The sequence below is a fragment of the Athene noctua genome, chromosome Z (genome assembly GCF_965140245.1).
Source record: "Athene noctua chromosome Z, bAthNoc1.hap1.1, whole genome shotgun sequence".
Classification (NCBI taxonomy): domain Eukaryota; kingdom Metazoa; phylum Chordata; class Aves; order Strigiformes; family Strigidae; genus Athene; species Athene noctua.
This window is the reverse complement of record NC_134077.1, coordinates 74,695,302-74,751,286: the sequence shown is the minus strand read 5'-3', so window position 1 is coordinate 74,751,286 and position 55,985 is coordinate 74,695,302. Positions and strand designations below refer to the sequence as shown.

Below are 55,985 nucleotides of genomic sequence, written 5' to 3'. Positions count from 1 at the left end.
TTCTCACACAACCACACAAACTTCAAAACAGCTCCAGCAAAACGACATGCCATTACAATTACCAATTTCCAAGCCATCACACTTTGCAAGATTGCAGATGAAGGCAGCATATGCTCTTAGACACAGAGGAAAACTCTCACTGTTTTCAGGAATTTGGGAAAGTGCTTGTCTCACCCTAATGACCTGCACCATTCAGACTTTCATGCTCAGAAGCAGTCCTGCACAGAAGGAAACTTCTGCTTGGAAGCTTATGCTACATCATCACACTGATTCCTTCATCTGCATTCTTCACCTTCTCCATAGCGGCAGCAAAGAAGAAATTAATTAGTATGGAAATTAATTAGTATGAAAAAAATATTAGTATCTTGGGCGTTAACATAACTTCTCTCCTAACAAGTACACTTAAGAGTCTCACCTCAGCATACTAATATAGACAGGACCATGTGAACTAGCAGTTTGCATTAGATTAGCAGTTTGTTAGTGTATTGTTGCCTGTTCTATTCATAAAGGCTCTGCCATACCCTGTGTACAGTCCAGAGAGGCACTTCTCAGACTTCCAGGAGGACTCCTTGCTGCTTAGCTCAGACCGTCTCCAGAACTACACCAGAATTAGACTAAGAAGGTGCAAAATATCTTACATGCTTAAACAGCTTGTTTACTCAGAATATTTGTAGGCATTTTCTTTCTCCCATCCCAATACTACGTATATGCTGCACGTCTCAACTCACGGTTCCCTTTCTGTCCAGTCTCCTTTACCCATGCAGACAGCATGCTGGCAGAATTTCTTAGCTCAGCTTGTGTATTACTAGAAAGACCATATAGCTATATGTAGCAGAAAAAATCCTTCTGCTGGCACTTTGTAAAGCTTTAATACTGTGTTTAACAATCTTATGGGACTATGGCAAGCAAACTCAAATCTAGGTAGCAGATTCTGGAATACAATCATGTCTACACCTCCTCTAAATATTTCTAAGGCCAAAAATAAAGTAGGCTCTGAAATAGGCTAAAACCACGGTTTTCAGAGGACTTTAAGCACCAGTCCACATGCTTATAGGACATTGCTTGCTTCTGTCTCCAGGGTCCAGCCATCCTTGAAAGTTTCTCAGAAGCATACATGAAAATGAGCTATCAAAAAAAGGGAAAGGAATACTTTGAATTTAGCAACTGGTTGGTGGGGTGGAGTGAGGAGGGGAGCAGAGAATTCAGAAAAGTGTTATCATTGCTAAAGAACAGCAAGCAGACTTCTAAGCATGTGAAGTGTAAAACCTTCTGTGAAAGTTAAGCCCCCCAAATGCACTCTCCCAAACAAGGCGCTTTCAACTATTCAACTCTTATAATGTTAAGGAAGGGGGAAAAGTCCACCAATAATGCATGTCTCTGACACTAAATTCAGAAATATTGAAGACTGCTTCCATGTTTCCCAAGTAATAAAAATGCTATTTAAAGAAGAAGGGACAAGTACCCAGTAATAGCTCTGAGTAATAGCTATGAGATAAAAATCCCCCCAAAATTAGGGAAAGATCACAAGAACAAAAGTAAACATTGTTTTATTGATAAATGGCTTTTTTAATATTTTCACCCAAATATTCTAGCATTACAATGGTAAACAAAGTGCAGATTTTCAGAAAGTCACTGAAATCAACAGAATCCAAACTTGTTAAACAAACCCTTTTCACAGAACACAGATTTTTCAATTTTATCACCTTTATGTCTCCAAGGCCATATAGTAGTTATATTTCTCTTCAAAGCCTGTTACTTATTTTATTGCTAAGGAATCTGAGCTGCTACATTCAAGAAGTGGTGATTAACCATCCTTTGAAAATTCCACAAGACTTTGAGACACAAAATCATGAATCCATATATCAGTATCCGGAAGAGATGTGTCCACGAGAAAAGTCACTATTTTTCGATCCCAAGAGTTAGTGCTTTCAGTAACTGCCTCTATCCGTGCCACCAAGGGTTTCTTCTCTACAAGATTCCGAAACACTATTGATGCCTCTTCTGACCACTGCTGGCTTTTCACTCCTAGGACAAATGTAAAGCAGAATAGAAGGTCATTTATAGACTAGACCAATCTGAGTGATTAAGTTTATAAAGAAGTGTGGGGAGTTTAAATACTTGAGAAAACAGATGTTCAAGTACTACCATATGCAGCTTAACTCTAGAAAAGGAACACAAGCTCACTCATCTCCCACACAAACAAGCTTAATTATTACAGAGACTAGGACATTTATTTTTTCTTGAAGTCTAAAGATGTGGAAAGGTTGGCAGAAGTGAAAGGCAAATGCACTGACTCATTGAGTAATTCAAAGTGTATCAGCCGCCATGGATGATCAAGGCATGTTAGGAAACATGACAAAAAGGAAACTAAAGATCCTTTAAAAACACTATTTCTTTGTCTTCTGCCTGAGGTTGCTTAAATTATTTGTCCTGTTGGCCTTGCTTTAGATTGAATTTTCTTCACCTCAAAGCAGCATTAGCTACTAGAACACCTCCCAAACTAGATCTGCAGAGAGCAGAAACAAAGAGAAATGCCACCTAAATGCCTCACAACTTCCGCTATTTTTCTGAGAGCAGCATCCCACAAAGTCAAGTCTACTGATGGATGTGATGCTAGAACCCAGACAGGTTTTTGAACATGGCTATAACCCACCAAGAAAGAAGTGGCTCCTGCAGACTTGGAATTCAGTCTCCCCAGACCACTGCTGGTGTACAGCATCTAGACACAAGGGGCTCAAATATCGTGCATGAATACCCAAGCAACAACTTATGGGTAAAACAAGCAAAACAGCAAAGTGACAACACTTTGTTTTTACTACTAGCAGCAGCTTGCTGCTGACAGGTCAGGACAACACAGGAACGCAGGTCCTTACAGGTTACAGGAGAAGTTAACAGTCCATCAGCAGTTAAGAAGGGTAATTAATGCTAGGAAAGGCTAGTGGGGAAGCAAATAGGATTTTACAAGAAGATAGACCAGAGACTGAGAGGTAGCAAAGAGAGAAAAATAGCAAGACAATAGTTACCAGTCTTCCGGGCTCAGCTGGCCTGATCTGACAATATGAAGCAGCTCAGAGGCCAACTTAACTAGCTACTTGGGATTCTGTGAAGCAGGAAAATTGTATGACTTGTAGACTTGCTCAGCTGGATCCTGTATTACCCCAGTAGACAGACATAGATAGAAATCAGCTTCACTTCAGCAGTGCCCTCCACTGCCCCAGCCTGTCAGTAACACAACCACCATCACTAGTTTAAAGCAACCCCCAAGGTCACACCAAGGCTTTGTGGGAAAGCGGATCCACAGAAGGCAACCTAGGATCAGAGCACCAACTTTGCAGACTGTCACTTCAGACAAGCATATTCTGTAACTGAAGTCTACACTAGTTGGCAGAAAGTAGCAGCTGAATAAGAAGAGATGCATACACCTGAAAGCAATGCAGAAGTGAAAGAAAAATTTGGAAAAGAAAGAGAAAACAGCAAGGAGAGATCAAGTTTGGGTTGTTGTTTTTTTTTTTTTTTCATTCTGTGATCAATGTATGCACACTCTTTATGCCCCATATTTTCAAGGAATTTAATCTTACTTAAGACTGTTGAAAGCACCTCCCCCCCCCCCCCCCTCGCCCCTTGTGGAGTTTGTTTGTTTGTTTGTTTTAAGAACACCAATATGTTTTCAGGCAACTGTGGATTCCAAATACACACCAGAAAACACTAAATTATAATAGGAGCAAGAAATATAAAAAAAACTTCCCCAGAAACTCAGCACTTAGTTCCCAGCTTTATGCAGATTAGGATACTCAGATCATAAACCCTTATCAACAGATAAATCAGAACTTTCACGCTTAATAATGGGCTACCGATTTCGGATTGATTTCTTTATGTCCTTTACATATTAGACATCACACACATTAAATGATAAGTATTTTTGACAATGAAAAGCAGCTGCTGGGAGAGTTTAAGCAAGCTTCAGTTTTATACATAGTAACTATAAGTAATGCATTAAAATAAAACAGAACCATCACCACCTATGTCAACAAGAAGAGCAGAGATACTTTGACAACATAAACATGCATGTATTGTTTTTGCAAGCAGGTACATGCTCACTTTATTAAAAAACAATCACATCACTAACCTTTGGCTTTGTCCACTTTACATTTCTATTCATTTGGTATCCCCACTGATTTGTAAATGTTTACTACCTACCTGCAAGCTGAGCTGTTATAGCTTGGAAAGGTAGTTTTCTGAATGTATCCATGAGTGGCTGTACTTTCTCTATGCTGACAAATTCATGTTTACCATAGTCGAGCTCATATACTGACAAAAACCCATTTCTAAGAATTCCTTTTATTATGACCCTGTACCACCTAAAAAGGGGAAGAAAAAGAATAGTCAATCTGATTTTGTATTCACATGCTGTCAAGGCACCAGAAAAATAATACATGACCAAAAGATCTTAAGAAACCCATCTCAGGCTTCCCAGATCTGGTATCACCTGAACAGAAGTCAATTCTTCCAACTACAATCCGGAAGCATGAAGAGACTGCAACCTCATTTACTCCTTTAATCTCTCAGACATCACTGGACATCTGCCACCTTGTTAACAATGCAGACAAAGCACAGCTAGGCTTGCCTAGCTCAGCAGAGCTAAACTCGCCTTCAAAGATTTGTACAATACAAAGTATGTACTTACTGATTTTCAATTTTAGCTGCATACAGCTTGTTTTTTTCAATGTTCACAGGTTTCTCTTCTGCCCTGCTGTAGTACAAGATCATTTCTTCCATTAGGGCTTCCAGATTATGTAGCTCTTTCCAAGGCTGGAGAATAAAGTGACCTGGATGGCAGGCGACCGAGACATAGACATCCATGAGCTCACCAGTCTTTGACAAGGGTAGAGGTGGAGGCATATCAACGGTAGACACTGCACTGCTGAGTTCTCTGGATGAATCAGAGAAACTCTTCTCTAGCCTTCCACTAGTTAACCGTAGAGCTGAAACAGCATCACTTGTTACTTTTGTGGAGGTAGTCCCACTGGGTGTAACACTCAAGAAAACATCTTTCTGATGCTTCCACAAGTCTGCATTTTTGATCTTTTGATTGATGCTATGATCCATGTCTGGGAAATTCTCTGGAGCAAACAAGTAAACGTGTGCAATTGCCTTTGAAGCATCCTGTTTAACCACCTTGGAAAACAAAATACAGTTTAACTTCCAGTTAAGAACTACTAAAAGCACATCCGATCTTGTACAGGAGACTAAAACCTTTAACAGAAAAGCAGCAGCAGTTCACTGCATTCTATATGCACAGAAGTGTTTCATTTTCAAGGTTCTCTCAAATATGTTAATGAAGTTGTTGGATAGTAAGCAACTCACAGTGAGCAGCTAAAAAGAGTATTTGTAGTTACTCCACTAATGTAAAGCTTCCAGGTTTGTATTATGCATAATTTTCAGCCACTGTCATAAAAATATTTCCTATTTAACATCAGATATGCTAGCATTATTGATAGTAAAGCACTGAAATTTTAATTTGACAAAGTACATAATATTTCTTCACAGATTTTTCTGCTGGTTTTCCTAGCCAGGAATAAAAACGTCCCACAATTAAAGTGGAAACTGTTATTTAATCAAGTGAAAATTAGTACCAAACTTAAACTATCTTGGAAGAGGATGTTTAGAAGAGCCAGATTCAACAGTCCTAAGTGCCAGACTAGAGGAGCTATGTTTTAACTATATGGTCTCCAGTGTTAAAGCAAGCAAAAAAATAAAAGAAAGCTACAAAACACTTTTTCAAGTGCTGTGACAGTATCTGAAATCAAATTTTAAAGAGAAAATTAGCTTTATTTAGTCTGTAGCTAGTAATAGAGTTCCTTTAGAGGGTGTTTTCAGTTAATTAAACTGGATAGGATACACTGCAAGTGGAAATAATTTTATCTCAAAAATAACAGAAGTTCTAAGTATACAATAGCATATACTAAATTACACTGGATTAGAAAAAGCAAACAAAAAATAAAGCTGCTTTCTAAGGCCAGATGGAGAATAAGCTATGCTCATAAGAGGCATAAGATACTTCAAGATTAACTCAACAGTTGCATCTTTTTATGTGGTGAAACATTAGCAACTGTGCTTCTTTCTTATCAGTTGATAAAATAACTCTAGCTGCATATTTGGACTAGGACAGCAAAATATGTGAATGAAGGCTAATGTGAAAGCTGTTAAATTCTTGAGGGGAAAAGAGAAGCTTCCAACAGGCTTAAGCAAGTGTATTTTATGCTAAATTTCCTTAAAAAATGATTTTTAAAATAGAATTTATATCCAAGAACTGGCTACAAACTTCTAAACTTCTTTAAAAAAATCAGTTTGATGACTGGTTAAGCTTCTAGAGTTGTTCTTTCAATGCTCTTTCCACACGCTTGTGGATTTCAAGTCACATAAGCATTTTGCCTATTTACCTTCATGCTAAATTCAGGACAGTTCATTACAGTGTCTCTCAGCCACAGTACAGCATCTGGAGTCCACATGCCAGTGTTAGGAGGCAGATCTGCTAGGCAGCATTTTATAGCCTAAGAACAGAATCAAGTATATAAGGTGTAATTTACTAATATGGAGACTAGTCCACAAATTCCTGTTCACAGAAACTTCACTGATGCTGACAGATTCAACAACGTATGACAGACAGAGGAACATGCAAAACTAGTACCGTTACACATACACAACATTCTGTTGATAACATAAGACTAAATTATGATTTATTTCAGGCAAAGATGCACAATGAAATACACTCCAATGTTGAATGCTATTAAACAAAACAAAATTTCGTTACATAATCCTTGAAGTATCAGCACTACAAACACTGCCAAGAGCTCTAACATAGGTTAGCTATAACATGTCTTTATACCTGAGGAGGTATGGCAATTACTTCTCTCAGGAACTGTGGTGGGATTTCTCTAAGCTCTGATACTTTTACAGTTGCAACTGTTCCAGTATCCAAGAACTGCACATCAAGTGCCCGTCTAGTGTGAATAATTCTTATCTGAAAGAAGAAAGCAAGTGCATAATTTTGCGGTTAGAAACGCAACAGTGACATATAAACTATCACAAATTTCACAGAAACTAATGATTCAGGTTTAGCTGAACAAAAAGAACAGCCATTTCTATGTGGGAGAACTGTGGATGTTTTTGAATACTTCTTACCTCTACACGTGCCCATTTTCCTTTGGAAGGAAACAAGCAGATTTTGCCACAGAAAGGCAGTGATACATTAAACTCAGATGTCTGCTGCAAATACAAAAGCAGAAGTTAAAAAGCATGGAGCTATTACGATCTGGCACTCAAATAACCATTTCAAAAGCCACACATGAAACAAACAGTTCTGGGAAGCAAAGATCTAATTCAAACACAAAGTCTCTTTCCAGCCTCAGGAGCATTTCTTACCATGTTGTTTTAAGCCTCCCCGATTGTTAAAGCTTTAATTCCAAGCTGTGTATCTTACAGGGAAACTGAGATAATATGAAGTGCCAGGGGAAAAAAAGCCACATTTGGAAACACAGAATATAAAATCACCCACCATTACTTTAATGTTCTGAAAAGGAAGAGCTGTGACAGACAACTCAAGAAGCTCCTGCCTTCATGTTCTAGAACACATAATTTGGTGAGATACTTAACAAACCAAATTTACTACTTCCCTCAAATGAAAGTCTCAGGGAGGTGACATTCGCCATGATGATCCTAAATAACAAGACAGTGGCTACACTATAAAAAGCATGAAGAAACTCCATTTGAAGACCCATCAACACCTCAGTTTGTTTAGATTCTCAGGAAAAATAAAAACTCTCAAGACAAGCTGCAAAGCCAGGATTGCTTCTTTTACCCCTCATATACAGATTGATATTAAAAGATTCTGAATGTCAAGGTCTCTTTGATAGCTACAGCAACCTATCATACACTCTGTCCAGAAAATCTGAACTTTTGAAATACCTGTCAGGCTGCCTGCCTTTGTGTTGCTAAACCTTTCAGTGTTCTATACACTTTCCTCCAGTGTTTAGCTCACTTGAAACTGAATCTTGGTAACTGAGACATGTTCCATATAAAGTATTTCCAGATGGTGTGTGCTCCACAACAGGTCTAGAGTTCAACTTCTACACCTATAAACACTTTGACAGAGTAGTTTCACAAGCAGCAGTTCTAACAGGACCTTCAAGGATCTGCATTTCATGGTTTGATTCTCTAAGGCTCAGCTGATTGTTGAACAAATTAGATTCTCTAAAGGTTTCTTCTCTTTTGTGTAAATTCTCTTAAGTCTAGTAAGGGTTGTTGGATGTGTCTGTAAATGGCCAGTGGAATGTCAGACTTCTCTGCCACATTCCTATTTTAAGGCAACATAAGACTTTTGAAAATGCCTCCTGTATATCAGTTCTAGTTGAAATTAGCGATATTATTCAAAAGCTAAGGGTACAAGGACAAGATACGTAGCAGATCAGACCAAAGCCATAGAATCTCCAAGGAAGCAAAGCTAAAAAGAACAGACCTTGCTTACATGACTTTTATTGTCACTTTGCATGGTGTGCTGTGGGCCAGGCTGTTTACACACCTGAACTTCTGGGAATACAATGGAAGATTGGTGAGGAGGATTGTAAACATGCTCAAGTCACCTGCAGCTGGGGGTTTCGAAAAACACATCAAAAAACTAATTGTTGCTTAGCCCTGTGTGTTTGATGGGTAGAATGTCTGTGTTTAGATAACAGGCCTGCGAGAAACTCAGAGGCACCTTACTGAACATCCTTGAGATCCCTGCCCTGCTGTGGGAAAGATCAAAGCAGTGGAAAAATATGCCTGCGAAAAACCTGGATATATACACACAAAAGCAGCAGGCCCGAGATCTTTTTTTTTCTCTTCTCCTTTCCCTGACTAGCCAAAACCAAGCTCTGTGGTGTCTGCATCTCTGCTTGCATGTCTCTGCCTGGGTGTTGCTGTGGAGAGCTCTTGGGTCATGAGATAACAGGAATAAATTTACTCTGCATTTCATCCATACTTTTTGTGGTTATTCCTGCATCCTGCCTGTGCCAGCTCACACAGAATGCCATCATGTAAGTAAAACTTCCAGAAAAAAAATATGGCAGTATCTCAACAGGCTTTATACCAATCTGATGCAGTTTTCATTGGAAGCTTCCCATTATGAGCCATATTGTTACTGTTCTAACTATCCAAGGAAAGTTATAGGGAGTTACTGAAGCCTTAGAGACAGCTTGTGAGCGAGAAAGCATCAAAAGACACTTTTCATGCTGAAGGATGCACCCCCCAAAAAATAAGAAGAGAATTTATAGCCTTTTTGAATAGTCTATGGCTACCTCAGAAACTTGAACTTATGTGCAAGGAAAATGATAGGTACACTCTGAAGAAAGGTTACATGACTTGGCCACTTCTCTCACCACAGAACCTACCTTGTAATGGAAGTAGTCTTCTATTTTCTGCAAGATTTCAGAAAGTCTTGACAAGCCTTTAGATGGCACTTGGCAATACAGGCTTCCATCAGAGAAAACACTGGTTACTCTGACATTTGTATATCGTGCATCTGCCTGCAATGGTAAGATTTTGACAAGAAAGGGGGGGGGAAAAAACACACACACAAAGTTAACAAATTACTGAGTACTCTTTTTTGTCCATCCAAGACCTTAGCAGTCAATGATCTTTAATGAACTAAGAAGGAAACAGGAAAATGGTACCTGTAAGTGCAGTTCGAGGGACTTGTCATACAATGCCTTCAGACAAGTAGCATTGATGTTGATATCATCTTCTCCGGAAGTGTCATAGAGAACAAGAAGAGGAATATCACTCTTTTCCAATATTTCCACAGCAAATATCTTGGAGCATGTCTGTGATTCCACAGCCTTTACTAGGACAGGATCATCACAGAAGACTTCCAGTCCTGTAAGACAAACCATACTTTTTATGTATCACCGTATTCAAAGGGAAAAGTAACAACCAGGTCTGTGTTTGCAACAGGATCTTTCAAAGAATCAGGATGTAGCAGCCCTACTTGCATTCTGCTTAATTTCTACCTTTTTTAACATGGAATGCCATCTTAGGGGGTGGGGTGGGGAGAAAATAAAAAGATCCTCTTCAGAAAGAGTCAAGGCAAATGTGTAGAGAAAAAAAGGAATGCACCCAAGTATTAAAAAAACAACCAGCCAAAAGTGTTTATTCATGGCAATTTTATACATTTAAAATAAAATATTTAAAAGTTAGAAATGCCTACCAGCTTTAGGAAGGTGAATAATTCCCAACAGAGCTTAGGAAGTCTGCAAGTATGCAAGTACTGAAAAGGGAAGGATCACTTTACAATAGCTAAATAGGATCACATTTAGGAATACTGCCTCACCTGACCACAACAAATGTGCCTCATTTGTGGAAAAAGGACTTGTGCTAACATATTGCTTCACACAGCAGCAAACATTTCCTTATATTTCTTTAGGCTTGCATATATTAAGCCAACAAAGACATCCAAGCTAAGCGCACAGACAACTAAGCTCCATACAGTATCAAGGTCTGGATATCAAGGTCTTCTAATATCAAAGTTTCTTTATAAAGTTCTCCCTCACATCCTTCCTTCTTTCCAGTGTCTGCTGAGGTTAGCTGTCTTGGATAAAATCTAACATACACAGAGTTATTGCAAACAAGGATCAAAACTCCCAAACTGCGATGCTTCAATCCATAAATTGTGAACAGCGAGATGTATAGTCAACACTGGCTTTCTCTTACCTGCCAGTTTACATTTTGCAGCTTGAAACGGAAGTGAATGGAACTGTTTCTGTAGTTTGTACACACTGTTGCTTTCAACAAACTCACTGAAGCCATGATCAACATAGCATACCTGATAACAGAAAAGGGAATAAAAGCATAAGATCATGAATACAATTGTCAATGTTTTCTTGAGTCTAGGGAAAATATATTCAATTACCACATTCTCTGTGCAGCCCCAGACAAATCACTTTTCAATAACTGAGTAATGTATAATGCCATTTATTTCACTGCTTGAATGTTTAGACACCTTCTCGAGATCTCTGTAAAACCATCCTCTCCAACTGTTCCACAGAATCTCACTCTTAACAGGAACAGTGCTGGAAGGACTCGGCACATATTACCTACCCAAAACCACATGAAGAAAAAAGCAGCAATTTTTATTTGTAAGGTTTTGAAAGTGCTGTAAAGTCAAATACCACAAATTGTAATGTTTTGAAGTGTTGAAAAGTCAAATACCACAAAAACAAATGCCTTTTGTTTTTACAGCATTAAGAGAATAATTTTGATTTATGCTTATAGTAACTTTGATACAAATACAAGAAGGCTTTGACAGGACTTTTTACAGCTCTTGTTCTGAACTCTATCTGCACACCAAACATTGAAAAGGGAGTCTGAACACTATGTCAGAGGATAATCAGCAAATGCTGTGATAAAGCTGTAACCTTATTTTGGATGACAGCTCTAGATAGAGAGAAATTAGAGGCAAGCTTGCTACCAGTGTCCTTGCAACTCTAAACCCAACAATCTTTCCCAACAAAACCGAGTTCTGACATCCCCCTCCAAGTTTCAGCTGAAGAGTATCACATTAACTTTCAGAAAAACCTCAATGTTAACACATGTGTTATTTAAATGTTTAGGAAATGGATCAACTTTACAAGTATGTTAGGCAGACCTTGGTAAAAAGTCACCCAACTGGGTGAGAAACAAAAAATAAAAAGATATCATTAATGTTTGACTAGGCAAGAAACAACTGAGATGTTTGGAACTTTTTTTACAGTTTTATCATACGTTCTAGCTTCACTGCCAATGGCAAGAAGAGTCTGCTTGGCCCAGGAAAAATTTAACAGAAGAGTTAAAATAATCTCCAAGGGGTTTAACTAAAATGCATGCTACAAACAGCTCCCAGAAAACTAGATCTGCCTGGAAGAGAACACAAGTATATCCTTCTCATTGTCTTGCTATTTAGTGCATGTAATAGATATTTCAGTACAATATGATCTATGAGCAAGTCAATTTCATTTTTCCCTTTCCCTTTTTCTGTCCCACACCAAACAGTGCTACCACACCCATTCCTTCTAGACTGTCAATGGTACATTTTCAGTACAAAACCCCTCAAACTCAAACTATTTATGGGAAAAAATCTAAAAGACCATTTAATTTTGGCAATCACGTAACTTCAAAAAAAGTTCTAATTTCTCATACAACTGAAAATAGAATTACTTCAGGGCAAGAAAGGAGAGAATGCTAGTGTAGCATATTTAGGAATCAACTATGTACCTAAAACCCAAAATTATTTCAAGCCTTCCTCGAGTGCCAAAAGAAGTAATTGCTTGCCTTTATTCTGTTGTCTTCTAGAGAAATTATCCGAGCACGCAACCAGGCATCTTCTTCAGCATGTACTGCAACAAGTTGCTCAACACTCAGAGATTGAGCTAGGGACACTGTACTGTTCTGACTGTAGTATGCTTTCATGTCATCTTCCATTTGTTCTTGGGCAGAAGAATAATCTTTGCCTACATACCTACAGTATTTTACAAAAAAAACCCCAACACCACAAGAGTTAGGATGCAACTTCAAAAAGCTGAATAAAAAAACAAGAACATTTTTATGCATATATGAATATGAGTAAATTATGTATATATAAATTTTCTAAGCACATCAGTAACAAAACTTGTTCCCCATTAACAGGGCTATAGAAAAGCAACTGACATAAAATTTAGTACTTTTGTTGACAGCTAAATGTGGTCCAGCATGATCAACTGTTTTTTTAGTAAGAGCTCTTACTTGATTATTACAATCATGTAGACTGGCTTGACCACAAGTGCAGAGTAGTATCTGGGACCAAGTATAAAAAAGAAGTAACATGTCATCTCTGATGTTAATTGGTCATTAAAAACCACCAGCTTACTCAGCTTTTCACTAAGGTTGATCAAAACCAAGGCATCTAAAATAACTTTACAAATCAGCTGTCAAATCATGTGCTGTTTGCTCTCAGCCTTCAGAACAAACCTGATATTAGGCTGCTGATGTAATGGTTCATACTGAAGCAGTTTTTGTTGCATAGATATTCTTTTATAAAGTATATAAATTTACTGAAAACTCGAAATGGGATGTTCTGAATGCTTCAGAAAGAAGTCAGACTAGAACAAACAAAAGGAAAATTTATTCCCTAATTTCTATTAATAGCTACTGTTTTAACTTGTTCATAGAGTGATTAATACTGCTCATTTCTACCACACAGTTCAGGTTTTCATCCTACAAAAATCCAGGTTTATTCTGATGGTCTGCTATATGCCCAGGATTACTGCAGATACTGTACTATGACATACTACTCTAACTGTGTTATAAAGATTAAGTTAAATCTGATCACATTCCAGGGAACACTCATTTTTGCTAAAGACATCCTGCTACCTCACCATCCAGTTATATATTGCTTTTCAGAATGACAGCCCTTTTGGTTCTATGCAAGCACTCGTCTACTTCAACATGGACATGGAGTGGAGCCACAGTCATGTATGTGCTACTTAAAAGTTTCCTAATATTAGTTTCATAAATATACTTAACAGATAGTAGGAATATTTTAACAGAAATTAGAAGAATCTTTGAGAATTTCATGCCTCACTGTTTCTGGTAATAGGTGAGCATCATACTGAAGGTGTTTTTGGATGCTCACAGCCAACTGAAAAATTATTTTTCAGATTTTTCAGAAAAGCATCTTGGAAAGTAATCTCAAAGAATTGTGTTAGAGACTAATCTATGTGCAAGTAGACAAACATTGCAAGTGCTCATTCAGCAACATTCTTAATCTCAACTGCAAACAATTCACATGTGAAGTAAAGCTTACTACTTCATTGTGAAAGGAACAGAGGAGTATGCTTCCATAGTGAAACACGCTATACTCTGTCTACTCAGAAAGATAAAAGAAGCAGAAAACAATATCTAAACTGTAGCACAGAAACTCGGAGTTGTTGAGGGTAAAAGGTGACAGTTAATTTTTTCTTGTGAGAATTCAAATGTAGCACCTAGCTTATCAACTCTGCCTTCAATACTACTCTTTTAGATGTATAGTAGCAAATACCTAGCAGTGTTTTATCACCTCACATTCATTCTGATTTCCACAGAATTCTTACAGAATTGTACCATGTCTCAAAATTGAAATAGCACCAACCTTCCAGCTTTGTCTTAATTAGTACTGCAGTTGAAAGGTTTCAGCCAAACAACACTTAGCCTCATACCAAGAAAGTAAAGAGATATTGCTTCATCTTCAAGATAGAAAGAGGAATCTTGATTTTATTGATCCTGCAAAATCAGCATCAACCAATGGCTGCTACACAGTTCTTGTGTAGATCCGGAGAAAGTGACAGTACACACACGGGAAGTGTAATTCCATGCACTGTTTCCTTCCAATACGTCTACATGAATATTTTCTTGTCACGGCAAAAAACCTACTCCCTTCAGGGCTAGTTTCAAAGATAAATGACCTTGCCCATGAAGTACATAGACAACCCTAAGTAGTAATTTCTGTATCTAGGGCCAAGAAACCACTAATCACTACCATGTACCTACACAGAGCTGGCAAATTAATATTGTCGAAGAACCATGGTCCAAAATTTGGGAACTACTGCTTTATAGAAACTTTAACATAGTAACCCTCAGCTCATCAATGTCCTACAGTAGTTCAATCCACAAGACTTGAAGTATTTCCCCAAATAATCCTTAAAATAACAGATGAGAAAACTAAAATTTTTTACTCCACATATCAGCAAGTCATCAATGCTGCCAGGATTAAAAGGTGTACAGTGAGAAGGAAGTTGAGTCCCACTTGCATAGCAAGATGGAAGGAAGAAACAGATAATTTGTTCCTGTTCTTCCCAATATATATTACATATAATATGTAATATGCATTGTGTCTAACTGTTTCAGTATCTCTATGTACACATGATTACATATCTTAAGTTGGCTGTCTTTCCTGGCACTATTAATTTTCATTATCTTTCATGTCTTAGACTAAATTCAAACAGGGCTTTCACAGGAACAGCCTAAAACATAAAGCCTCTTTTTTTCTTTGATGTAGTTCTTCCTCTTATGATTTCTTTTTTTTTTTTTTTTTTAAGTTTAGGCTCACTCACAAATTCCAGCTGTGTCTTCTTTGCTAAAATAACTGACTCATTCAGTTGGAAATAGTATAAATGTTAATGGTGAATTAAGAATCTTGTCTTAAATTATGCTTTTTGGTAAGACCAGTATACAAAATAAATCTATAAGCAATGTACAAACAAATCTTATCTGAGAAAAAGTACAATATAGGAATGTTGCTAGCAGCTAAAACAAAGATGGCAACATTCTCTAATGAGAATTTCTCTCATAATCCCCAAGTATGGGAATTTTCACTAAAGATTATCAGACATTAAGATTCCAGTATTTCAAGGAATCAAAACAGTGAACTGACACAAGGTTGAGTATTCCAATACATTACTGATAGCCAGAGAGAAAAAGGATATCTGAATTTCAGTCTTAAGGCTACTGTGTTGAATATTGCCAACCAGCAATGAGGAACAGGGTATTAGTTTCATAGTGAACGGACCTCTAAGTGAACTGCACACATACTTATTCTCATCCTAATCAGGACCTTTGAGAATGACTGAAAGCAGAAACTGCAGAAACTAGTGGGGAAAAAACAGAGCTGTCAATATAGTATATTACCACACTGTCACCCAATTAATCCTCTGAAGTGACATATTAAACTTTTTAAGATTAGGCTCAATTTGAAATAATTATCAAAATTAAATATCCTCTACAAAAAGTGTTCGGGTTTTTTTTTGTCTGGTTCATTCTTTTTTTAAGTTTTAAAGAACTGATAGGATTTGTGTGTTTTATCCCAACAATGAGGTATGGAAAGCTTATCGTAGTATTTCCTGAAACAGTACAATAACATATACACAAGATAGCCACTACAGTCCACTTGTTACCATGTCCTCTAAGGCAACCAAACCAAGAAGCACCGCTAGTTTATTGCTGGATGGAAGCTCATCTGTCCCCAAAAGTGAAAACTGCAGTGTAATCTGAACACAATCAAGTCACGCCTAGTTAGTAGTTAGTCACTTATAGAAGTAAAATATATTTTAATAAGTATTGCAGCAATATCTGAATATGACTATGTGTTATAGTGAGGTTATTTTAAAAAGTCTTCCAACAGCAGGTCAAATCTGCTTCGATTCTCAGACGAGCTAGTGATAGAACTGATCAGCTCAGCACAAAAAAAGTTTCAGAAAATTTCCATTTAAGCACACAAACAAAAGGATTCTTAAGTTTCGTTATCAAAATAAGTAAATAACAAAGTCCTGCAACCTCCTGTTCATCTGTTCTCTTATGGCAGACCTGCACCATATAAATACGTGGATTTATAAATAAAGCAAAACAGATAGATTCTGAAGTACAAACTTGCCTAATTAGGACCTCATTAGTGTTTTTCAGTTCTAACACCATGACGGACACAGATCCTTCTGATGGAATGATTAGAGGAGGAACAGTTATGTTCTCTGGATATTGGTCCTTGGATTCTTCATACTGTTGTTCAGCTGTGGCCTTCACACCATCATGCCTCTGGACTTTCTCAGTGACATTGAGATTTTCATCAATGCGTCTTTGGGGTTTAGCATAAAGGATGGCCTTTCTGGGGGCTTCAGATACATAGTCCACTACACATACATCTGAGAGCAACTCTAGATTATTTAGAATGTCTTCTGGAAATTTTACTTGGTAAGTGTCTTGATACAATTTAGGAAGCGCATTAGCCCAAAGACCACTGGAATACTTCAGCAAGATGTTAACGACTTTCTGCTTGAAGTCACTAGTAAGTGATGTAGGTGTGGTCTCCTTATTTGTTTTTAACAAAGGGTCTGTTTTTGAAGAAGTAACATTCTGAGATGCCTTTTCTTGCTCTGTATCACTTTTTGCTGTTGGTGGTATTTTCTTAGCAGGATAAAGAAGCCCATCCATCTGATCACCCCTGTGTACTTTCTCCACCTTGGAAAACAAAAAGTAGAGTAAATAATCAGTTGCAAGTCTAAGTCTAAATAATTTTGTCAATTACATTTTTGTAACATGCATTTTATACAGACTTTGAAGTGGACATCCAACGGGAACTAAACTTGAGGCAGTTACTACAGGGCAGTATTTCATGTAATGCTTCCTTCTCCATTCTGAAGGATACCAAATGCAAATGACTACATCAGTATGGGAAAATATCTAATCTATGCAATACAACTTGGACTTGCTTCCAAAGAAGTATAATCTCTCTTTTGTCCTAGAAGGACACACTCCAAAAACGTAGGTCTTTTGCACATAACCCCCATCCTGATCTTCCACAGAGGTAAGCACACCATAAACAAAAGTTTCCGTCTCCGTTTACTGAGAGAAAGGGAATTTGATCGAACACTTCAAAAAGAGAAGACACGTGTCATGCTGTGTTGTAAGGGCTATCTGCTGTCATGCTCAGGTAATTATATTTTCTTTAAAAAAGTTCTGAAGTTAAGGAAGAAATTTCTGGATCATAATAAATTTTGTAATAAATTTGATTAGGCCATTTTAAACCATGTCCACAGCTTTTCTCCAGACCCAGCTGTTTTGCCAGTCTATATGTCTTCACCCTTTCCTATGTAATGGTCTGAAACATGGCCTGAAGTCACAACCTTGAAAACACCATTTGAGAACTGTAGAAACCAACTCACATAAAATTCCATTTCCTAAGGCTATGCCATTTCAGCCTAGATCAACTTAACCAGAGCTTAGCTGGAATATCTATGTAGAATTGAGATGACAAAAGCTCTCACTGTTTTCACATTCCTCCCAAAGCAAGAACAACTCCTGCAATAAAGGAAGTTATTAAGGTTTACTATCAAGGTGGATATCTTCATGTTCCTTCCTCAGAGTAAACAACTCTCTCACTATTTTTCTGGGTCCACATCACCCAAAGCCCTTTTCAGAAGCAGATCAATGAACAAAACACTGAGTAGTTGAATCACTTGCTACGACTCAGGGGAAGCATTTACCTTATAAACCTTGCGGAAATCAGAACTTTATAATGTCCCAAGTGTCCATGCAGAAGATTGAGGAATGTGCTTAAACGACCAGCCAAGGAAACTTTTAGCTCCAGAAAATATTTGGTATTATCAGGACAACAATCTGTTTGATAAGGTTGTGTTGAAATGCATGGTAGTTCATCCTCAAAGAAGCTGGATGCAGAAGTCTACCTTTATACACCCTTTCTCTTACTAACTCTTTTTGTCTAGGGCTGCAACAGAGGTGAGTAAATTTTACCTGATAGAACTGTTAAACCTTTACAGCCTGGCAGCAGACTAAAGAGAGAAGATCCTTAGAGACCTTTAAGCCTCTTAACTCCAATAATAGCTCTGAGGTTTTCTAGGCATGGAAGCTGTTTTGAAGAGACTGTAGATGCTGAGCAAACCGTTTAGAGACAGAAAAATGTCATTTCAGTAAACTGCTTCAGCTTACTTCAGTACAAATAATGTGTAAAAATTCCTCATGTGGAAATCATCAGGCTACTATTTCTTGCCTAGAAGTTAATGTTCAAGATACAACAGACTCCAGAGAGTGCTATGGCCAAGACACCTTCAAGGATGCACAACACTACACAAACTTTTAATTATATGCAAACAGCTTCACTTGTGAGCAGCACTTCAAAACAGCCACCCTTTCTTTAGCATAAATTTCTCAGCTTGGTTTCCAGTTGAGTTTATAGATTTGCCTGCAAGGTACTTCCCATCAGCATGGCTTGCAGGCCTGCTTTGCAATCACAACATTCCTGTTGTCACTCCTCCATTAGAGAGAGCAAAGCAGTGTCAACAGCTGTCAGAATGTATTATCAGGACAACAGAGACTGAAGTCATTCTACACAGAAGAAAAACATGTTTGTCCTGGGCCTGAATAAGAGGGAGCTCTTAAAAATGAAAATCTGGAGCCTGAAATAATAAATCTTCAAAATAAAAACACTCACAAGATAAATACTGACACTGCAACTAGGTCAGTGAAATATAAAAGAAGAGCAAGTCCACTCCCTCTGACATACACAGAAAGGATGAAGACAGACATGCTTCTGTATGTGTTGCTAGGACAAAAGATTTGACAACATGCAAGTAAACCACTACACTAATATATATAATCTAAAGAAAGGATCAACTTTGCAATGTCAGAATGACCAAGATAACACCAAGTCTTGTCTAATTGTGCGTACAGTGATGATCAAAGATCAGATACGCTGGTAAACTCCTAGAGCATCAGTACCTTCCAGGAAGGAAGTGGAGAAAAACACCTTGAAATGAGAGCTTCTAGACAGAGAAAGTGTCCTTCACTTTCAAGGTTACGTTCAGAACTAGCACATGCAGCTATTTTCTGGCATTTTTCTGGGAAAGGAAATGCACAGTGAAAGTTGGCATTTGATGTCAATGACAGAGTCTCATCATATGTGGCAAACAGGAGAAGTCTGACTTCATGATTCTTGGTATCAAACAGGTGCTCAAAGACTGCTCTAAAATACACTGACCAGAACTATCACTCTAATTCAGTGAGAATAATTCATCAGAAGTGAGATGCGTGAATTCCTCCAGATCTGATTTCAATCTGCAACGCAGAACCTAGCTACCATGGCACATGACCCGTTTTGCTGAGAGACACCTTACACAAATGCTTTAATGTGAAGGCAGCTCTCACCTACCTGACTTTCCTCAATAGTACATGAAGTTCAACTCCCAGCAAGCTGAAGCTCAAAGCAGTGAGGAAGGTATTCCTGGCTTTGATTATCAGTAACTTGCATCCATACACTTGGCTGAAAACATCTTTTGTCTGGAGGCGGCACTACAACTCCAGGTTCCACTATTTTCGCCTATCATTCTACAATACAGCTCTCCCTAGGCAATGGTGAGATGCTGCTTCAACACTGACATCTGCTCCTCCCTGCTCTTCCCAGTAGCTGCCTCTGAAAGTAACAGTTTAAGCTACGAAGCTGTTGAATATGCATGCAAATTAATCAATACTGGGGAAAAAAACCAGACTTGTGTGATGTTCTTGAAAGGCTGAAGATCCCCACTGCACAGGGTGGCATCAGACATGGTAGAGTTGTGCTAGTTTTGGCTGGCATAGTTAATTTTCTTCAAAGTAGCTAGTACAGGGCTGTGCTTTGGATTTTCCTGAAAACAGTCTTGACAACACAGGTATGTTTTCATTACAGCTGACCAGCACTCACACAGCATCAAGCCCTTTTCTGCTCCTCACACCACCCACCAGCGAGGAGGCTGGGGGTGCACAAGGAGTTGGGAGGGGATACAGCCGGGACAGCTGACCGAGGGGATATTCCATACCATATGATGCTGTGCTCTGCAATAAAAACTGGGGGAAGAAGAAGGAAGGGGGGACATTTGGAGAGATGGTGTTTGTCCCCCCAAGTAACCATTCCACATGCTTTCCTGGGGATGGTTGAACACCTGCCTGCCAATGGGAAGTGGTGAATTAATTACTTGGTTTGCTTTGCTTGGGTGCGCATCTTTTGCTTTATTTATAAAACTGTCTTATTAAACTCAACCCACAACTCTTCTCACTTTTACCCTTCTGATTCCCTTTCCCATTCCACCGGGGGTGAGTAAGCAAGTGGCTGTGGAGTGTGTAGTTGCCAGCTGGGGTTAAACCATGATAGTCCTTTTTGGCGTGCAACACAGGGCTCAAAGAGTTCAAGATAAGGACAGATTTGATTGGAATGTGCCAGATAATGAATTTATAGCTGTTACTGCTGTTTAGCTCTTAATTGGCAAGCTCCTGTGCTTGCCATGGGGCTTGCCAGCCTTACTGTATAATGTCTAAAACTTGTTAGTGGCTGCTTACTGTAATGCTGCTTATCTTACACATTTAATGCACATCTTGCTCTGTTGTGCCTTGAAACATTTTTGATAACAGTAACGGCCATGTGCCTGGGGTAGCAGATGGCCAGGGCATCACTGCTGCTTCTGTCCTGCAGCAGGTATACTTCTGAAGGGATTGTGGCCCAAGGATAAGTCCATGTTGGAGAAGGTACACCTCAAAGCATCTGTGGCTGTAGATAAGTCCATGCTGCAGCAGGTACACCTTGAAGCATCAGTGGCTGTGCATGAGGTCACGATGGAGCATCTCAAAGTGTGTGGCCATGGATAAGCTCACGACAGAGCATGTACAGCCTTAGAGGGACTGCAGCCATGGTTAAGGTCATGTTGGAGCTGGGATCACTCTGAAGGCATTGTGGCCCATGGATAAGCCCCCACCCACTGGAACAGGTGCCCCTCAAAGTGACTGTGGCTGTGGTTAAGTCCATGCCACAGCATGTATAACCCTGAAGAGACTGTGGCTCATAGATAAGGCTCCACTTGGAGCAGGTGCAACCCTAAGGGACTGCAGTCTGTGAATAAGTCCAAGCTGGAGCAGGGGCAAGGGAATGAGTTCACTGCAGTGTTATATCCAATGGTCTGGTCCAAAGGGACCAGGGGTGCAGATTGTATGGAAATATCTTGAAATCTTTGTAACCCAGGATTTGAGCTGCATATTATGGGATTTACTATAGTAGGAGCCCCTTGTTGCTAGCCAGGCTAGGAGCAAGCGGAGGAGTTCACTGCAATGTTAAGCCCTGTGACCTGGTCCAAAGGGACAAGGGGTGGAGATTGTAATGGAAACCCCTTTAAACTGTTGTAACCCAGGGTTTGGGTTGCATGTTATAGGAATTACTATAGTAGGAATCACCTGAACCAATAGAGAACAAGCCTTACAGGAAGCAGTGCAATTGCAGCAGTGACACAACCTGAGCTGGCTTTGGTGCCCAGCAACTCCATGAAACACACCACCTGTCTTGTCCCTGAGTGACCACCATAACAGTTGGAGCCCAAAGTCATAGACTGAATTAACTCAGTGGACATGTTGTGGAGATTTGTAGACATTTTATGGGCATTTTATGGACATTTTATAGGGGTATGATCCATAGACTAAGGGAATGATATCTGTATTATATCAAAGGATGGAAAGTGGGGTGGTGGTTAATGAGGTTGTATTGGATAGTCTGGGACCTGAGCATGACATAAATGGTATGGAATAAGGGGTGTAGAATGTGTTGGTTTTGGCTGGGACAAGAGTTAATTTTCTAGTACAGGGCTATGCTTTGGGTTTTCCTGAAAACAGCCTTGACAACACAGGGATGTTTTCATTTCAGCTGAGCAGCGCTCACAGCATCAAGCCCTTTTCTGCTCCTCACACCAGCAAGGAGGCTGGGGATGCACAAGGAGCTGGAAGGTAACACAGCTGGGGCAGCTGACCCCAACTGACCAAGGGGATATTCCATACCATATGATGTCATGCTCAGCAATAAAAACTGGGGGAAGAAGAAAGGGAGGACATTTGGAGTGATGGTGTTTGTCCTCCCAAATAACCATTACACATGATGAAGCCCTGCTTTCCTGGGGAGGTTGAACACCTGCCTGTCAATGGGAAGCGGTGAATGAATTCCTTGTTTTGCTTTACTTGCATGCAGGGCTTTTGCTTTACCTCTTAAACTCTCTTTATCTCAACCCATGAGTTTTCTCACTTTTACCCTTCCAATTCTCTTCCCCATCCCACAAGGGGACACTGAGCAAGTGGCTGTGTGGGGCTTAGTTGTTGACTGGGATTAAACCATGACAAGAGCTTTTCCTTACAAGGCTGTACAAGCCCTTTACGTCATCCAGTTATAGCTTATCCTTGGGATCCACTCCAGCTTTTACAGCTTCTAGTCCAACATGCAATAAATTGTTTTGCATGGGAAGCTATGACACCTAACTGCTTGCTGCCAAAAGGACACATTAAAATGCTTGTCTTCAGCTAAACCTCATGTCAGCTGGGAAGCTGGAACAGTATGGGATCAGGACTGTAAAATGTTGCCCAGAAGGCTGTAAAGTATCTGTTATCAATACATGACCGTATACAGTCCTGTGCAAACTGCTCATGGTGACCCTGCTTGATCAGCGGAGCTGCATTAGGTAATTTCAAGAGGTCCTTTCCAACCTCAGTGATTCCATAATTCTGTAAAATGTTTATGCAATGTTAGAAGTACTGACTCAGTTCTTCTAAGTTTGCCAACAACACCAAATTGTGTGGTGGGGTTGACACGCTGGAGGGAAGGGATGTGCCATCCAGAGTGACCTGGGCAGGCTTGAGATGGGCCTGTGCAAACCTCATGAAGTTCAACAAGGCCAAGTGCAAGGTTCTGCCCATGGGTCAGAGCAAACCCAAGCACAAATATAGGCTGGGCGATGTGTGGATTGAGAGCAGTCCTGTGGAGGAGGGGGGGTATTGGTGGATGAAAAGCTGGACATGAGCTGGCAATGTCTGCTTGCAGCCCAGAAAGCCAACTACATCCTGGACTGCATCAAGAGAAATGTGACCAGCAGGTTGAGGGAGGGGATTCTCCCTTTCTACTCCGCTCTTGTGAGAGCCCACCTGCAGTGCTGTGTCCAGCTCTGGGGCCCCCAACATAAGAAGGACATGGACCTGTTGGAGCGGGTACAGAGGAGGCCATGAAGATGATCAGGGGCCTGGAGCACCTCCCTGTGAGGACAGGCTGAGAGAGTTGGGGTCGTTCAGCCTGGAAAAGAGAAGGCTCCGGGGAGACCTTATAGAAGCCTTCCAGTGCTTAAAGGGGGCTACAGGAAAGATGGGGAGGGACTCCTTATCAGGGATTGTATGACAGGATGAGGGGTAACAGTTTTAAACTGAAAGAGGGTAGATTTAGATTAGATCTAAGGAAGAAATTCTTTAGTGAGAGGGTGGTGAGGCACTGACACAGGTTGCCCAGAGAAGCTGTGGCTGCCCCCTCCCTGGCAGTGTTCAAGGCCATTTTGGACGGGGCTCTGAGCAACCTGGGCTGGTGGAAGGTGTCCCTGCTCATGGCAGGGGGATTGGAACTAGATGATCTTTAAGGTCCCTTCCAACCCAAACCATTCTATGATTCTGAATTTCAAATGAATTTCAGTTATCAGGATGTAAGAACTACCTTCAGAAAAATCACAGGCCTCTTACAATACTCAGGAAAACAAAATAATTTTAAAATGTTTTTGATTTAATAGCCTTTTCAGTTACTAACCCTGATAGAACTGGCAGTTTCATTAAGAGGGCCCAGAAAAGATCACTTAGGATATTCAGACTGGCAATGACAACAGAAAATTTTAGTGGATTCTTCATGGCAAATACAGAAGATACTTTCAGTCCTTCAACTGAAGTGAAAATTTTCAGATGCAACAATGACTCTGAAACCTTTCTATTTCTGGTAGTCATTACTTCTGTACTTAATCAAAATGTTAAAATACAAGTCATACTGGGCATATTTTTTATTTTCTTTTGTTGTTAAACTAAAGGATCCTCATTGCCAAGATACTCCTTGTTCAGTTTCAGCTAGTGCTCAGCGCTGGAGTGGTTAAACTGCAGAGTTCAGGAGTGTCTTTAGGTTGCCCCCTTCTGCCCATCTTCTTTGCCCTCCCACTACATTACCTTGCACATCACAGTTGAAGATAATTATTCTCCACAGTTCCTTGTGCTTTTGAGACTCTGACTTCTGAAAACACACAGTTACAAGTGAAACTCTGTGATGCAATAAGCAACCTGAGGCCACTCTAACAGCTCTGTACTGTTGAAGGCTGCCCTTATTCCTCACATCCTTATGCCAGCACTCAAGATCAACAGACACCTTCTTTTTGACTGCACTAATTTTTACCTCATAATGCAGTGAAGTCTTCCTAAGGGGTCAGAGAAGTGCAAGATTTAACACACAAGGAGTTGCAGGAACAAGAAATGATGCTGTCAAATGGAGTCTGACTTCATTTGGTGGTTCATCATGTTGTCTAACCACTCATCGATAAGACTGAGCTTCAGGAACATTAAATTACAGCCTGTTTCAGCACTGTGTTTGGACAGTAAAGCTATTCTGGACCTTGTGTCCTCAGCTGGCTCATTTCTACACATACTATGACACCATCTTTTCAGTGAGGCTGATACCAACTGGTTTTTGCCCTGTGTTGTACTATATACAACACATCTAGCTAAGATGTTAAGAGAGCACACGCTTTCTGTTCACTGACCTCCATTCTAAATGGCTAGTGGCTGTGTCTAGTGCTGAGATAACCACTATAGCAAACTGTCAGACCAAACACTGATTTCTTCAATGAGCATGGCAAAAGAAAGCTATCATAATGCTAGAGCTCATCTGCAGAAGATGGTTCACAGGGCCTGTGTAAATTCAAGTAAATGTTTTGAGAAAAGATGTACGAATTTTGTATTCTCTTGTACTGCCATATGTGAATAGCCATCTCCTGAATCACTTACAGAGTTCAGGTAATTGAGGAGAGCTGAGTATGTGCAAGGAAGTCTTTTAAACATACATTTCACTTGGTACAGGGGTTTATAATTAGGCTGCAAAGGGAACCACCAGACATGTTGCCAGTACCAAAATGACTCAACTATTGGACGGGGGAAAAGCTGTGGATATTATCTACCTGGATTTTCAGAAAGCATTCGACAGTTCCCCATAGAATTCTCATAGAAAAACTGACTGCTCATGGCCTGGAGGAGGGAACGGTCTGCTGGGTCAAGCACTGGCTGGATGGACGGTCCCAGAGAGTGGTGGTCAATGGAGCTAAATCCAGCTGGCAGCCGGTCACAAGTGGCGTTCCTCAGGGTCAGTGTTGGGATCATTTCTGTTCAACACCTTTACTGATGATCTTGATAAGGACATAGAGTGTATCATCAGTAAGTTTGCAGATGACACCAAATTAAACAGGAGTGTCAATCTGCATGAGGATAGGGAGGCTGTACAGAGGGACTTGGATAGATTGGATTGGTGGCCAACGTTAACGGGATGAGCTTCACCAAGGCCAAGTGCCAGGTCCTGCTCTTGGGCCACAACAACCCCCTGCATGGCTACAGTCTTAGGGAGGTGTGGCTGGAGCTGTCTGGAAGAGAGTGATCTGGGGATTCTGATTGACAAGCAGCTGAACATGAGCCAGCAGTGTGCCCAGGTGGCCAAGAAAGCCAACAGCATCCTGGCTTGTGTCAGAAATAGTGTGACAGCAGAAGTAGGGAGGTGATGGTGCCCCTGTACTCTGCACTGGTGAGGCCACACCTTGAGGATTGTGTCCAGTTTTAGGCACCTCAATACCAGAGAGATCTCGAGGTGCTGGAGCGAGTGCAGAGGAGGGCAACGAAGCTGCTGAAGGACCTGGAGAACAATCCTATGAGGAGCGATTGAAGGAGCTGGGAATGTTCAGTTTGAGGAGGAGAAGGCTGAGGGGAGACCTCATCACTCTCTACAGTTACATGAGAGGACATTGTAGGGAGGTTGGTGCTGGTCTCTTCTCACAGGTGATTAGTGACAGAACAAGGGGGAATGGCTTTAAACTGCAACAGGAGAGGTTTAGACCGGACATTAGGAAAAAAATTTTCACAGAAAGAGTGGCCAGACAGTGGAACAGACTGCCGAGGGAGGTGGTGGAGTCACCATCCCTGGATGTGTTTAAGGGTCATTTAGACGAGATGTTGAGGGATGTGGTGTAGGGGAGAACTTTGTAGAGTAGAACTGATAGTTGGATTCAATGATCCCAAGGGTCTTTTCCAATCTGAATGATTTTGTGATTCTATGAAAAGTAAATTTATTATTACTTTGGGGTTATTTATGATTTCAAAAAAAAGAAAAAAGAAAAGAGAAAAAAGAACTTGTTTGTTTACAAGTCTGCATCCCTCTCATTCTCATACCTCTGCTGTAATGTTCTCTCTCTTTCGGGGGTTCAGCTGCCTGCATCCAAGGATTCAAGGCTGAGCCCAAACACAACAGAGTTATATAACCTTGGCTCAAAATTCTAAAAAAATTGTTGAGTTCTGAGAAAAATTTCTGAGAAAAATTTGTAGAAAGGTAAGAAATGAGACAAGGATAGGATGGTTAAAATGGGGATCACTAATGGCTCAAAGATGCATGACAAAGTAATTCAAACCAAGAGGTATAAGTGTCTGGTAGAAAAAAATGAAGGTGGGAGGGTCACCACCAGAGATCACTTTTTTCAAAGCACTAGTCTTGCTGGAGACAGAAGCAGACAATTCAGCAACAATCCAGATCTCACCAACAGAGCTGTTGAAGCAGACTCTTCTCCTGATCAAAGCCTGTCTGGACAGCAAAGACTTTGGGGGTGTTATATAAGGGTGGTGAGCATATTAATTCTCAGCCCAGTTGCTCATTAAGACTTGGCTATAATCTGTGTTAGCCACTACATAATTACTTTGTACTTTTGCATTTAGCTGTGCAAAATATGTTGCTACAAGCAAGATTCTTGAACAAGTTAACCTAAAGAAAGGAAGAAACAGACCGGTGGAGAACAAGATCAGCCTCAATTCTTTGTAGTAGGTCCTCTTGCCTAAAAAGTGAAGACTGAAAACAAGATCATCAAGCTGCAACTTTACAGTGATTTTTGGAGACTTCACCTCACTAGATAGGAAAAGTTTCCATTACTGGCAGTTGTAACTTAAACACAGAAATCATTATTTCCAAGAAGTCAAAAATGAAGTTCCTTCCTTTCAGAGAAAAGTTTAGTCATGTGAGTTATTCAGAAATGACACTGTCCACAGTAGAGTCCTCAAATGATGAGCTTGGAGATGCTGAAAGCATATTACAAGGTTTATTGTCTGCTAGTTTGTAACTAAGGTACTACTGATCAGTATGCATTCAATAGGAATGTGCTGTCTCTTTAAGAAGGTACTGAGAGAAACATCAGGCATTTCTTCCTGTTCTTCTGAAGCTGTCAAACACTCCCATCATAAGTACCCAACAAGGCAGAAGTAACTCAGAAATTAGTCATGGAAGCACCTTTACTGATAACTCTAGAGTACAGTCTGCCCTCTGGCATTTCGAAGGATCTAGAGAGCTGTATACCTGCAGACGACTTGTTTAAACCAGGAATAAACACTGATTATATTTAAAAGATGTATGGTGGCCTTCATATGAGAAGGCCCAGGTCCCAGTTCAAACTCCATGCCAGAGGCATGACTATGGTTTACATAAGTCAGTAAACTGAGACAGGCTTTACAGGCTCTTTAACAGTTCTCTACAATAAGACTGACCATACCAAGACAACTTGATAGCTCCAATTGCTGTTGTACTGTGCCTGTTGTATTACAATGTTTCCACAGATTTAATGACTGCTTATTTACACTAACATGATTTTATTTACTTGCTAGAAAGAAGAGATAGACCCAACAGACCACAAGCAAATAAATAGACAATGAACACACACTGAGGATCCTGGATAAACAGTAACATTTGTTTGGAACATTAGCTACAAGAAAGACTAAAATTTGCTACATGAATTAAGCAACTCAGAACATAACAGCTTGCTATGGATAACACAGGAATCAATCATCAACCGTCAAAACAAATTGCTGCTGTCTGCATTTTATATGTTAGAACACCATACACACGTAAATGGTGTTATTCCTGAAGAGCAGCAACTATTTAATCTCAGCAAAACATTTTTTTGGCACGTAAAGTTATTACAGGAGAAAATACTTAGCAGTATGTACATGAAAAGTCATTTCAAGGAGACAGCCGTTCTCATTACTTCAACAGTTGATGAAGTTGAAAATGTTTATTGATATGACTGGCCTGTTAAAGTAAAGCTAAACAAACCGCGATGCAAAGTTGCATTATACCCTAAATGAACCATGAGTGCAGAAGAAGAAATGAAAGGACAGCAATTGAAGACTCTTAACCCAGTGGTGATGGCAACTCACATGGCAGAACTGTAAGTGGAGGCTCACCCTGATACTAGCTTTTAATACGAAGGACAAAGACACCCCTGGTGAGCAAGAGGTAACAGACATCAGGGGTGGCAGGGTGTGGACAGGAAGGGGTTGAGCTGTAATGTCTCCTCCACAACATTATCACATTTCGCTTTCATGTATTACTGTATCATAAGCCTAACACAGCAAAATTCCACAGCCTTGATTTAAGATGTGAGAAAGACCTGTGGAAAAGTCTACAGAATGATAATAACTACAGACAGACCTTAGACTATTCACACAGGATTTGCTGGCAGCTTAAAAGGAGATAAACCCACCACCAAGGAAAAGCGTAAGATCCAATGGGGAAAAAACCCCACATGGCATGAAGAGCAAGTGTCATCAGCTGCCGTTTGGGTTGTCAGTGTTGGAGTCAGTTAAAGGTGGCAACTCAGCAACCTGGGGCATTTGCTCCAGAAGGCTGCAGAGGCTGACCTTCCTTCTCCAAAACAATGCTAGTCCAAGCCAACCGTGATTTTTTGGGTGTTGTTTCAAAGGTATAGTTACGATTGGGATGTGTGAGTGTGTTCTTCTTTCTTCTTTTTTCTTTTTCTTTCCTTCACTGTTACAGATCGTGAAAGGAAATGCAGGACTACATATAAAATCATATTCGCTAAGTGAACACTCAGAAATATGTAGGGTACTGGCATCTTCCACAAAAATGACATTCAACACTTACTGTGCACACATGAGGCCAGTTCTCAAGCTGACAGAGCACTGTTGTGCTGAGCTCTTCCCAGTACATTTCCCGGTAGATCTGTGGCATCTTTGACACCCAGACACCACTGCTGCACTTGCTCAGAATCTCCTTAATGCGACTTTGAACTTCATTGACATGAGCATCAGAAGGGCCAGAGGCAACACTATGTGTCTCTGCAGTGGATGTATTCAAGTTATCTGTTAAATAAAAACACAGCTTTGAAGTAAACATTGCCTTATCAGTGGAAAGACAGTTGATTACCTACCTACCTACATAAAAATTAAACATGGGAGCTGCAAGCATAACACCAACTCTAAAATGTGGCTTTCCTACCCAACATCGCTGTTTCTCAGTCACTTTCTATTGGAAAGAGCCATGGAAACCTCAGACATTTAGTAACTGACCTGAAGCTGTATTTTCAATCACTGTAGTTATTTTCATAAGACATTGCTAAATATTTCTTCTGAAGGGATCCTGGAGGAGATTACAGAACCTTCAGACACACTGATGCTGAGAGGCTGCACTGAGGTAGCGTCCCAAGAGAGACACAAGGTAATTTCTTTATGCGTACAAACACAACAAAGATACAGCAAAACACCCAAGGATGTTCTTCTAAATTCACACAGATGTACAAAACAGACCAATGATTTGCCTTTGATTTTAAGGTATGCCCTGAGGAGAAGTCTGAACCCAGCACTCAGCTTTTCTGTGGTATTGCACCCAACAAAGCCCTCCAGCACAGCAGGGAAAGCAACAGCTACTGTCCAGCTACATCAGACAGTTTCATGCATTGTGTGTGTGTAGGAGGAAGGCAGTCATTATCCCTGTTGGAGGTTCACATCACTAGCTTGCCTGCTGCTTCATCTCTACTCCTCTCCTCCCTTTGGAGGTGAGTGCTCGCTACCAGACCTGAAACTTCACAAATCAGGCTGACAGGTCTCAAAGAAAGCAACCGTCATTTGACAAAGCCATCAACTGCACAACTGCTGGGACCAGGCACAAAGACAAGTATTTTCTGGACAGCCAGGTTAGCGTGCTGCTTACTCCTGAAAGCCAGGATTTCACGCTTCCTATACCAGATCCCTAGTTAGTGAAGGTAGTGAAGTTAAGAATACTCTCCCTGTTTCCAAGCTACTCATGCTAGCTTTGCAGTTGGCTTTGACACTTACTACACAAGTATTTTCCGAGAAGACAGAGGCATACAAATAAACACACACATTTCCGCAGTACCAGGCAATCAGAATGAGAAGGTTCACTCACAGAACTTGGTTTCTCACCCAAATCTTTCTTCGTTCAAAACAAGTACTAAGATGGATTTTTCTTAAAATGATATCCAATCTAATGTGAGTAATCAACAAAAAATTTCTTAATGGGCAAACATACCATTTGAATCTATGGAAGAGCTTCGGGACAGGTGAACTTGCAACTCCTTTTGAAACCGTGGTGGGACAGTTAGTCTCTTCTCAGACCTAAAATTGAAAAGAAAATTGCTTTAAATCACCCTCCTGGCTGTGAATATAATTCCATTTGCTTACAAGACCTATAAATAAAATAAAATGTATTTCACATACTTCTAGCAGGTCCCCTGCACAAGATCAGTACTCACAATGGAAGGCTTGGAAGACAACCTGATCAGCAGTAACAAGACAGATCAACAGGTGGTTTCTACTTTTTTCTTATTATCCTAATTACTATGAAAAACAAAATGCACAGTAAAAAGCCATTAACAAGAGGAAGGCATCTAGGCTTAGTAACACAGTTAGTGGTCTTTCATTTCGTATGTTCAGCCTATTTGGTCTTTTACCTGGATGGCATCTCAGTTTTGCTACTGAACATGATTATGCTCACCTTCTTGGTAGCCAAATCAGAGTCTTCAGAAGTATCCAGCTTCAGAAGTCGTGGAACACCTAAAACTACACAGGAACTCAAGGTCTTTTTGTGGACACTGTTGCTACCCTGTTTAACAGATTCCTCTCCCAAGCGCTCTCCCACAGAAAGGACACAAATGTCATGCTTGCAGGTGTTCTGAGGTCCCTCAGAGAACAGCAGCTTATACTGGCAGCACATGCAGCACAGTAAGTTCCTGACAATGAAGAGGTCACAGCAGTGCGTAGCTCACTAAGACCATTTTAGGAACACTCAGATGTGGAATAATTACATACGCTGCAAGCAAAAGGGAACAAGAGTTGAAGAGAGTTCAAAGACAAGGACCAAGCACCTCCCAAAGACACGTACCCGAGGAAGAACTGCAGTGGAGAAGTCACAGTGGCATACACAGCAAAGCAGCTCTCCACAGAAGCATGGCAGGTTGCTGTCAACACCAGGCCATCTAGAGACCACAGCAACCACTGCACATGCACTGAGCAGGCTCTGAAGATGGTCTCTGCCTAAGGGGCCAGTAAGGAGACCGGTCACCTGTGGAGTTCAGGGACAACTCTGGAGGAAACGACAAAATTCACCAAGATTTCCCAGCTTCACCTGGGCTCTCAGAAGGTAGGACAGGGGTCAAGTATGATGCTGAGGCTAGTAGCAACAGGAAGTCAAGACTAACACAGTATTAAGGTGCCCTATATGCCTTCACACTGACCTTTAATCAGAGCAGATCCACAAATTGGAAAGAGGCCTCCCACATTCACACCTCTTCAAGCAGCATCTTACAAGGTTTAGCATGAATTTTTTTCCCTTGCTTTTTTGCTGTCCCCATAAGATGAAACTACCACTCTGCCATCAGCTGTGGGGTGTCACTTGTACCAAAAATAATACTTCTGTTCTGGGTCACATCCCACAGCATTAGCAGTGAGGACAGCCAGTGCCCAGCACAGCATTTTCCAAAGCAGGAGAGGCATGCCCAGAAGTGCTGAGCAGCAGATCAACTATAAGCACATTTGTGAAACAGAAGTGGGATTAGATTCAAAAAACACAAAGCAAAGTAATCCACATGAAACCCAAACACATATTCACACCTTACACTTGTTGGGTATCTGAAAAGACTCTTTCAACAGTCCACCTGCTTCACAGGAAAATCCTCTACTTTCTGGGCACAGCTCAGATCCACACACAAAGCACCAGCACAGTCTCTTCTTAGGGTGTGCTGTGACTGGACATGCAGACCCTGCAAGAAACCCAGGATCCCACTTCCCTATACATATATTTACCAGTATGGACAACGCCAAGCTGAACAGATACCCAAGGAAAAGGTCCCTTTAAGGGAAGCAGACTCAGAAGGGCCTAGCACCATTGTTAGGCTGGAAGCAAAACAATCCCATGAGCTAGCCACATGGGAAATGGAGACTGTCCTGCTACTACTGCCTCCCAGTAGGAATGAATATCTGTGTTCTAATCCTCAGTGCCACACACCATTTCTACCACCTTAAGCCACACATCAGGTGCCAGGAATGACATGAGTGCAAGGTAAAAACAGCAGGAACAGCAGCAAGGTTTCAGTGAGGATGAAGGCAGATGTTCCCATCTCAAGCCATGCCATCTGGAACACTCTGGAAAGGAACCTGGAACAGGGGACTGATGATTCTGTTACGTTGCAGATGAAAGTGGATTGGATGTAGGACCCTCACAATATTAAGAGACTTCATGTGGTATGTTCTGCTGTGGTTCAGTAACTTCCCATAGAACAAAGTGGTGCTAACATTAGCTTTGAGCCCAGTTATTATCAGTTTTGAGTCCTGCAATCAGACAAGGATCCTGTGATGCACTGCTTGCTCACACAGACCATAGCAGTCTTCTCTCACTAAAGATGGGAACGAACACAGCCAGCTAGCAGCACAGCTAACACACTTCTCCCCAGCATGCAGGTACAGACAACTCAGCTGCCTGCAAAGCGACATGTTCTTCAGATGCTAGAAATTCCTCCCAGCAAGAGGCCTCCTAGCCACACCAGCAATAAGAGAGCACATCAGCAGCCCAGCCCTTCACAAATGCCTGACTAGCCCTGCAGCCCAGCCAAGCCCCAGGCATGGCTGTAGCTAGGCAGCCAGTTACATTTCACTCCCACAGACCACCATCTCAGCACGAAAGGAAGGCATGCTACTCCTTGCCCAGCACCTTACCTTGGTAAGGCCCATGCCATCCAACTCTGCTTTTGGCCCTTGGCAGTGCTATCTCAGCAGTGGGGCCAGGTGGTGGCCAGGAGCAAATGCTGCCTGCTGGTCCAAGCAAGGGGGTCACCAAGCATCTCAACCTGTTTCTACCCATATTGTTGCTTTTCAGCTTAAGTGATCTCTGCAGTTAGCCTTACAAGCAAGGTCTCTCCCACCTTCTGTGGGTTTGCAGGTCCACAGCAACACACTCATGACATGAATTTACTGAGCTATTGCTGCTATAAAGATAGCATCTCAGACTCTGCAATAGCATCTGCAAGAACGCCTGGGAGGGCAGCAGGAACCAACCTGGCACAACTGCAGCTACCTTCAGTATCTTCCCCTTGTCATCTGGGTGTGACAGAATGCGCCAAGACTACACAGCTGCAAGCCCCAGAAGCTGTAGTCATGAAGGTATCTCAGCAAAACACCACAGAGCCCTAGAGAGGTGTGGCTGCCAAAGTCTGCATCCCAAGGGAACGGCCATTTGCAGTCTCACTGTGTGGAGCACCAAGGCTAGTCAAACCCAGACAAAGCCTGTCACTGGGAGGACATCTTGCCAAGGCAAGTAAGCCAAATATGCAACAGCAGGATGGAGGCTCAACACAGAAGCAGAAATCAAAAGACCCTTAAGAACAACCCTCAGTACAGATGTGTTTTGCTACGATTTCAGTAAATGGAGGGTCAAGACAGGTGTCGGAAAACAGATGCAGATTAAAACTGCAAACAGAAGGTGCTTCATCTGAGACTGGGAAGCAGGTCAGAGACAAGCTCTGCCACCTTCAGGACTTCTGTCAGTCAACCTGTGCTGTGAATGTTGAGCCACTCTCAAGGGCAAGTGCTGGCACCACTGCTGGAACAGTGTCCCTGAGTCTGTGCTGGCTACCTATGAGGGTGGTGTGATCCCGGGATTTCTGGGGACAATGCTCATTTGTACACGGTTTTGAGGTCAGGATGCCCTGGCTCAAAGGGGCTTTCCCTCCCACAATTCCTCAAGCACAAGCAACCACAGCAGCTCTGGGGGCACAAAACATCCCCAGCAGCAGGGACATCAGCCATGGATCCAGCCAGTTCTGCTTCAGACTGGCCAATCTGAAACAAAATAATCCAGTCATATGGGTCACTACACAACCTTGCATTAAAACAGAGTATGATCCTCTGCTCCATGAATCCTCCTCCCTCTAGTATGCCCCCAAGCTAACAGGACAGCATTTGGACCCTTTGCAATAGCACAAGATGTCTTATCTTCCAGAACTACTTGAGCCAAAGCACACTTGAACTGTAGCTTCTCCTCCCAAGTAGGGCAGGAACAAACACCAGAAACGAAACCAGAACACTTACCCAAAAAGAGCTCAGGAGAACATGACAGAGAGAAACAAAGATGACAACACAAGATGGGGCACACTTCATTAGAAGAGCTAGAAGAGGGCTACCTATTTTTATTTCAAGCATTACAAAGCTTCAATTACTACAAACCACCTTCTGGCCTTCCAGCAACTAACCTGGAGAGAACTGCAAGTGGTTTTTTTGCTCTACCTGTCATGGAACAAAGGAACTCTGCCTTTCAGGGAAGTTCTACTTCAAAAAATCCAACTCATATGAACACAAAGAAAAGGGAAAGCCTGTGCACATCCGCTTCCACAACCCTTATCACAGCAGGATGGCTTGATGCTTTTCTTCTCTGCTGCAGCAACCTATTTCACAGAACAGGGAACAAAGCTGGTGAAATGTTTCTTCACCACACCTCCACCCAGCTCACTTAAGAGAAGAAGATCGGTTAGCTCAGTCCACGTTCATGTTGTTAAGAGCTGTGGTGCAGATAGAGAGGCCCAATCTCGAGTCTCCCTGCTCCTGTCAAAGCCCCGGCCTCACTCCCCTCAGCTGCCACATGCAGCATGTCTCTATTCCCTGGCCTCTACCTCCAAACCTTCCACTTCCTCACACAGCCACTGCCAGCGCCTCTGGCTTCCTTGCTGCTCCTGCCACTGCTCTCCTCTCACCCACCTCAGCTTTATGACCACTGCACCTGCCACCATCACTGCTCCTCTGAACTTTTCCAGACTTCTGTCTGGGCACATCAAACAGCTGCTGTGACTGCCCCAGATTGACTGCTCATGACACAAGGAGTGTCTCCAAACCTCAAGAGGAGCCCTGCCCCAGGGCAAAGCCAAGCAGATCCACCTGGCAACTCCAAGGCTGCCTCCCCCTCCCTGGGTCACCTGCCCGCTCCACCAGCACGCTGGGGAACTACCCAAAAAGCACAACCAGCAGAGCACTGTCATCACAAAGGGCCCCTTGCGGAGCAGCAGGAAGGTTACGGGTCAGTGCTGTCAGCCGCCAGTACAACACTACGCTCTCAGGCACAAAAGCTGAAGCGGCTGCTGCTCTCATGAGTGCTCCGAGCGCATCCACGTCTCCCTCTCTGGCACCCAGAGCCCTGACGCACACAGGCGACCGGGGCAGGACGCGCCTGCTTTCTGTGAGCCTTCCAGAAAGAGCAGGCGCCGCAGCAGGATTAAGCTGTCACTCTGCTCCGTGCCACTTCATGGCGACGCCGCTGCGTAAGCGGCACACTGCTGCCATTTCCAGTCAATGCGAGGCTGACTTCTAACCCAGGCCGGTGACCTGCAGGGGATTACCACCACAATCACAGCTCCAGCGGACTTAGCGCAGCCACAATGAGGGAGCAGCAAACACTTTCTCGCCACCATCAGCTGATGGCCCAGGGCAGCCAAAAACAACACAGAAAGAGAAATGATGGGGCAGCAGCTGGGTAAGCCACCAGGATTAGTGTCGCTCAAAGCGGGCTGAAAACCCGCCTGTACTGCTAACCCAGCAAAACTGCAGCTCCAGCCCCCGGCTCGGCTCACCCAAGCACCGTCGGGCAGCTGCTGGGTCTGAGCACGCCAACCAAGGGCACGAACACTAACGCTGCCACACAGAAGTCAGGCAAGGGGTAAAGGGCAGACAACCAGGAGGCTCAACGCGCAGCATCGCCTGACACCCACACACAAACCTCCGTCTGCTTTCATCGTGCCCGCCACAGCAGCTCCCTCCCTCCTGGGCCTGGGAAACAGCGACACCCCCACGCATCTCTGGAGTGACACCTTTGGCCAGATTCTTCCCCAGAAGACGTGGGAGCAGGCCAAGAGCACAGCGTAGCTATGGCAAAGGGTCATCCCATCTCCCTCCTGGGTACCAGCCCACATCAAACTTCACCTTCTGCAAGGGAAGGAGCCTGCATTCCCACGTCCCAAAAGCCACCACTGGCATGGCAGCATCCAAGGGCCACCGCACTTCACCCCGCTCGTTCACACACGGGTGCACACACTGACCTGTTTACCACAGTGACGTGCCTCTGCATGGGAATTTCTTTAGAGGGTCCACTCCCAGCGGCTGGTGGCAAGGCAGACCGGGCACTCTCCATGGTGGGTTTCACCACTCCACACGCCACTCCCCTGCCTCGTGGAGGGCGAGGAACAGGCCTCTTGCTGCCTTCTTCTGGCATGCTCAGAGGCCTGGGCTGTCGCAAAGTTCCTTTGGGCTTTCCTAAAGAGTTTGCAGATGTAGCTGTGAGTACTGCTCTCCTCAACCCAACCCAGAGAGACTTCAAGCACTGCAGTAACTCCTCCAGGGAGCCCATACTTTTCCAAAAGACAGTTAAGAACGATGCTCTCGGCCACTGTTGTGAGTCTCTGCTACAGCATCACGGCTCGCACCCGAGAACTCACAAACCACAGTCTCCACCTCTGTGCTGCAGCAGGGAAAGAGACACGAGACCCATCTCCCCTTACCCTCTCGGAAAAGCCAGGTACCTGGGAGGTGCCACAACAGGTCACGTCGCAGGTGCAGCCCACGGTCAGGCTGCCCTTTACCACCCAATAGCAGCAGCAGCTCCCAGAGGTGTGGCACGTGCCGCCTAATTCCAACCCCTCGCTCACCTCCTGCGCCACAGCCCAAAGGTTTCTTCTCTACCCTGGCTCGCAAGCACCCTCCTCCCAAACACCCCCCACACAGCAGAGGTTACCAAACAACACCTGAAGAGGAACATGCCGCGCTGGCCTTCAGGCCACACTGGCATAAACAAACCCTGCGCCACTTCGCTCTTTACTTGCTGGTTGTACCACACCAGTTTTGGCGGGCTCAAACACTTCCAAGGGGTATCGCCGAGCAAGACAGTGAACCAACGTGTGTTTACAATCACTGTCCTTTAACTGACACATGAGTCACCAGTTCAGCTTCCCAGCTAGAGGGTAGACTTCTTGCAGCAGAGCAAGAAGCAGCAAAGCCTTTGTTACAGACGACAACAGGGGAATACAAACAAACTCCAAGACCCACGGTTGCTCCAAGCTGCCAGCTCGCAAGCAGATGGGTCTTGCCTGGGCCTGATCCTGGGAAACCCCACTGACAGCAGCACAATGACAGCACAGCAGTGAGGGAAAACTGACCCACAGGCTCTGGGAAAACACTGATGCCGCAGCTTAGGAGAAAAGGCCCAGAAGTACAAAGAGCGGCCCCTAGGCATCAGCAATGGCAATCACCGCACTTGCTGCAGCAACAGGAGCTGCTGAAACAGGCACAGATAATGCTGCAGGGGCTCCTTCTTACTGTGAGAGCTTAGCTCATCCCTGACACTGCACAATGGGCCAAGCTTGGCCTGCATCTCAACCACGTTTCTCACAGAAGCATGGACAGGTTGAAGCGAAGCCAGGCTTCCTCCATGAACTTTTTCAAGATCATTCGTGTCTCACATATCCACTCAAGAAGGGCTTCCTCACTGACTATGGCTTGCAAGCGCAAGCACCCTTGCCAACAACTCTCCCTGCTCCCAGGAACTCTGCACTGGGACCGCACAACTCATGGCCATGGCTTTTGCTCCAGCAGCTGCACAGTTCTTTCACAAAGACAGACCCTCCACAGCTGCCTGTGGCTTACCTGCCAAAGTGACTGGAGATGTGTTCTTTAGCCTCATCTGGCAGTTCACTTGCCGTCCCATTTTCCGCTTGGAACTTCTCTGCCGGGCCACCAGCTGAGCAATTGGCACAGTCTCGCTGCAAGAAACAGCATGGCAAACAACCTGGTTGGAACAGGAAAGGGACAGGGGGAAAAACAGTCAGTCAGGCTCAAGCTCATCCACAGCCCTCAGAAGTACTTGTGACCATGTCCATGCCTGTAACTGCCGGGTCATGTGGGCCTGCAGGCAGTTCAGGAAAGGCTTCAGCAGCAGACACAGAACTTGGAGACCTCCCTTTCCTTTTGCAGTGCACCTCCAGTCAGCAAAGCAGACAGCTGGAGCCTCTCTATCACCTTCCTACATTAGGTTGGGCACCACCAGGAAACAGCCTGGTTTCGCACACCCATCCTACAGGACTGCTATCTCACTTTACAACACTGGGAAGCCACGGGCTTCAATTTCCTCTGCGTTCTCCTGCCAAGGCTCACCTGAGGCTCTGGCACCACTCTGACCCTGCTGAGCTGGGCTGCGTCTGCCCCGCTTACTAAAGACACATCATGGACATCCTGGCTGCACAGATCACCCTGCGGGCACTGGGCTGGCCCCCAACAACAGCCCAGCCTTGGGCAAGGCCACTGCCACCTCCCCAGCCTCTTGAATGGCCTCTTGCCTTGACCTCCCATTGTCTTATCTCAGCAATGCTGCCACAGGCCACCACTTGAACAGATGCAGGAACCCTGCTTTGGCAATCCCCCAAACCACGTGCCTAGCATGCACTTTGCCTCACAAAGGAGATGCAAGCCCAGATTTTGGGGCCATTCAACTGCTAACATCCTGCAAAGGCAGCCGGATGAGTACTCTGTCAGAGCTCCACAAGGAGACAGGCAGCCACCCAAAAACTCTCAAGTGAAAAATGCGAGTCTGTGGTCTCGGGGCCTCTCTCCATGGGTCTCAGCCATGCTCTGTGGTGGTGGTTGATACAGAGAAATGATTGCTTGTTTTGAGATTTACTTACTGATTTACTTATAGAAAACTGCTTAGCACCCAGACTGTTCTGTGGAATTTTACCAAGCACTACTGTTCATCAAAACAAAGCAGTTCACTGTGAAAATCTACCAAGGATTACGATGCTCAGCAAAATATTATACTTTTGTCCTTGAGTAACTGGTGGCTCTAACTAGTTGCAATTTTGCTAATGAGTGAAGATAGCCATATACCAATGGTAGAATTTCTATTGGTTCTCTTAGATGAGATAGAAAGTAAACCGTCTGAAAACCACTCTTGTTATTCAAGAAATTGGCCAAGGGAATCTGCACATGCTCCGGGGAAAAAAACAAAGTGAGAAAGACTGTGAGCCTTCCTCCCAAAGACCCCCGAAGACGACCACCAGGAGGCAATGGGCAGGTGCAAAGATGACATAAACTGCTGACCCCAGCCTCTAGAACTAACCCAGCCTCACTCATGCATATGTGTGTTTGTGTTACGTAATCCAGTGAATATGGATATCCACACTCCATGAGTTTTTGGTAAAATGTGCAGTGGGGGTGCAAGCTTTGTGGAGAGATCCCCTTGCACCCCAGCACCAGAGTAAACATACCTGCTTTATTACTCTATTTGAGTTGTAGGGTTTTTTCCACAAAGCATGGTACAGGGTGAAAAAGGGGCCCTCACGCACAGCACCACTACCCTCATAACCATGGCCCCCAATAAGCACAAGCGTTGACAGTTCAGCACAGGAGAAACTCAGGGACTTGACCAGCTCCTCTGAAATTTAGCAAACAGCAGCTCCAGACAGGAACTTTTCTCACAAGCTAGGCAGGGCAACCAAAGCAGGAAAAAAACAAGTGCCAAGACATAAAGCAAGGCATTGCTAAGCAGCAACAACTTGCTCAAGAGTTCTCCTCAGTCTCTCAGGCTGACCCAAATAGCCCAGGGAAATATGGGCAACGGATGACAACACTAGGAACAAGGCAACACTCGTGGTGTCCAGCAGTGCACTCCGGCTTGTCCTTCTCCTCCTCCTCTGCACACCCAGCATCAGCTCTGGGCTGGCTCAACCTACAGCCACTGGAGGGGGGGGCCTCTCCTTCTGAGGGACAGCTCTCCCTTCCGAGGAGCTCCTGCTTAGAAATTGGATGGTCCACCCGCTGTGCAGTCAACACCAATGTAGAAAGCATACCAGCAGCCTCACCACTGCAGTGGTTAAATGTAAGGAATCACAGGAAAACTGAGATTGGAAGACATCTCTATAGACCACCTCACACAGCTGCTCAGGATGCTGTCCAGTCAGGGATGGAATATCTCCAATGATGGAGACTGCTCAACCCCTCTGAACAGCTTGTTCCAGTGTTTAGCCACCTTTGCTTTAAAACAATGGGGTTTTTAATGTTTAAATGGAATTACCTGTATTTCACTTTGCTCCTGTAGTCTCTTGTCTGTTTACTGGATACCACTGAGAACTGGAGATGGAGTCTCGCTCCATGTTTTTTTACTCCTTCTAACAAGTATTAATACACACAGATAAGATCCCCCTGAGTTTTCTCTTCTCCAGAACGAACGGTTCCAGCTCTCTGAGCCCTCCATCAAAGATGTTCCAGTCCCTACATCATCTTCACTGCCATTCACTGAACTTGCTTCAGTGTGTCCATGTCTTTCTTGTTCTGGGGAACATAGGACTGGACACAGGTTCCTAGATGTGGTCTCACTAGGGCTGAGTAGAGGGGGAAAATCACCTCTGTCAACATGCTGATAACAGTCTCCCTAACAGTCTCCTTTGCTGCAGTGGCACATTACTGCTCACTGGGAACTTCATGACCACCAGAACCTCCAGGAATTTCTTTGCCAAGCTCGTTAGGCAGCTGGTTAGCCCCCAGACTGTACAGGTGCATGGGGTTATTTTTTCCCAGCACCAGGACTTGGTATTTCCCTGCATCGAACTTCATAGGGTTCCTGTTGTTCCACTTCTCCAGCTTGTTGAGGTTCCTCTGAATGGCAGCACACCTGTCTGCTTTATCAGCCCCTCCTACCATCCACAGACTTGCTGAGGATGATCTCTGTCCTGTCTACTATGTCATTCACAAACACGTTAGACAGGATTTCTCCAGCATCAACCCCTGGGACACGCCACTGGTGACTAGTTTCCTGATGGGTTCTGTGCAACTGTTATAGGAGAGATTGTCAAAGGCCCTACTAAAATTAATATAAACATATCCAATGCTCTCCCCTCATCCACCCAGACAGTCACTTTATTTTGGAAGGGTATCAGTTTGAACACTTACAATTTTCTCTTCATAAATTCATACTGACTACTCCTACTTGCCTTCTTGTCTTTCACATGTCTGGAACAGCTTTCCAGGATTAGTTACTCAATCATCTTCCCAGAGATTGAGGTCAGGCTGATCAGCCGGCGGTTCCTCGGATCCTCCTTTCCACCCTTTCTGAAGGTAAGGGGCAATATTTGCTTTCTTCCAGTTCTCAGGTACCTCCCATAAATCACCGTAACCTTTCCAAGATAATGGCCTTGCAACAGTAACAGCCAGTTCCCTCAGCACCTGAGGGTGCATTGCAACAGATTCATGCACTTGTGCACATCCAGTTTGTTTAAATGTTCCTTAGCCTAATCCTCTGCCACTGAGGGTAAGTCTTCCTTGCCCTGCACTTTCCCAGTGGTCTCAGGAACCTTGGGACTGGTGATGACCAGTAAAGACCAAGGCAAAGGTGGCAATCAGTCCCTTAGCCTTCTCCATGTCCTTTAAGACCAGGTGCCCATTCCCACGCATCAGCAGACCGACATTTTCCCCATCACTCTTTTGCTGATGATGTACCTGTAGAAACCTTTCTTGTTGCCCTTCATGTCCCTCACCAGCATCAGCTCCATATGGGTTTTAGCTTTCCTAAGCCCATCCCTGCACATTTGGACAGAGTCTCTGTATTCCTTCCACCTCACCCAATTCTGCTTCTGCCTCTTGCATACTTGCTTTTAATGGCAGAGCTAAGTCAGGAGTTCCTCGTTCACTCATGTGTGCCTCCTGCAACCTTGCATTTAAAATTGTCACCTGAATAAAATAGAAACTTGGTCATACAGTGGACTGTAACAGATTGAGTCTTAACTTTGTGAAAGATGAACCAGAAATCCTTAACTCTTCACCCTTTCAGAGCTGTCTGTGCAATATGTGATCCATGATCTGACCATGGATTTGATAAGACTTTAGTGAAATGAAACACAGCAAAGGGTCATAGTTCTTCATTTGCTGTACCTTCTTTCTTCTAGTTTTTCTGTTGTTCCTGTATTTTCTCCTGTTGTCTGTACAGTTAACCAGGTATTTTAAGGACTTTCTTCAGAAGGAGGAGCTCAGAATTGGCAGTGCTTTGGGAGCTGTTCTGAAGGTGATGACACTCTGTCTTGGTTTTCATGTTGTTGGCCTAGTCGATAATAAATGCAGTCTTTCTTAAACCCATGCATACTTGTCTCTACATTCCTTCTAGGTTGCTTCTCTCTACTCCCGCCTCATGTAAGCTTCCCTTTTATGGCTGAGTTTTGTCAGGAGCTCCTTGTTTATCCATGTGTTGCCTCCTGAAACCTTGGGGTTTTTTCCTGGCTTGCTGGGATGGACCATTCTTGAGACCGGAGGAAGCAGTCCTTGAAAATCTACTACCTCTCCTGGACCTTCTTCTCTCCAGGACTGTACCCCATGGGAGTCTTCCAAGCAGATTCTTGAACAGGTCAAAGTCTGCTCTCCTGAAGTCTTGGCTTGCTGATACTGCTATTTGCTTTATTCCCCTCCTTCCAAGCTCCTAAACACCACTTGAACAACACTGCAGTGGTTACTGCAGCCAGAGCTGTCCCCAGCCTTTACATCCCCAACCAGTTCTTCCTTGTTTGTAAGAATCAGGTGCAGCAAACCATCTCTACTCATCAGCTCACCACTTGTGTCAGGAAGTTGTCATCAGCATACCCCAAAACCATCCAGGCTTGCTCATACTTGGCTGTCTTGTCCCTCCAGCAGGTATGGCAGTGGCTCAAGTCCTCCATGAGGACCAGGGCCTGCAAATGGGAACCATCTTGTAGTTGCTGGAAGAAGGTATCACCTGCTTCATCTACTACTTCTTGCCAATTAGGGCATTTGTAACAGCCAGCCACCAAAACATCACTCATACACTGGTCTGTCCCATAAGCTCTTGCTGTCTCATCATCCATGCCAAGGCAGACCTCTGAGCATTCCCACTGCTCTCACACTGAAGGGTCCCACAGAAACTCCCCCTTGTTGCCATTCCAGCCCATCATTCCTCAACATCCTGTGTCCATCCACTGCAGCACACCAGTTGTGTGAAAAATCACAACAGCTCTCCATGACCTCAATGAGATCGCAGCCCTGAACAGAAAGCAGACCTCCAGTTCCTCCCGGTTGTGCCCCATGCTGTGGGCAGTCATGTAGAGGCACTTCAGAGATGTGTCCAGCCGTGCCCATTTCCAGAGAAGGGTACAAGAGCTTTCCTCATACTCCTGGCTTATGGGATGCACATGGGATGGACCACCTTCAGCTCTGCTCTCAAGGTCTCAACACAGAAGATTTTTTTGTTCATACAGAAATTATCAGTTTCATAAATACACATTTTAACACCTTTTGTACATTTCAGGGTTTTCCTGTCACTAATGTCATAAGCTATTTTCAGCATTTTCTTCCCTTGTTTTCACATCACAGTGACTTTAAGTTTGGCAAAAATGATGGTTTGAGTTAGAATGAATTCACATGTAAAAAGAGATGGGGTAGATGAATTCACTTGCAGCAGACAAAAGCAGTCTTCAAATTTCTCCTTCTGGCAGAGCGTAGTTATTCATGCAGAAGTAAGTTTTCTTAGAGGAAGGTGCAACCATGCACTGCTTGTAACTGAACATGAAGCAAAGCAGGGTTCCATGAAATGACACAACCACCTGCTGCAGGTATACAGTATTACAATTTGAGTCCTCTTGAAGTGTTTTCTGTATACTGAATTAAATCATAATCCTGTGTGGAAGCTGGAGGAACACACCTATCATGTGAAGAAATAATTTTCAGCATTCAACTTTCCAATATATTCAAGGACTAAATCAGTGTTTGGTAGAAGAGGAACAGGGGACAATTTATACCATTGCCTTCCCAAAACAACCAGTATGTTCAGCATCAGTTACCTAGGCAATATTCCATCTCACACAAATCCTTTGATTTAAGGAGCATGTAACATGCAGCACCCTGAGATCAATTGGTATTTTTTACTGCCCACTTTATAGGTTTGCTTGTTGAATGTATTTCTTGTGGCATGTCTTGGACAGCTGCCCTAACAGTAAGGAAGGTCATTTTAGGACCGCCTAGCCTGCAGCCAGGATCATCAGCTGCTAGCAGACCTCTGCATGTGTTAGTGTGTCTTGCTTTCCTTTAATCCCTTTGGAAACAGTGGCACAGGAAGATACAAGGGTCTTGGCAGCATTTTCAGAGGTCAGAGTACTCCCAGAGCCAGGAAGAGAGGGACTGGTTGACTGTGTGTTCTTGCAGCAGGCTTGTCTGGACTCTGAGCTATGCTGTCAGCTTATAATGAAGCTCAAATATTCTGGAGAGATGTGAATGAAGAGCAACGCATTATACTGAAGTATTGCCCAAGTCCTGTATCAGAAAAGCAGTGGGAGCAGTCCCAGGTAGTTACCAGCCCATACCAGTGCATAACCGCACCTCCCACCCTCTGCTCAGTGTCTTCCCTGGGGACACTCTGAACAGCAGAAACAGGAGGGTCATCAAAAAGCAACGTGGGCTCAGTCTTTGCATCTCTCCTGCCTTCCAGGTGCTCTCAGAGTGCCCACTCTCAGTTGCTTCAGTCATGCAAAGCATAGTTGGCACTCCTAAACCAAACCAACTCCTGCTCAATTACCTCAAGACTCCTGTTTAGTAGCTTTCTCCTTTTTCACCTCCTAAAGCCACATTCCATTCACTCCTTACAGCTGCCACAGAGAAGGCACCACCTCTAGTGCTATCCAAGAGTCCACAAGGCTCTCAGCACACATCATATGAGAGGATAAGCAAGGCTCTCAAGGAAATGGAAGGATACCATACCAGATTACACCCTGCAAGGCCCTAGTTAGAAACAGATGGATATCTGCCAGAGCCACCATGATGAAGGAGCATTAAACTGCAGCATCACAGATGTTCCCAGAGGTATTGCATTCCTGTTACTGCTGTAGCTGTAGCAAGCAAAAAAGACCCCCAAACTCGGCTACCTACTGCAAAAGGGCAAATTCTGATGGCTGTAAAAATGCAGCAAGGGACCTTCTTGCTTAAAACCAGCCACATTTCCAGACACCAGCACAAAACTCAGGACACCTCTCATCACACTCCTCACAGCTAACCAGGAAGACCTAGCTCTGAGCTCCCAGATGCCGACCCAATCAGCTGAGCCAAAAAGGGACCTTGGCCTTAAGTGCTGTCTCTCCAGACCTGCTGTGACAGCCATACATTGTGGCATACATCTGCTAGCTTTCTCCTCTCCTACAGTCTACACTGACTTCAGGCACCCAGACATGGCTCCAACAAGGGACAGGCTTCAAGCTCTCCACTCAAAGAGATCATCTACAAGTCATGCAGCTGTACCAACCATCAAGACAATGCCTTCTGACTCAAAACCAGGAACTCCACACTATTGGACAAGGAGGTTTTTGGTCCTGGCAAGCCGCTTCCAAGCTGGCAGCCACCAGGAGACACAGGCTAGCGGAACAAGGTCAAGGAGTAAGGGAAAACTCTCCCATCACACTAATATTCTCTGCTCCACCTTCTCCTTGACTTCTGCGCTGACTACTTGTCCCTTGCACACTCATTAAGCTGAGACATTGTGACTTCTGCATCAAGGCACCTAACTTGCACGGGCTCTACCTCACCTTGGCAAGTCTTCACAGTCCTTCAACTCAATCCAAACAAGACTGCTAAGCCTAAAGCAAGCACTGTAAGGCTTATAAGCAACAGCACCCACAACAGTTTCGCTGTAGGAAAGATGACGCTAAACCCCACCCTGAAGAGATGATCAAGACACACACACACAAGTTAACCTTCTTTAAGGTCAATCCACCAATATCCTTCCAGAGTTAGAAATGCTGAGACAGGGACCAGAGGCCTACAGTCACACAAACTGTCTTTCCAGACAGAACTCCTGTTTCTGGGAAAATGCCCTGAAACCTTCCACCTCTTGAAAACGCAACTTCACGGTCTACATGCAGAGGCAGGAAAGTAACGGGCATGTGGTCTATACTACAGCTTCCACTTCTCCCAACATTAGTGCACCACACACATGCTACAGTACTCAGAAATCCATGGCACAGACAGAGGTAAACTCATGAACCATGCATGCTTTACAAATACAATAACCATTTCTGAACTGTGACTGATTCTTACCTCTCCCATTTTGTTCCCTTCCATTCTGACCACTCCTGGGATGCTCTCCAAGTAGCTTTCCAGTGTGCCATGTCCTAGGTGCCTGAAGGGAATCCACTCGCCAGTCAGAGATTTGTATTCACCTTGAAGCTCTGACAAAGGTAGGCCATTTTTAAAAGCATGAAGAACAGCTCGCAGTGTTTTTGCAATAAGTTCAGGCTCCTGCATCTTCACCTATACCCCCTTCACCCCAAAAGAAAAATTAAAAAAGCATTTTTACATACACAGGCTAAAAACACCAGCTTTTACTAGTCAACCTCCCTCTCCAAACAAACAAGGATTCAGCGGCTCAGTGGCTCATCTTTGGAGACTTCGATACTTCTGGGTACACTCAGGTACCTGGTCCTGCCAACCAAGCATAAGGTGGTATGAAATACAAAGGGCATGACACAGTCGAAAGAAGCAGCTAAAGTAGCACAGCAGCTCCTGTGCACAGGCTGGCCCTGCCATCCAACCACCACAGACCACCTGGCCAGAATAGGGACAGGACTGCCAGGCAATCGGCCCACATGTGAGGCCAGGACTTCCACCAGAAGCAGGCACGACCCCTTGCCCTCCAAGCCCAACGTTGGTACCCAGCGCCCCCTCCCATCCTGCCCCACAGTGACACCGGTTAGCTCACAGCTGCATCTTCCTCACACAAACCTGCACCCGTGCACCAATGCCCACGGGGCACATGTCAGCTCCTCCATGAAAATCCCATGCACCCAGGCCACACCACATCTTACCCACAGACACATGACGCCTCAACTCCACAGACCCCTCTTCAAACAGAAAACCCAACAGAAATGAAACCTGCTCCCTGCTTGCGGGCAGCTGCACAAAGCAAGGCACGCTGCAGAGCCAGTGCCAACACTGCCCCATCACACTGCCAGGTGACCACCCTATCCAGAGAAACGTTCGCCCACCCTTGAGGTGCTGGTAAAGGCTCAGGCAGTCCACTGCTTCACCTGTAACAGCACCTTTCCTGATGCCACAGGCTGCTAGAACACTGACAGGACACTTCAGAAAAAGACTTACCTGCCAGCAAGAGCTCCTGCCCGGGAAGGCCAGGCAGCGCAGGAGGCGGTTTCAAAGAGGGTGCCAGAGCTACCTAAAGCCCTTCCACTCCTCCCAGCTCACAGGTGTGTGCACATGTAGGGCTCCTCCAGGGCCACCAACTACACTCATGAAATGGTGGGGAGCTCCAGTGCTGCTGGGCAGACTCTGCGCTCTCGGACAGGCATCCTCCTCGCAGGCAGAGGCAGTCTCGCATGAAAAACCTGCCCGCCATGATCGCTGACCAAAGCCAGACAGAGCTCTCACATGACCCAGGACCAACCCTGATCTCAAAGCATGTGCTGCACAAAGGCTCAAGCCTTGGCACCGAGGACGCTTGTATGCTTGAAACACCTCATCTTAACCCTCTAGCAACTAACATGTGACACCAGCAGTCAGGGGTTTGAGAGAAGGCAGTGGTACTCTGCTCAAGCCTCTTCAGCTCAAGATAAAACAAGAGTCCCTCACCTCCAAGCACACAGAGGCAAGCAACTGCCACTTGTGTACCTGTGCACTGCTCTCCAAATGGCAGCAGCACCAGGCAGCTGCTTGAACCCACAGCACTGCTACGTGTGACACCATGTAAAGTTAATCTGCTCTTTGCAGAATCAGCCCCTCTCCCCTCATGGTTTCCCTTTATTAAAAGAAATCATCCTGAGCAACAGGCTAAGTCCAAAAGGAAGAGAATCCCAACCCTCAGCACATTTCAGACACTGTGCCACACATTTCAGTCCACACATGAACACTAACCCTGTCCCTGCCTTCCTGAACCCAAGTTCACAACAGCCCAACTCAGGTGCTGGGTAAGGAGACACAGCATTAATTCCTGTTCTTCACCGTTCCTTGAACAGTTTTGCTTTATGCACACACAGCACTAACTTGTCTGTGTCTCTCTGATTCTTACACACAGGTACACCCACACACCTACACCTATACAGACAGCCCTGCATATACCTGTGTTTACACATGCATGGTTCCTTACCCCAGCAATTCCTGCCTTTGTCGGTCCAGTGTGTTTCACGGACTGATCCTGGAACAACCTCTACCACACCTACCTTCACAGCACGCCCTGCCCAACTACAGGCCACAGTATTACTGCGCCCAGAAAGAGAAGCACACATTGAACACATGCACTTGCACACCTCCAGACAGCCATGGGCAGCAGCCACGCTAGGCATCTGGAACCTTCCCTCGTCCTTGCAGAGACAGAAGCTGGTGAACACAGCTTCACAGCATGCCCCCCAAAGAGTGAGAAGAGGTGGTGGTCACCTGCCAGAAGGAAAAGATCCAGGAAGTTTGTATCTTCTTTGGACCCACTCAGTGTGTAACAGGGACATCATGTGCTGGACAAATGCATAAGCGGTTTAAAGTTTCAATTGTATTAAAAGAACAAACACCTAAACACTGCATTTTGTTTGCAGTTGTGTTCCAAGGCACATACATGCAAGAGTCATGGAAAAGGCAATAAGAAGCATTACTGGGCCCTTTCTCCCTTTCTTTTAAATAATATACCCAAATCCTTATTATTTTGTTAATATGGCTCTTGAAAGTCCTCTTACCTGACCTATCTGAATAACTTACTGCTCAGGAGAAATTAACACAATATCCATTACAGCTGGGCAAAGAGTGATAATGAATAGAACGTACAATAACCTGGGAAGGCAGTCTCAAGAGCTGATTCAAAAGATGAAACTTCAACAGAAAAAGAAATGGGGCAGGGACATGAGGGGATAACAGCAAGCCACCATCAGATAGCTCTGCAGTACACCAATACAAAGGAACTGAGGTAGATCAGAAATAGCAAACAGGGTACCGTAAAATATATCCTCCTAAATTGCCTTATGAGGAACAGTCATGAGGACAATTCACTTAAACAAGATGACAGACACTAGGGTACAAAGGTTAAACTGAATGCAGTCTTCAACTTACACCTGAACAACTTTCCCATTCCTATAGGTAGCAACAATGCAGAAGATTTGCAGTGCAGCAGTGGTGACAGTAAGTAACACACCGATACATTAGCAGAAAACTACATAGGTCAGAGTGGCTTCTGAGGCTTTCTTAAAACTTTTCGTGGTCAGCTGCTGTAAGGTTATGTCATTCTACTGTTATGCCATTCACCCAGCAGCTTAGTCTCCGGACAGGAGGACATTTCCCTGGAAACACAGCCCGAGGAGCCTCTACCAGTAAGTCAGGGCACATCGCTCAAATCAGTCTTCTCTAGCATCTGAACAGAAACTTTTTTCAGTAACGGATAACTAGAGTTCAGTTGCAAAACTGACTCCGTGCCGCAGATTATTACTCAGGCTAACAGAAAAAGGAAGTGAGGATAGTTTTCCTGCTGAGAAGGATGAACTCCCCAACAGCCACGCAACCCTGCAGAACACAAGTCTCCTCTGAAGACAGAAAGTAGTCACTAACCCGCTGAAGTCCGGACACTTCCTCCGTCACAACGGAGCCACTGAGGAGAAGCAACCTCCCGCGGACAGGCAGAGCCTGCCCCACCGCCCTGCCTCTCCCCCAGCCCCTGAGGGCTGACGCCCGGCGGGGCTCCGCCGTTTCCTTACCACCACCTCAACCCAGGGGCTTTCAGACACCAGCCAAAGTCTCTTCCCCTGTCGTCGCCGCCGCGGGCCGAGCCGGAGACGGGCCGAGCGCCGCCGCCTCCCGGTGACGGGTAGGCGCAGCAAACCGTCCGCTCCGCTCCCCTCCCCTCCCGCCGAGAAGGGGCCGCGCGGCCCCACCCAGCCCCGCCCGCTCGCTCCCGCCGCCGCCGCCAACCGCGCGGCACCTGCCGCGCCCCGCCCCGAGCCGCCGGCTGCGCATGCGCGGGCCGGCAGAGCTGCCGCCGTTGGTGCGCCCGGGCCGGCTGGCGGCGCGTGCGCGCCCCCCGCCTCCGGTGGGACGGGGGAGCCGCCGTGGGGCTGCCGCGGGGCTCCGGGGCGCGCCGTGGGGGCCCCTGCCCCGCCCGTGCCGCCGCAGTTCGGCGTGGCCTCCTCCGTGGGGCTGGTGACACCGCAGTCCCGTTACGAGACAGCAGCTAAAAGCGCCTTCCTGAGGGAGAGACCGGGGAACGACAGTCAAGTGCATCTATTCTACAGAGAACGAAGGTTTTAAATGAGCTCACTTGATTGCCTCGATTTCTGAGTGCTGAAAATTTAATTCTGTAGTTGGGAGTTCTCAGTTGGCACCTGTACAAAAGCACTGCACTGGGGCACCCTCCATCGAGGAGGGGCTGGAGGCTGGTGGGTGTCTGGGCGTCATCGGGGTCTTGTCTGCACTGCCCCGGGCCTGCAGCTCCCTCTCAGCAGGGCTGTGCTTCCTCAGCCTGCACCCCGGCAGCTGCTGAGACCCAGATGCTGTGTGTCTGTGTCAGCAACGCTGCATACTGGAAACCTTTAGATCCCGCAGGTTCGGCTTTTGTTGAGTCCAGCAGTGTTCCAGCCGCGTGGCGTGGCTGATCGGCCCCACACAGAGGGGCGGAAGATGGTCACCAGCCGTATGCCATCGGGCCTTTCGAAGCTGGCCTCGTGAAGCCGGCTCCATCGCCCACTGCCAGCGATGGAGGGCCCCCCACCATCCTGCCGTCAGGGGGCCCTGACACCCTGCAGCTTACCTACAGTAGCGTTCTCTTCCTGCAAATGTCATCCACCTCTGAAAGCCAGACCGGAGGCAACATCGGGTCAAGCTGCATGATGGCAGAGCGACTGGAGGGCTGCCAAAGCCAAGCCAGAGGCTGGCCCCGCAGAGGGAGACTGCAGGGGCACCTGCTGGGGCAGAGGTAAAGATGCAGAACCTCACCTGGGGTGTGCCTGCAAAGGGCTTCCAGTAGTGACTACCACCAAGATTTGGTGACAGCTGCCTTCTGCCACAGCAATGACAGCCTCCAGAGACTGCTTTCTGTCAGAGTCCAGTATTCTCTGACCAGGCTTTCTTAGATACTCCACACATGGACTGTCCAATGTTTAAAACAAAGTTTATTCATTTAAGGCTATTTAATTTACAATGGTTTTCCATTTAGTAGGGTGATACAGCAATCACAGTATAAATGCACACTACATTTTGCAGACTATTGCATTTCCAATATACTGTGGAATTACAATGTAGTTGTGAATCTCATTACTGGTCTCTAGAACATGCTCATTGTCACCACGCTGACTGTCCCTAATTGGCAGGAAGGGATATGTGGGTTGCAGCCAGCTCAAGCCTGGAGCTCTCTCTTAAGAGGTCCTTTGTTCATTGTTTTTGACTTGTATTTATTGTTGGGATGAGACACATACACACTCCCTATGCTGGTCTGCTTGAGGTTATTGCCATGGAGTCTGCAATGTGAAGTCAGTGTCCCATCTCTTCCCACTTCATGCCTGTACTCTCTGCTTCTTGCTAATAACTTCTCCAGGCCTTCAGTATCATGTCAGGCCTGTATTTCTCACACTGTGTCATTGTGCTAAGTGCTGCAAATACCTCATTCAACATAGAGCAAGTGCTTCCAACTATTCTTGTTACAAAATTATAGTTACACTAATCAAAAGGAAAAATAAAAGAAACAGACATACCAGTTATAAATTTAGCTGTTGCAGCTAACACAAGTAAAACAAATTTGAAGGCAGGACAAGAAACGTTCACACAGAGCAAACCTCATAGTGCCCGCCTTGAGGCCTTGTAAACACAGTATAAAGTTGAGCCATTACTTCTTTTAAGGGCATCACATAACTCATATAAAACACAAAACTATTATACTTGCTTTGCTAAATTACTTTGATAAGGTGTACAGCCAAGTTGAGAACTCTTGCAGCTAAAGAGACCTAAACGGGTGGGGAAAATAGTTCTTCCCTTGTCACCCTCTGGGTCTGGTGGAGCGAGCCCATACGTACATGGAACTTGAAGGTACTGCCACTGTGGAGTGAGGTCCTTCTGGCAGGACACACAGCTCAGCTTCTCAGACTTGTCTGAGAGTTTTTGGTATTTGCACTGGTCCAACTCTTAGTCATAGATGGAGTCACAGCAGGCAAAATCTTGTGCTGAGAGTGACAGGGCTCTGCAGAAAAGTGTAAAACAATAAGCTAAATAGCTCTTACAGTTACCTGCATATTTTTTTTTTTTAAAGTTTATATTGATTGGAGTCATAGAGTCATAGCATTAAACACACCTAATGCATATGCAAGCTGTGTGGTTTTAACAATAAGCATACCCTAAAACTAGTTAAGGGTATACTGTTCTGCTTAAAATCTGCATTTCCTTAGGCCAGGGACAGACAGTTATACAACTGTTCTTTATGCTTAGCTGATTCATACAGTCTGTCTGAAACAAAGGCATCCTCTGGTTCCCTCTGGTATTGAAATAAGTTTGGCTTCTTTTGCAACTTGTGGTCAATCACTCCACTATTGTCCCCTAAGCCACAAGGACATGGAGCCTCTCCTTAACTCCTCAGAGCATGCCTCCTCTGCCTGTGTGTGGTGTGGGGCAAAGGGGTCCTTGAACCGGTCACAGCCCTGTGACTGCAGCAGGAACTGGGAGCTTCTTTGGAGCTCACCAGATACTAGCAACTCTCCTGAAGCCTGCTGTCCTGATGAACATGAGGAGATATGAACTGGACAACCAAGCCACTGCTGGGGACACATAGCTCCTTCGTGAGTCTCACCAAGCAGCTCCTCCATGAGCTTATCAGCTTTGCCCAGTCCTCATGCAGGACGGATGCCTACAACCGCATGTGCTCTTGGTAAGCATGAAGAAAGCTTCCCCCTTGGTCTCAGTGAGCCTGGCAGCAGCCACAGTGGTGACCACAGCTCTAGCAACAGCCCCAAATCCATCCTGGACCAGTAGCCCTTGGATCCCTGGGCACAAGGAGCTTCCCAGCACTTCATACACCATCACCCATAAGGTTCCTGCAGTGTCATCGTTTCCCCATCACCTGTGGGGAGGCTCTGTTGATGGAGTGTGTCCAGCATGTCCATATGTCCAGCTGGAGCTATGATAAAGCAAGTAGGGTCTTCTTTCCACACTCCTCATGGCAAAGGAGACGAGCTGGAGCTGTTGTAGGTGCTCCCCCACTGCTCCTGGAAGGAGATAGAGCCATGGGGGAGGCCAAGGGAGCACATGGCTGGTTGATGTGCCAGGGGCTGCAGCCAAACCTGCTCTGGCTCCCAGCAGGAGCAGGCAGTGCTCACCTGGAGTCCCCACCTGCCCAGAAGGAGGGCAAGCAGCTCTGAGGCTTGTTCCCACCATGGCAAGAGGTAGTTGTGACTCCAGTACTGGGAAGGAGTGTGAGATCAAAGCCATAGTGTCAGCAAGATGGTCAGAAACCAGAGACAGGAGCAGGCAGAGGAGCCAAAGAAAAGGGCAGAGGAGGAGGTTGTGACACTGGTAAGTAACAAAAAAGCCAAAGAGGCTTTGAATGTTGTGAGAGGTCAGCAAATCCCAATGCTGCAGAAGGACTACAGCAAGAGCACCTGAAGGAACAAAGACAGAAACTACTAATCTGAAAGGAACAGTGCTCAAAGCAAGGCCAGGAGGTGGGAGTGAGTGAACACACTGATGGGTATTAGATGCTCAGGGCATGGGGTCAGGGACAGAAGACATAGGCCCATGTGCAGAAAAGAGTGAAGGAGCACCTGTTGTCTTGTTTCCCTAGACAGTGAAAGGTCTATGTTTTGCACCCCAAAACCTTCTTTCTCATGTGGTCTTCAAAATGTCTGTGCATAGGAATTGGCCTGAACTAGGTGTCTGCAGGGTGCTGCTCAACCCTGCCCTTACCTGTCTAGTCAGGACTTCCTCTCATTCTTTTTCTCTCTCTCTCTCCTGCAACTTGGTCCTAAAGTCCAAATAAAACCTTAAATGTGAAAGTGTTTCTTAAATGTGAAATAATTGTTTTCTGTTTCTTCTGGGCATGTCTACACAGTTATGGTAGTGAAGCCCTGGGCACACAGAGCAGAAGCGTAACACTTTCACCACATGTTCCTAAGCCTTTGCTGTAAGATGACCACAATATGGAGACTAACCTGGTCAGACTGATGATGCTTGCAGCATGCAAACCTGAACAGCTGAGAGACAGGTTAGGAAGTTGCTCCTGGACATTCCTCAGCTGTTGGTGAGCGATGCACAGAGACGAGAAGGCTTGCCTTCAGCCTGGTCTGAACCTCACTCTGGTGACTGGCATAGTGAGAACTGGGCAGGGGCAGCTTTCTGAGCTGTCTTGCTCTACTGATCTCTGAGAACACACCTGTTTGTACAAGTCCCCAGGCTATGCAGCACAGTCTTGCTGCGGACCAAGCCTAACACAAGGAGCAAATACAGGCAGTTACTTGCCTACACAATCACTTGGTTAGACTCAGTATGTTCTTTAGCCCTGGGCAGGCAGCTAACAAGCAGTGAAAACTTGCAGGAGACCTCATCATGCTGGGTAATATCAAGCACTTAAGATACAGGTGGCTCTGTATTTGCCCACAACTTTAAAAGTCTTGCACATTTTCAATAACCACACACACAAAAAAAATCAATAAATGCCCAAAGGTTAAGGTAGGGTTTGGTTTGCAAAGGCTGCTGCCTGGCCCTCTGCCAATCTGAGCAGATGAATGGACATATTCAGCCAGAGGACAGTCTCTTGCAGGCTTCAATTTCCAGCACTGTGAGACAAAAGCCTAGACCAAACAAATTTCACAACACTGACCTTATATACCTTGGTAATCAGGTACACCACCAGTATCAGGTCTGGCAGGAAGTTTCTACTGTGGGAAAGGCACTCAACGGAGCTGTGGGAGCAGCTGCTTCTCTCAGCTTCCTAAGCCCACAGTGGCTATGGTTCACTGAAGTGCACAGGACTAAAACCTGCACCTACAGCAAAACCACTGACAAAAATTGCTGTC

The 55,985-nt window shown here is 44.4% G+C and overlaps 1 protein-coding gene across 8 annotated transcripts; it reads right to left on the bottom strand.

Moving 5' to 3' along the window:
* Nucleotides 1-1,539: 1,539 nt before the first annotated feature.
* Nucleotides 1,540-50,852, bottom strand: TDRD7 (tudor domain containing 7). 8 transcript variants are annotated; one of them, XM_074933005.1, is made up of 17 exons: nt 50,545-50,852; nt 47,047-47,268; nt 38,617-38,758; nt 37,017-37,230; nt 30,971-31,056; nt 29,567-29,784; nt 16,454-17,034; nt 12,343-12,529; nt 10,747-10,858; nt 9,711-9,913; nt 9,429-9,563; nt 7,183-7,266; nt 6,887-7,021; nt 6,441-6,551; nt 4,685-5,175; nt 4,198-4,358; nt 1,540-2,025 (listed from the first exon to the last, which is right to left on the bottom strand). In XM_074933005.1, exons 2-17 carry the CDS (start codon nt 47,251-47,253, stop codon nt 1,805-1,807), a joined length of 3,288 nt encoding a protein of 1,095 aa, XP_074789106.1. In that variant the 5' UTR covers nt 47,254-47,268; nt 50,545-50,852; the 3' UTR covers nt 1,540-1,804. The 8 variants fall into 8 exon arrangements, with proteins under 8 accessions (XP_074789106.1, XP_074789111.1, XP_074789105.1 ...); XM_074933010.1 differs by having other exon boundaries at nt 47,047-47,177; XM_074933004.1 differs by having other exon boundaries at nt 50,691-50,852.
* Between the last annotated feature and the right edge of the window lie 5,133 nt (nt 50,853-55,985).

What these genes read in the sequence shown, in the direction of transcription:
- TDRD7 (XM_074933005.1), bottom strand. Translation starts at nt 47,253, where the DNA reads ATGCAGGAGCCTGAACTTATTGCAAAAACACTGCGAGCTGTTCTTCAT. An exon ending in AAGGGAACAAAATGGGAGAG is followed by an intron (nt 38,759 to 47,046) that starts GTAAGAATCAGT and finishes TGTTCCAACCAG; the next exon opens with GTTGTTTGCCATGCTGTTTC. An exon ending in TATAACAGCTCAGCTTGCAG is followed by an intron (nt 2,026 to 4,197) that starts GTAGGTAGTAAA and finishes CATTTGTCCTAG; the next exon opens with GAGTGAAAAGCCAGCAGTGG.